We start from the raw sequence: 72089 nt of genomic DNA on the forward strand, positions 1-72089 counted from the left end.
AAAAGTGACCAACAAATCATCCACTGTGATGTATGTTTGACAAGTGGCTCAACCCACTTCAGCCAATAATGTCAGTATATAAGAAGGGGACACCCAGGTAAAGTTTACCGAGATTCTGATGTCAGCCGGCGGAATACTTTTTTACGACGAAAGGACTGGGCATATGATATAATAAACAAAATCAGTTTGCGGTAGGAACAAAGTTTGTTAAAATATTTTCGTTTTGTTGACTTTTGGCTACTTTCCACTTCGGTACCATTTCGTTTACAGTTTTGATTGGTGTCCAAAAGAACAAACTTTTTTTTCTAAATCATCTGCTTTTGGCTTTAAAAAATACGAAACTTTTTATTTCAAATATCATGTACAAAATCCCTCCCAAAAGAATGGGACACAATTTTGTGTACACTCGTTTATAGGCATCAGTATAAAAGTCAATGATGAGAATCGATCATTGCCTAACCTTTTGAAAAACTTCAGATATTTTCAGTTGTGTACGGCCTATTCAACTCACCCCCTGAACAATACGTGTCCTCTACACGACCTCGTATCGTACAGAGATCTCAACATGTGGCCTGTCGTGGCGTCGTCACTGGGTATAACCGCATAATTACCATGTCGAAATTTACGTGATGTCCGCTTGATTCATAATACGTGGTACATGATAACTTAGTATGAAATTGGGAACGGATCAACATGCTTGAAATTGTGTGGTTTTCCCCACAAAATTGTTTTTAATTTGCTGAAAATACTTCAGCATGAATCAGTGTTGTAGGTCTCGAGACAGGTCCCGAGACCAGCTTTTTGCGGGTTTCTCAAGGTCTCAATAATGAGCTGGTCCTGGGATCCGTCGCGGGGACCATAACCACCAGTATAATGCAGCCGATATAGAATCACTACCGGTAATGTACAGACAACAAGAACAATGCGCTCTAAAATGTGAAATCAATTTACAAAAATGTTCATGAACCTACAATGAACTTGACTCAGCAACAACATGTTGCTTTTTTTTTATTACTCACACAAAGTCATTTATTAACCGGAAGTTCAGCGGGCTCTTCAGTAGTGAAACATTGGATTGTAATAAGCCATATGAAATATGCACTTGTTAAGTTCGACTCGACTGCTATTGACATTTAAGTGGAAAATAAAATATAATTCGGGATAGAATTCAAACCTATCCACGCAATTACTATCCAAGGAAATATATGCGAATTGATAATGATATTACAGTGTTCAGAACTTTGTCATCATTATCAAAGAATTGTTAAATGTATCATTTTATTAAAGACTTCGGAACTACTTAAAATAAATCCGCTGTATCGGATAATTTATCAGTGCATGGAATACCATGTATGTGAGTACACTCTTCTTTACCTAAACGGTAATTCCCCACATGTAGATAAAATATTTAAAAAACTGATGAGTTTTCATCAGGTCTTTTTACTAGACTCGAAAGATATGTTACATTTTGTTTACAAATTAGGAAAAAAACAGGGGTGGGGCCAGGGGGATGTCATCTTGCAGTGATGTTTTGTATTATTTTGTAAATGTCTGTTTATCATCTGTGTAATTCCTATTTTATTTAAGTTTATTTAAATGATTTTTTTTTACATTCTTACATTTTACGCTTATATTTTTAATTGTACTTTAATAGTAGTTTTGTGTGAGCTGGGATACATGGGAGATCAGTGAGTTTTTCTCACTGAATGGATCACCCGGGACAAATAATAAATAAATAAATAAATAAATAAATAGTAGATGTTGTGGTCACTTACGTATGTGATACCAACAGCCAACTTTCAGCAAAACCATGGAGGTCATGAAGTGTTATTGGTGTCAAAGTGGTCACATAAAGCTTTAAATGTGGGGAAAATAACATGAATAAATTGGCTATCGGTTGCCCGTGAACGTCAGTTGATATACAGTAGCTTTCTTGCCGACATGTCGTGCATCGGCCATCGTACAATTATTTAAAGGTTTTTTTTAAAGATGGCGGCGCCCTGTGTCCTAGTCGCTAGCTGTTGCAGCTCGTTGACTACTTGTGATATCATAAAGCGTATGTTTTGCTAAACGTCTTTATTGATTTGCGTCATATTAATTCAGTTCAATACTGGGTCTATTATCTGAACAAAAGTCGCTTTGGAAACTTCATGGGAAAGTGTCATGACATTTTGGTCCATAGGCCTAGTCGGCAAGATCTGAAAATTGTGTCCGGAAATTGGGCACAAAATGGGCATGGTTTAGTTTGGGCGATCGTGTAGTGTAGGGCCCCTGTTTAATTTAGTATCGATCAAATTAGAGTCAAGAGTGTTTTTCATTTCTCAAAAATGACCTTTTCAACCAAAGGCAGACTTCCATGACTTCTCTCAATTCTAGTGATGCCTTGTTTGTAAGGAAACAGGTCAACTCGTACGCGAACCAACTCGTACGCGAGTCAACTCGTACGCGGATTGGTCAACTCGTACGCGAGCCAACTCGTACGCGTGCCAACTCGTACGCGAGCCAACTCGTACGCGAGCCAACTCGTACGCGAACCAACTCGTACGCGGGCCGCTTTAGGAGTGGTTTCGAGGATTGGGTTGGCATGGTTGATTGGGAGATTGGGAGTGAACCCGTGAATGATGATAATAAAGTAACTGATTTTTGTAGTTAGACGAGTGTTGTATCGTTTTGTGCATACCTGTAGCCTTGTCACGTCAAATTTAATTCCATATATTAATGCAACGATGTACCAGTTGCATTTTTCGTGTTTTTTTAATCAATGTACCTGTCAGTCAATTAATTGTCACCATTGTCAAACTGACCAGATCAAAAGAGATCGATCAGACTTGACAACTGCCTGTCACTCAACTTTCATTGTGGTTCACAACCAATGATCAATTAAAAAGCAGACACGCGGGGACATCCGTAGGCCTAGCAATTTCTATTTACAACTGAAATGCTTGGTATAACCATGGAGGTATAACACATAACACATCAGGGTTCGAAATTAGGGGCTAGACAAACTATTCCTTAATCAGGCCGGTGTGCGAGTGAAAAATTATTGGGATACGGCAAAGATCAACGAACAGAAAGAAAAAAAATCATAAAATTCAAAAAGGAAACCCCTTTAATTTGTGTCTAATTATCAACTGTTTTAAAGGATTAAATTATCTGATCTGTTAATCAAAAACACCAACAAAATTCCCTCGGAATTGCGCTTGAAAATACGCCATTTTGTATCTGAGATAAGAAAAAAATGCGGGCTAGTAGAAATGCCCGTGGGCCAGTAGCCCGGCTGGCTAGTGAACAAAAGAAGTTGAGGTCGAACCCTGCACATTCCGCCCCAATGTAATTGTTCTCTCCTTTTTTTATTATTGTTCTTCCCCAGCCTTCCTTGCCCTCTCCACTTTCATTTCCTCTCCTTTTTAATTCTATCCTTTGAGCCATTTTAAATCTGTTTGAAGCATAACAAAATATATGATGGCCAGTATTAATTTGGTGCAATGGTCCGGGATAAAATGAAAAAAATATTGTGTCTATCATTATTTTTCCCTTGATTTCAAAAATGTCAAACTGTTATCTAACTTCAGTGCTTTCCTCGAGTCCACTCCACCCTATGCCTAGTGCGCTTTCCCGCTGCCTCAGAAAGCCAACAGCTAGAATCACTGAAGTGTGATTGTGACGCCGCGTACGTGTTAAAATCAACTACATTTAATTTGAAAATCTCAACCTTTCAGAAAAGGTAAAATTATGCCGACCTTCCGTACCGAACCTAATTTCATCTGTCCAAGCTAAACCAATCGTCTAAACTCACGCGTACGAGTTGGTCCGCGTACGAGTTGGTCCGCGTACGAGTCGGTCCGCGTACGAGTTGGTCCGCGTACGAGTCGGTTCGCGTACGAATTGTCCCGCGTACGAGTTGGTCGCGTACGAGTTGGTTCGCGTACGAGTTGACCTGTATTCGTTTGTAACAACAGTTTTTGGGGGTCGAAATTACGATTTTCCCACGCGGTTTACAGTTAATGCCGTGCGATTCATCACCCCTTGACTTGAGTGTTTACGGTACATCGGGCAGTGATCGCCATCTTTATTTTCGTGTTGCGTTTTTTCGTTGTTATTGTCATTTACCCCCAAATTTCCCTCAAAAATTCAAAAACCCTGCCCTCTATCAATTACATACCTGCATGTTCTTAATTTCGCCAACTAGTTTGGTAGATCAAATAATTTAAAAGTGGATTTTGTTCCCTTATACTGGGAACTGGGCCCGTAGAAACACAATTGCCCTAGTTTGCAACAGTGAGATCTTTAGTCACTAGTACTTAATCAACCATTTTGTTGGAGACTTTTTATTAATCATGTTAAAATTATGGCAGTGGTGTATTTCTTTTAACATTTAGTAAACGATATTAAGCCAGCATGGCACTGAACATGCGCAGTGACTGTTTTTTGGGGACTTGGAAATATTTACGGTGACAAATCTTAGTCTGATTTAAACCATGCTGTGAGTGTCGGATTGATTGTTCCACAAATTTTAAAATGAATGTCTGTTCCTCCAAACCAACAGAAATTCTAGGAACGGAGGAACTGCCCGCTGCATTACCCATCACAGAAGGCATTGTGGGATACCCATGGTCTATAGCGAACAAATACTACACAGCGCAGGTTGAGATCTGCAGCACACCCGCAAAGACCATCGGCGACGCTGCATTTGCTGATAGACTTGAAGCTGTCATTCTCCTTTGCGATGACAAGGTAAAGCAAATGTCACTGTTTTGGGAGGGAAAGGTGATGGGAAGGGGAAGGGAAGGATTGGAGGAGGGGACACAGAATGAGTTGGGATCTGTAAGCCGTGTGTTCACAAAAAATCTAGTCCAAAAATTTAAGACTCTCAATACTGTGTACTGAGATTCCAAAAACTTAAGGTATTGAAAACATGCATTACAAGAAACTAGACTGGCACCAGTCCAACAACCCTTCAGTACTGCATCAATCAACTGTGCCAAAAGAACCATCTGGCATGTCTGTGGTACTTCTAGTCTCTATTTCTACACATTTCCCCATAGTCGGCCACCAGACTAATGTCACTGAATGAAGAGGTCAATCTTTTCAAACAGTTGGACCATGGGTGGACATGTATCAGTCTAGTCTTTAGCCTCATATTGAAATAACTTAACTATGTGCAAAATATTGACAAAAAGTCTCCTTTAACAATTGAATTGAGTCTTCAAACTTGGTTGGCGAAATACTGAGGACCTTTCCTTTGCCCAATGAAAAGTTTTGGAGAAATTAAAGTTGGCCTAATTGTGTTTTGCTTGTTTTTCAGAACTCAAGGTCCCAGTCTGAAGAAAACTTGTGTAGGCACCTTTGCCCTGAAAATGAATCTGGAATTAAAAACAGATGTGATACATTCATAAACTTATTATTTTTTTCATTTCCATTGCTACATGTAATGTCCCTATTATTGAACATTATCCCTGGCCACATGCCTTTTGTTATTTAGGCCATCAGCCTCGGTCCAAAATTTTTGCCACCGGTGTCAAATGAGGGGAATAATCGTCATAGTGATTTTTGGCAAGGTATACACCTCCAGAGTTGGAAAATATGTGATAGCATTGCAGCGGTGGCAGCTTTTTGGGTATTATCACCTTTTTATCAAAATGTCCATCAAAATGCTTGTTACCACTCTAGGGGCGGTATACCTTGCGCATGCGCACTATAATCATTTATGCCCTGATTTGATACTGACCAAACCCCCAGGCTGATGGCCTAATTTAACAAAAAAGTGAAATCATTCCATGTACTTTGTTTACTCTGAATTTCAGACAAGCAGTTTCGATTCAGTCAAGCAATGGATGCCGTTCATTGACCAACTGTCGCCAACCACTCAGATACTGGCTTGCCAACAATTCACTCTGACTGGAGGTAAGTAAAGTTAAAAAAAATATCTTTTTCTCAAATCTCATACAAATTTATATCAATCTATTACAGACTTGAAGTTTTGGATCATTTCTCTGAGTCATTAATTAGATATCATGATTAACCCTCAGACGCAGGAGACCAAAAAATTTACGTGGTGGAACCACATGGAGAATTTTATCACCACACGTGTTTCTAGATCAATAACCCCCTCATGCACAAGATATAGGGCAGTCACATGGCCTTTGTGTTGGCCAGGATTGTTTACGACCTGTCTGAGCTCTGGGCGGCACGAGGGGTTGACACAGAGAGATCGGTGGCACAAAGGGGTTGGCCACTAAGATATCCAATTACTGCACTAAGGCATTAGGCGCCTCTTGGGGCTGCTGTCTTTCAACACTCCTTACTCTGCAGTGGTTAGGGTCTGGCCAATGGGAGTCTACGGGCTTGTGGCGTATACCAGGGTCGAAGATTACATGGAGTCTTGGCCTTATCGGCCCATTGAAAAAAAAGTTATGACCATATTTGGTAAATGTGGAGAATTTTATCACCGCTTGGCTCTACCGAAGGTTAATTGGCTCTGTCACGGACATTACACTTCCTTTTATAATACTGGAATTGCCCCTATACAGGTATACAAACTGGCTTGTGAATAAAATGTCTTGCTGCATGATGGTACTGTACATACATGTATCCGGTTCGTTAGTGAAAATGGCATACACGCGCGTGCACCACTGATTACTAGCGCCCATTGGATAAACACTCAAGTTGCATTAGCTTCCTGTTCCATTTGTGCTATGCTACAATGTTTGAAGTAGGCATGGTTGAATTGAGATGACATCACACTAACGAACCGGATTGTAATCAATCTAGTAATAAAGCCACCGGGTTTTCTGTTTCAAAAATGTCTGTTTCCATTCGAGGAAATTATAAATTACATTTAAACTGTAACAGTTTGTAAGAAAACCTCATTCCTGATTGATTATGTGTGTTAGATATCAACTGAAAATGACTGGACAGTGTTTTCGGTCAAATAAACAAAACTGCCTAAAGCTGTATAATAATTCCCCTTGGAACTGAAAATGGTCACAGCTTAAGAAAGCCTCATATTGTGAATCTCTGCAGAGTGCTGATTCCAGTGTGTCCATGTATCTGTAATAATGTTACATAACCCAAGATTTGTGTGCCAGTTTTCTTGTGATTTAGTCTTCGGCGTTTGACACAAGGCTGTTGACTTTTGTTGCATTTTGTCGCAGAGATATCCAGACACACAGCCCAACTGTGGTGTTTAGATCATTCCTTTGAGCTAGTGGAGCTGGAACGAGCTGAAGATGAAGAGGAAGAAGACGAAGACGAGTGTAAGACTGGGACAAGTCTATTCTAGGAAGTCTCTCAACTGTTGGCTTATTCACATGAAACAAAAGAACAGTTAAAATTGAAACATGTCATGCATGTAGAGTATGTGAGCGAGACAAATTGTTCATAACAATGAATAAACGTTGTTCCTAAACCTACATTCTTCAAATTACACAAGTGTGTTTTGAAAGATTTTGCAAGATTGAGGAAGGTAGAGACCAGCCAATATGATAAAACCTTAGGTACAAATTATGTGCCATGTGGTTCTAATGCATTGAAGGATTTTGGAGGATTCAGAAAATGCCCAGGGAGTCAATAAAGTTCAAGGTGGAAAAGCACACTGCATCCAGATGCCACAGATATTATACTGAGTCACTAGATCCAGATGCCATAGATATCATATTGAAGTAAAAAATTAATACATGTATTGATAACCTGTTCATTGAACAGAACACTAACACTTGAACCATTTTGAGTCATGTGTATTATATTTTTTCTATTCTATTAATGCAGATGACATCACTGGGGTCAAGCGGATCATATCAGCCCTCCATGCCCACACATGGTCCAATCTGGAGTTGAAAGGTAATCCAATCACCACATTTCCAGCGGTTATTTTTCATGGCGTCAATAAGCAAGAAATGCTGTTAAGAAAAATGCATGTGTTTAAGCAAATTCAGCTGAGCAATATTTACTTACCAGTCAAACAGTGCTGAATTTAATGTCATTTAAGTTATTTTAAATTTACTTCTTCTATCACTGGGTTATTTTCAACTCCCTACTATTCCCCTGATGCTTTTTAACAATTATTTTAATCTCAGAAAGCAGAGGTATTTTTGGTCTTCTACAATCTGAAATGCTAAATGCAAGCAAACAGAATTCCAGTGAAGAGTCCACGCAGCACGGTGCAGTAAACTCAGTACCAGAGACAAATACCCATACACAACCCAGGACAGATGCTGAACCATCTGAAGTATTAGTATGTGACAAAGACAGTGTTGTGTCAAAGAAGAAATTAGATAGTGCAGCCTCAAATGATGTCGAAGAGAGTAGTACCGCTGGAGAGAAGACTACCCTTTCAGAGGATACCACAACTGGTGCAGAGTCTAATTCGTCAGCTGGAGACAGCAGGAGCGACAGTGGAACTGACAGTGCTTCCTCTGGAAAAGGAACAGCCTCAACGCAAGACAGGATAGGTGGGATCACAAATCTGTCTGATCTATCTTTGTTAGTAGTGACTGCTAAATTTTCAGAATTCAGACCGCTTGCAGTGTGGTGAGGGTCATAGGTCAAAGTGATGTGACCTTGCTTCTCGGCACAGGTTCCACCAGTCACCATGTTGAGCAACAGCATATTTAACATGGAAAGCAGTTCTTCAGCCCCTAATTACCTGCCCTGTTCACACCACATGGTTTTCAAATACACATTAAAAGAATTATAATGTCCTTTTCCTATTTGGCTCCATAACCCATTCACGTTTTGTTTTTTTGATGTATCGTATTAGACTTAATTTCAAGACCATTTGAATTTGTTGTTATTCGCATGGCAAACCATTCGCATCCTTTCAAACCGGCTGCACCAATGGTGGCTTCAAAGCCTCTGCATTTTGGAATACAGTATAGTGATATATTAACCAAGTCATTGATTTAGTATTACTTTCTAAAGTGCCATTTAGTCTTATTCAAGTCCATCTCAAGTCAAATCACAAGTAGGTTTACTGACCAGATAGATGAACGGCAACAAAATTGACTTGGGTCATTTAAAGAGTTTGTTACTTGACTAGTGGTGTGCATTTATGGGTAGTACAGGTACCGGGTACCCTATTGAAGTAAACACAGGAACACAGGTACCCAGGTACCCATAAAAGAAACCCAATCCCGAAATTCAAATCCCAGTAGTTGTCTAAATAGCTTTATAGCTTTACAGTGCAAACTGCAGCTTTCGCAAGCGTCATCTGTCATGTGTTAAAATGCACATAAATGTGAAATCTGTCTTGGTTTTCCATGTATCCCGGTTTCCACTTTGAAAGTTTCCCACAAATGGCATTCAAAACCTTTCTTTTTCATTGTCTGAAAAGTTACTAATTTATTTGTGAAGTTGGTTACGGGTACCCGATTCCATAATCTGGAACCAGTGTAGCATGAATTCAGGTTTTATAAAATATGGACTCATTGGTGTTGCGCATGCTCATGTATAGATAACTAGGAGAAGGACTGGTGAGAGGGTTTAACCAATAAAAGGGGAAAAGAGTCCAATTTTCATTTCATACAAGTCCGATTGTCATATGACACCAGATCCCGACATCAGTGGTCGGGTACCAGGGTACCAGCCTGGGTACCGGTTCCGATGCACACCCCTATACTTGACTTCAGACTGAATGACTTGTGATTGAATTGTGAGAACTTGAATAGATCGCTGATGAATTTCACCTATATTTGCATTTTTTACTTCATTGTTGTGTTTTGGTTTCACAGACAACCTGCTGAATGATGACATGCAGCTGTTCAGAGCCTTAGGGAGCGAGGACCCCGGGGAGGAATCCTTCGAAGGATTATTTGCAAGGATGGCGGCCATGAAAGGTGAGCAGGCAGTCGGATATAGCAATGAATTTGATGACATCCATGGCCACAGATCGTTGCCAATCTAGACGGTATTATGAACAATCAAATTAGGTTTTGCCCTTCACCGACGAAATATATTACACTGTATACTCAATGTGTTACTTCCCAAGTGAAAGTTGGAAAAAAATCACTCTGGTGGGACTCGAACACACGACCTCCTGCTTTCTAGTACAGACGTCTTAATACCACTCGACCACAGAGCTAACGGGATTGATTGGCTGGCTCGAATCTGATGTACATGTAGCAGCGGTTACCCTCTGCACTAGAAAGCAGGAGGTCGTGGGTTCGAGTCCTACCCGAGTGATTTTTTCCACCTTTCACTTGGGAGGTAACACACTGACTGAGTATACAGTGTTTATACGTCGGTGAAGGGCAAAACCTAATTTCATCACCCTGACGCAAAATTCCATCTTATGAATGGATTCTGTGAACAATCTTAGGAACTCTGTGCAGAAACAGAAGATATCTGCTGTGTAACTGCTCGTGAGGGCTCTAGTGTGTGGGGAACATGTGTACACAGTGGATTACACAGATCTGGTGCGGAACATGCAAAACTAATTATGATTTGAATGATCACAAGTTCTTTGTCTTGAACTTCTATTCATCTAGAGAGGGCAGCAGGTTTGTCTGGAGAGGAGCGCAAGAGGTACGCTGAGAAGGTTGCCGTGTCCTTCTGGAAAGCTCTAGGAGGGGATGATGATGAGGTAGAAGGACTGGATTCAGATTAACGCTTGGAGTATTTGAGATGCTACAATGTACACACTTCCAACAAAGAAAAATCACCTAAACACAATTTATTTATTATTTCTATCATTTTCCAATGATTCTTACAGAATTCATCAATGTCAGTACAAGAATGGTTAACATTACAAAATCATTGAAAAAACTGTATACATGTATAAAAAGTGAAATGGAATGTCATTATCAGCTGATGATTCACTTATGCTAAGTGAAAAAAGTTTGGTTATTTAGGGATGTACAAATACAATGAAATAAAAATGGACAGCATTTTGGGATAAAAATACATGTATGATGACGAAAGCACAATAACTGATATTTCAAGGAAACAACCGAAACAAATTGTAAGTAGTCACAAATTTGAATAATGCAACAAAATTGACTTCAAACTGTTGTACATATTTATTTTATAACCATAGTTCATTGTTTTACCACTTGTTTTCACAAAACTGTATTTGTATACATAAATCTTGACTAATCCTTTTGTTTTTAGATTATGTGATGGAGTGACCAATGCCATTGATAACTTTGCCTTTTTTTAGCCGTGGACTACGCTTTGTAACTTTTGGACTGCTCAGAATTATTCTACACTAAAGAAATTTGCTTGAAAAAAATGACACCAAATACACCCACCATTAAATTTTGTTGTGAATGGTCAGCCTTCTGCTATATGTCATATTTTGATGCTGTTAACATGAATTAATCACTAAAATACCTCAAAATCATAACCTAGTCATATCTGGAAACATGAAGTTCTAGCCACTCAGTAATTGCTAACATTGTTTTTACATATAATAATCCTATAATTAATTCCTCATGAGGTATCTTGCTCTAAAGCTAATACATTTCTTTTCCTTTTTTTAAGTTTAAATTAAACAGCCTGCTTCTTTTGACTTTCCGCTTAAAGATAATGTGTTGATGCAAAATCTGCTTGTTCAATTTTTAGTGTAATTTTCAAAGCTTTGAAATATTTGAAATAAATGTATGTAATTATAAAGAAAAAGAGGAGTACATTTGTACTTAAAAATATTACTCTCGAGTGTTGCACTTTATTTTCAGCACTGCAACTGATAGTTTTTTATTCTTCGTTAAGTTAACGTTAAGTTAACAATGTAGTACAGACACTAATAGAGAACTATGGATCGACTTAACTTTACCTATTTACTGTGGAAAATTTGTTCCGTGCTCTGTTGATTCTCTCCAATCATGTAATGCAAAATATTTGTTTTACTGTTTCGAGTTTCGATTTGCATACCAGTTCAAGAGAATTGCAGACATTTAAGGAAAGGAACGTCGTACATGCATCTCTCAGAGTGCATGCTTCTCATATGCTGGTGTATAAAATGAAATCATTGATTTAAGAGAAACATTGTAATTAGCTACGAGTACCGATATGGACATGCATGTACATGTATATTGCATTTATTTGCTGTATGGTAAGAGAAACATTGCATGTAAGGCAGCCACAAGTAGCGATATGGACACCATAGCGTCCATTTGCTGAATGGACAGCCAGATGCAGTAAGCTCAGGCAAAATGAAACTGTAGGAAGAATGATGTTCGTTAGCGCTTCACAACCATAGAGTACTTGGGCAGTTTTGGGCGGTATAAGGAATAACAGGCAGGGCGCTTTGGGGCAGTACTAGGACTACTGGGTTAAAATGCACCAACTACATGTATATGCTCCTGCATGGAAACACTAGACTAAATGTAGGAGAACTCATGAACTAAGCGGCCGGTTGACATCTTTCACTGGGCAGCAGAGGTCGCTGGTTGCCGGTCTTGTCGACCGACTACTTCATTTCAAGGATGATATTGTCATTCATCGGATGATTCAGATTGCTTATTTCCAAGATCTGTTGTGGGAAATAAACCAGAAAATGTTTACATGGTAAGTCAGTTGGGGATATTGCTCTGCAAACAATATTGAACTTTCGTCTTTCGTGCTGCAAAATATCACTACTTATGTTAATTTGATTTTGTTACTGCAAAGATTTTGAAGATCCGATAAACCGTTACGACAAAATTCCACAAAAGATGTGGGACATTCTGAATTTCAGGGTCCAAGTTTTTGACACTTCCCTGTCTCTGTTACCTCTTTAACTTTGTAACTTGCCATTTAAATATCATTGTAGGCCTATTTGACTTCACACTAGTTCATTTTATTTAATGGATAGTGCATGCAGTTTGTTTGAAATAATCAGTCTCGGAAGAAAAAAACATTAACCCTAACTCCCTAGCATAATTTATTATTATTATTATTTATTCGACCATCACAAAAACAAAACAAAATTGAGTAAAACGTGCATAAAACAACAACCAACAAGTACAGTATCAAAATGACAGCCAAAAAAAGAGCAATGGGTTGAGTTAAGTTACCGATAAGAATGCCTGCTTGAGGGCCGTAAGGAATCGAGGAAGGGAGTCGACAACAGCTGAGTCTTTGACATGAGGCGGTAACAACAAATGGTCCATACCTTCCAAAATTTACTAGGAACCATACCCATTCTGGCAAATTCCAACACCCACACAGGATATAGTTCACACACACTGTTGGACTTAGCTTCTGGAGGTATGCCAAACCCAATGTAAAAGACCATCAGTTTAGGGGTAGTACTGTACCTATCCAACAGATTCTGTTGGTGGACTTTGATTGGTTGAGTTCGGTTAGGGTTAAGGAGTGCACCCAGAATTTACAAAGTCATTATGTCAGATGTAACATATACCAGACAAATATGGACCAAACTTATAGAATGACCCATATGAGCATGTCCTATCTAGATTGGGGTGTGTCTTGGTAAATGGATACCTGTAAGGGCAGAGATGGTTTGTGTGTTTAAATTATCTGTTTGTGCAGAAATGGCGCTATTCACCTTTTTTATGGGCCCGCTCAAAAGAGCACCTCAGAAAAACTAGCAAAATATTGGGGATAAAACAAAAACAAAGACCCAGACCTATCATAAATAGAGAAGGAGTAACATTAGAAAAAAAAGGATGTAGGCCTAAGGCCAAACAGTATATTAATTCAACATGCATGTATATTAATTCAACATGCATCAATTCTTGCACATTGCACTTTGATCAAACTGTGATATTAATATTGTTTGATTCGACAACATATTTTCATCCTCACCATGTTGAACTGGTCAAAGTTCCATTTGCTGGAATCCAGCGCTGAGTTCTGATACATGATCTGGGTGACCTGGTCTTGCACTCCACTAATCCTGATGTCATCTAAGACGTGGGTGTTCATCAGTGATGGATTCGGATTAGTGATGGTGGACTGGATGACTCCCTGAAATTGGGATAAGATTTCAAGGTTTGCATCGTGAAGTAAGCAATAACAGTGAGGCCGTGTCTGAATCCTGTCTCTGAAGATATTGTCTATAGGTCTTTGCCCATTACAGCGTATGTGGGAATAAGCTTACATTAGATGTAGCCACAGCTCTGGTAGCCCGTTTCAGACCTGGCCTAGGTTTAAAACATGGAAACTGCTTTGAACATAGACAGTGACAAAATGGGGAACCGCCAACATTACGCAGAATAGCTCAGTTGGTAGAGCACCAGAACAGCAATCTGGATGTTGCAGGCTCAAACCCTGCTCCAGTCAATTTCTTTGTTCAACCTTAACATAATTATGATTCACCTAAAAGTAGTCAGTTTCCCTGTGTGGTTTCTTTGAAAAGTTATAATAAAAAGCCGTATTCTCTCTGAGTGATCCCCGTTTGCTCTATCCCGTGTAATTGCAACATAGCAAATGTTTCTAGCATCGTAACTTTGGGCGTGATCCCTGGCCTGGCCACATGACATATAAGGGTTTATGGCTTCTGACCAGCGCACCTTCAACAAAGACATTGACAGAGTGGGCAACCGCCAACATACTGCTATCAGTTGATAGAGCACCGGACGGTTACACGGAGGTCGCAGGTTCAAACCCTGCTCCAGCTTATTTGCTTATTCAACCTTAAAATAATGAAACCTCTGTTGCGAGTTTGTGTGGTTCTTAAAAGAACCAGTGGAAGCAAGACGGAATCTGCGTTGGGGAGATATAAATTCAATATCGGGTTTTGCCCTTCACCAACGTGTTTTTATAAGCCGATCTGTATATCATAAGATCTTCCATGTCGCATGATGCAACTAGAACTGCAAATTCACTTTTGTCCCAGATGTATGCACAAAGCGGTATAACATTGTCAGAGAAGACTGGCGCTGAAAGCAACATACAAGATTGCATACAAAATTGTCAACAACGCAGAGATAAGGTTACACATTAAGTGGATTGATGGGTTTGGTAGAAATTACGGGGGAAAATTAATACAATACAGATACAGAATCACTTACATTTCCTGCAATGTAGTCCACAAAGAAATAGTCGCCATTAGTAATTGTATCTGAATAGACAAAACACAATCATTGATATGTAAATATGCTGCACTTTTAATTATCCAAAGGAATAAACCGGCAAAGCTGTAGAACATAGGCTGGCTTCGTGACGTCTCATCTCGTCATTTTAATGTGATTTAAGTTTAAACGAAACTCTGCAACAATTTCAATCTCTGAGGAAGTGAATCACATAATTGTTGTTCCTACCTTTTGTTTCGCCATCATCCCAGAACAGATTTCCCTTGGCCTTCTGAGATGCATCAAGTGCTACAATCAATCCAAATGGGTTGGCACGACTACAAAGGGAGATCATAACAAGTACATCGAGTAGTTTGGATGATGAGCAAACTAATAATGATCTGAAAACAGTTGTCTGGTGTATTTTTTTTTGGGGGGGGGGATGTGGGAGGCGGTCGCCACCCGTCCCCCTCGATTCGCAGGCGAGTCACTGCTTCGTGGGCGATCAACCATAACAACCTAAAATGCATGAGCAACTGGTTAACACCAGTTATACATATGGGCGTCGCGAGGGGGGGGGGGGCGCAAGGGGGGCGCTTGCCCCCCCCCCCCCGGAAACCCCCCCCCCCCCCAAAAAAAAAAGGAAGGAAAAAAGAGGAAAAAAAGAAAAGAAAAAGAGGCGCGAAGTCATAGTGCAATAGTGGTGTAAATTTAATGAGTTGGGGGAGGGGCAAAATGTCCCTGCCCCCCTCTAAAACTGAGAAATCGAGAATATGTTGAGAAATACAGGAATTTTTTGGGGAAAAATATGTTTTGCCCCCCTCTAGAAAAAATCCTTGCGACGCCCATGGTTATACACCCTTTGCACTTTTATAGTGGTGATGCTATTTACATGGGGGTCCACCTGATGTCCCCCAATATTTATGTTCCCCAATACCTATGTTCCCCAATCCTTAGGGTTAGAGGGTTAGGGTTATGGGGAACATAGGTATTGGGGAACATAGGTATGCACCCAGTTACATGTACATGCAGTTGACATGCAAGGACCTACTTCAATAATAAACATGCATCTGATGGAAACGAGATTGTCCGAATCATCTCCCCCCCCCCCTCCCCAGTCCCCCTCCCCACCGGTCAATCCTGGCAAGCACCACACCCATACACACCTGAACACTGTTGATTTGGCTGGTTGCTGGGTAGGCAGAATATACCCGCCCCTCACATGTAAGTTGATCTCGTTCATCGGCGTGTACATGCTGACGTGCTGATTCTCCTGAGTCCGAAGGAGCTGGTGACCCTGAAGCCAATGAATGGTGGAGATACTGCACTTGTGAATGACGGGTCTTGGGTTAGATTCACACCAAACATCTGAAATTGGTGTTTATCGTCTTCCTTCTTTTGTTCTTTTGCATGAATGTACTGAGAATTTCCATTACCACAAGCTAAACCCGGTACCACTTATATATTTCTGTGTAGAGAGAGATGCAAGTGGTCGAGAAGTGGCCTGCGCAAAGACACAATTCTCATTTGGCAAGCAGCAGGTTTAGAACCACTAAACCTTCAGCTATGAGTCATGTCCGAAATAATGTTGTTGTCTTTTTGGCTGAGACCATTTGAACAAATGACCTGAGCAGGCGATTAAAACAATTTGGTGATTTACTCTAAGGCGGGAGGTTCTTTTCCAACTGAGACTTGTTGCCGCAGCTTACCGTTTTGTAGACATACCAAGGTCCCTCTGGTATATACACGTCCACTGTCTCCATATCCTACATACAAAACAGTGTTCATCAATTGTTTTATTTCCATTACACACTGTCCTATAGATATCTTAATCACGGACTCTTTTAGAAAACTTTCTGGTATATCTGAAATTCCAAAATGAAATAAAATGGAAGACGTGTCATGCCATGGAAGTTTGTTTTTTCTTCTAAAGTTTACACCTGCTACAAAGTTTGCAAACTTTGGAGACAAGTTTAACCAATTTGAAATGTGTGCACCTTACAACAATTATCCTCCTCATGTACCTCATGTATTTTGTTGTGGTCAAAAGAAAGAGGGGATGAGGCGAATGTGATTTAAATATAATTCTAAAATTAAGCCCCTTTCACTCAAATTACATCCGGAGCTTATCAGTATTCTTCACAAAGAATAACTATGTGACTCAGAAGTCAAGCAATTTGATTTTTGCAATTGTAATTCTGGGCTTTCGGCGTGGTTTTATCAGTCACAGATACAGTTGTTAAAGGGAAGATACAACATTTGCGAACATCAAAAAACAAAATGATCAAATTACCACGAATTTCTTTACTGGACTGTTAAGGAATGACAGTCTAAAGCATCCCGTACAATCATGCACTCGTTATGAATGTAGTCATCCTCTAAGAGTGATTATGAATGGCAAACTAACCACCAACAAATAATTGTGTAGGTTTGAATTCATTCTTAATAATACTTGAGCAGCATATCACAAACTGCCAAGGTAACAGGGACAGGAAAAATGGCACACGTTGGACCCTCAGTTATAGATTGACCCACATAGCGACAAAAAAGAGCCGTGGAAGTTGTTCTTGGTAAAAAGAATTCCTACCTTGTCGAGTACTGGACTGATGAGTAAGGCTGGGCCCCACAAGAACTGACGATCAATGTCCCACGTTGCACTGTCTGAAGTGAATCTGCAGTAATTCATCACCGAACGACTCATTGTCACTTAATACATTCCCATCAAAATTTATATCCAAGAGCAATATGACAAATGTCACATCGGCGACGCAGGGATTTTTTTAAGGGGCAAATGGATGAGGTGTTGCAACCTTCAAAGATTTCTTCAAGTGGGAGGGTGGTTGACCGATCTCAAAGGTCATTATGTAGCAACGAACTGATATTTGCAATAATTTCTTATCACCATAGTGACCATACTTCAGTGGAGGATATGCTCGATTTCTTCCAGTAATGTGTAGGTCTAAAATGAAGAATTACCGGTAGTATTGAAAGAGGAAGGGTTGGTTAGCGACCTATAAACAATCCCAAAATCAGCTCTTGAATGTTAACATCATTTGGATTATCCCAAAATAAGACTCATCTTAATAAGATCAGAGATCATAGGCCTTGTCAGTTCACGATCAGTTCAAATCAAACTGAGATATCAGATCATCAGATATATCAGATATCAGATCAAAGTAAAGATTAGTTATATCAATCGAGGATTAATAAGATAATCATATCAAGGCAAGATTTTGACATTCGATAGAACACTTTAGCTTCAAGAAAAAAAAAATCTAAAGTACATTTTCTAAAAAAACAGAGTAATACAGAACCGAAGATAGTTATTCAATGTTTAGAAGTGAAGTAGATAAATGCATTTTTATAAGACTGTGAAGTTTAATAATGATCAACATATCTTACTCATGCATGAGCGGCCTGACGACAGTGGAACCCATGGTGTGTGCCTCGTAGAATAATGTATACAGGTAGGGAAGCAATGTGTAGCGTATCAGGAGAACGTCTCTAGTATCATTAGCGAACTGTTCACCAAAGGCGGCTGGATCCTGAGGCTATAATGAACCAGAGAGTGTACACGTGTCAATGCAAAGAAGTGAATGAAAAGATAATATGATCTTGGCAAACAAGGGGTTTTGCTACATGCCCCCCACGAAACCCGGACAAGGTTGCAGCTGTTTTGGTACAAAGTGCATGTGAAGTCATTTATTTTGGGTGGAATTGACCATTTTGAAGTTTTGAGATTTTCTTAGACAGCATCTATATACAACCTCCGAAAATATGAATATTAGTCTAGGCAATATTTAAAAAAGGACTCATTTAGGACAAGAAGAGGCATTTTTGAGTAGAAGTTGGTAACCTATCTATTTTACCTAATTTGATGGTGCTGAATCCAAAAATGATGGCTACCAAGCTGGATTTTTAGTAGAAAATATGCCTAATTTGCATAAATCTTTAAAACCTGTCGTGTAATATATTTGTTCCCATATTTGGGAATATTTTGTATATATTTTTTGTTCAAGTTTATTTTGGTGATTCTCCTTACACCTCCTTTCTTCAATAACATTTTCTACTCAGATAAGTGACTGAATGATTATGAAGATATCATCAAGTAGTCCCGCCAAACGTCAGTACTGATGAGCTTCAAATTCACAAAGTTACTTAATCTAGCTTGTAATATGCGAGGGGTAATCCTCCCCCTACACTCTAGACTATTGTTACCCAACACTTCCTCTAGATATCCTAAGATTCCGGGGACGCAATGACAACACTAAAGAGGAGGGTTCCCAACCTCGTCCCCAGTGCTTACTTTATTTCCAACCTCGTTTCCAATAGAAAGCCCTGGATAGGAACTTTCTTCCCGTATTCTGATTCGATACCCGTAATGGATTTATATCGTGTACTTGGTGTTGTTATTTCCAACGTGCATTACGTGTTTTCACGATCACTGTAATCATAACGTCCGTACGTCTTCTCAAAAATACTCCTTTTCCATTCCAATTTGTTCATATTAATATGAAATGTGATACTGCATATTGGCAGGAAAAGATTGTAACATTTTAACTTCGAAAACAATCGTGTTTTCGTGACTCACGGCGTGGCGAATTGATGCTGTTTTTATTCCAGACACCGCATACAAAAACAAACGCTAATGTAACGCATAAGCAGGCACCAGACTTTTCCTCATTTGCATATGTGTTCAAAAATCTTGCACATGCAAATGATCCAACACCACGATGAGAGAGCAGGTAGTGGTGGGCGCGTACTGCTCGACACCCTGGGGACGAGGTTGAAGGGTTCCCTTCGTCGAATATCTTGCATCAAAATGGCTGTTATCGTCATAATCATTATTTCCGACGAATGGCATTTTTCACCTAACAGCCCCCTCTCCCCCCCCCCCCCCAAAAAAAAATCGGAAATACTCACGATGTTATTCAAGCCATTGTGGTTTCTGGAAAAGGGATAGAATGCGCCCAGCTGCATCCAGCGGCGGCACATACCGATGGTGGTGTTCTGGAAAAAGCCACAGATGTCTGCGCCGATCTAGACCCAGCAAAGGAGACACCAAAATGATTACATCTCACAGAAACAAGGAATATAATGATATTATATAGTTGTCATGTGAGTATTGAAAGCCACGTAGGATTATTTGCAATTACCCGGAAATGTATACCTTCCGATTTAAAGGGGATGTACAACATTTGGTATTGCTGTAATTTTCAGAAATGGATGGATTTGAGGGGTTAGTTTTTCATATAGCAAATATTGTTACACTGATTTGTTTGAAGTTTTGAAGGTATTTCACATTAATTTGGTAGTTTTGTTTTTTGATGTTTGCAAATGTTGTATATTTCCTTTAACGACAGAAACCTTGCTCAAAGTGAAGATGGGACAGGATATTTAAGGTGGTTTCGAAATATGAGGCCCAAAAAAACTGTGCATGTGTTTTCTCAAAATATATCGTGGCCAACAGATTAGTTTTTATGTACTTTTGTGGCTTCAAACGAAAAAAAATTATACAAAAGCAAATGATGTTATTATGAATACCCGTACCTTTATGGGCAGACCTACGAATAAATTAACTGATCATTTGATAATTGACGACGGTTACTTACGTATGGAATGCCAAACAGGTTGAATTCAAGCATCCCTGGATAGGAAAACCAAATAACATTTTAGAGGAAGGTTTATCCATGTTTTGGCAAACACCAAATTTCTACTTTTCTAGCATGACGTAATTACTTAACTTCCCGCTCCTATAATTAAACCTGTATAGGTCTATTTTAATTCTTGCCCGTTCATATTGAAAACGATGTTTTAGACAATGAAAAAAGTGGACCGTGAATGCCTTAGTTTTCATCATTAATTTGCGGACAGGAAAAACGAAATAATTAATTTTATGTAGATTAGGCCCATATATCTTTAACCAAATTATAGATTAAACATATTTTAAAATCCTTTTTCTTCATTTATCAAGAACATCTCGAATGATCACAATGAAGTTTACGTTATAATTGGTGGGAAAAACATGTACTGCGCTAAAAAAAAAAAAAAAAAGGTGTTGCACTTGCAATTTATTGGGTTTTGTTCCCTTCAATTTTATTTATTATTTTTTGAATCCTTGTATAGATGGATTTCTTAGATCTCACCGATGATAGACTTGTGCATATCGGGCCACTTGCTGGTATTATCCCCCAGCCAATGACCGATGTATTTGCCACTGCCTGGGTAAGTAGACCGAGATATAACAATGCCACGCTTGCCTGTCGCTGCCTCGTTAGCCCTGTGAATTTATATAACAGACAAGTCAATTAGGGCCCAATATCTCCAATTATGAGCACATCCTGTACCTATACAGCTCAAAACAAAGAAATTCTGCTAAAAAAATCCATGGGCGTGGCGATGTCCCCCACCCCGAAAAAGCCCACACCCACCCCCTGAAAAAAGCATGGCTACCTTTCAACCCCTGAGACTGTCAGCAAATTTTAGAGTATCCACGTATACGTTACTACGTAGTGTGGACATTCCTTTGTTTTTGCGTAGTTAAGAGCAACCTGTGAAAAAAATCATTTAACTCACACTGTGAAAACTCTTTCAACCCAAGTTGTTTTCTGTGATTCCCTTTAGTGTTTCTCTTCATTTTGCCACAGATAAACCTAACCCCAAAATGCTTCTTAACCTGTTTTCCAGAGAGGGGAAACACTGTGTGGACGTGGGCAAGTCCGCACAACGTCGCTGCTATACCTAGTTTATGTGGACCTCTTTTGTTCGGAAGCCCACACAGTGAATGTAACGCTTGTACACAAAACACAGCATTTCCGGACGAAAACTGCTCTTGTACTCGATTATCGGCTACAGTACATTTCAGATCTCTGACCCAGCGATACTTTGCTTTTAACCATTTGTCGACCATACCTAAGTGTGGGAGCAGATTGACTCCACCCAAACAGACTATGCATGTTATAATGCATGGTCGTATCTGATGAAGTACGGTGCTGCTTAGCATCCATACATATGGTCTTGTCCGTAATGGTTCCATAGATCCCTGGGAACAAAAACATATTTATGAAGCTATCAAATTACGTAAAATGTCATTTCTGGAACACATTTTTTTTAATGGTAATGTCGCGACGGTTTGGATTTTTACTTCCTCTGTACTAAACAGGGCCACATCCGATGTAATTGTTTTATCGAATACGATGTCTTTGGTGTTTCGGTTAATAAAAAAATACTTCATAAATAAAAAGGAGTCTTTCAATTGTTTTTGTCTTTTGTGATGAGGCTATCTTTATTCATCATGAGTCCTCATAAGTCCTCCTAAGAAAACAAATCTTCTAGTGTCCAATCAAAGAAATCACAAGCTATATATTCAAACGAACTGTGTCGAAAGCAGCCCTTTGTAATTATTATTGTTTAAGAACAATCATGAATCCCTGTTGCTTGATCATGTAAGCCTTACCGATATGTGAAAGGACTTAACTGGACATGCGATGGACTCGACTAGAGTACTGTATGCTGTCGATGCATCTCGAGGATCTAATTATGTTCTACCAACTTGGAGTGATGATGAATGAAGACAGACGTTTAGTAAAGCCGAAGGGGGGATGGATTGGTATGAACTTACTCGGTTGAAACGGTGGACGGTTGTATTCGTTTGGTTCGCATCCCTCCGTTGATCCTTCGACAAAATTTGCCGGCTCATTCATGTCCTAACGGGAGGCAATGGTTTTCATTACTATTTTTTTTTTTTACATATAATGCGCGATATTCATTCCAGTATTTATCATTCGACCAGCACTTTCAATTTAGGGTCTATTCTTATAGCAAAATCTGACAATATATTACATAACGACTAATTACAATTTTAATTTAATTTATATCCAATGGAATACATGTAATTATAACTTTGATTTTGTATGTGAGGAACAACGTTGAATAAAGTTTTTAGCAAATTGAAAACTTGAATTGTTTTTATTCCATACCTCATTAGAAAATTAATTATTACGCTACAAAAAAATGAGCAATTCTATTGCAAAAGTGGCCACGCCCGAAAAGCACAGTCATAACACCTTATGAACCGTCATTCTATGGAAACAATTGAAATTATTCGGAAATAAAACAAATATTAATAGTTGGATCATAGCAGCATCATACTTACGATCCAGATCCCATCAAACTTGATTCGGTTATAGAAATCGGTGATTTGATTGGTCCACCATTGTTCTGTACTTGGTTTGCTGAAGTCGGGGAAGGCGGCGTGGGCACGGTAATTCTTTCAAGGAAAAAACAAAAACAAAAACAGTGAAACTTAGGCCTATAGTCAATTGAAACTTTGACAAACTTTCCTAAAATACATGTATTCTAATTCTTCGATTTTAAATTCGTTACCATAACCCCATAAAATGACAATATCGACATCGTTGATTCAGCTAGTTATCACTAGCGCTCATAGAAAGTCAAGATTTTAAAACAAGGTGTTATTAACTTTCCCGCTACAGCACATAGTCGACTATGGTTGGACTAGTCGACTACAGTTGGACTAAAAGTTCTACTGGCCTGGTAATGTTGGTCTTACCGCGACTTGGTAGTCCCATTCTTGGCTGGTGTCCACAGTAATGTTAGGTAGATCTGGCCATACCTGTCACGAAAGAAATTGAAGAAAATATAAGCCTACTTTATGGGCTAAGTTTCACCTCTTCCTGTCGTCAATGTTCACACGCGTCATAAACGTTTACACTTCACGAGAAATCTGTTTCTGTCAATCTCACGAATGATCGGACTTTATCATTCGCTTATGATGTGTGGGCCTGTACTTTAAGCAAACTTTGTACGTCCGAAGATTAACTAAAGCAAAAAAAAAATTCGCCGATTGCCTACTTAACTTGTTCAAAGGGAGGGGGTTCGGATGAGGACTTCAACTTGTCGTATATATATATATATTTTTTTTTTTCAGTCCGGGCGGAAATATCGTTCCTCCGTCGTTTTCTACATGCGATGGCCAGCAGACAAATCAGTAAAGCAAAAAAAAACCACACAAATCTTTGCCGACAATTGAGATGTGGTCAATCGAACTAACGCAAAACATGCGAACAATTTGTTAAAAAAAAAACAATCTAATGAACGAACAAACTATCAAATTAGGAAACGAACAAATCACACAGAAAAACAAGCAAACTAACAAATAAACATACAAAACAAAACGAATAATCTGACACAGATTGTATTAGTACAAAGTTATGCTCCATTCAATGCGCACGTGCAATGCGCACAAGGAATTATTGACTCCGGGTCACCGGTAAAACAAAATATTATATCTATTAAAAGTTCATAGAAATGATAGGTTACGTCCAGGACCCTATAGGCTTGTGGACGAGCGAACACTGTGGACCTTTCTATTGTTGCCACAAAGGTATTTAAGCCTTGGTTGGCTACAGAGTTTACCAAAAGTGTCATCTTCACACCCTCATTATGTAAGAAGAGAGTATTTTTTATAAAAGTCTTTTGTAACATTTGTTGGGGGTTTTTTTTCAACAATCCGAGAATATGTTTTGAAACATTAATAACTATATACCTTATTTTTGCAATGTTGGACCTTCCATAGTTTGCCAGCCCGTGGTTAACAAAATGTGCTAAAGCGGGATGGCAATAGAAAGGTAGGTCGATACACCAGTGAATGTGAGACTGACCTTTCCGTAGAGTATTTCTCCGTTTGCTGCCTTGATGAAGACGTCTTCGGTCACACCGTCATCATAAGGGGCATAAGTACCACTGGTCTCGTTAGCAGGAATCGCTGGATCCTTGGAGGTAAGAACTATAGCTCACAATCTCTTTGATTGCGTGGATTTTGCGTTGGGGAGGTTTTTTTTATAATTTAACACTTGAATTTGCACTTGGGTCATTTTATAAATTTGGGATCTAACTTTTCCAGCCCCTGTCACATTTTTGATGTACTCCTTATCACAGTCGTCCTCCAAGAGTGATTATTTATAGCAAACTACCTATCCAACAAATACAAAATCGCGTGAAGTCATTCACACTTGAAAGGCAAACTATGATGGTAACACGGATAGGAAATGTCATACTTTAGACCCTAGAATGACCCACGTCTGAACTTAATATTTTAGGCCGATCTGAGCATTAAAGGAGTACATTCGGTCAGATGTTACAAATTAATATTCACGGTTTTTTTAATTAGGCTTTAAATTGGTGGGTGTATTTGTTTACATTTTTTTGTCTATACATATTTCAAGCATTGAGTTTTGAGGCAGACTGCCCATATCAATCTTCTTACCAAGATAATGATGTAGCGTGTGCCGTTGGCCTTCAGCTCATCAACAAAGTCCCCCAGCCCATCATAGCTGTCACCAATGGTGAAATCCATCTGCCTGTTCATGTAGTCGATGTCACCGTATTGTATGTCCTGTGTAACAAACCATACCGTTACATCATTCTTCGCACCAATGTTCTTCATATTTCATTGTTACCGTCACCACCACAGCAGACATTTATTTGCCATCATTTACAATTAATCATCCATTTCTGTGTTTTATCGTCACTAACCCATTTATTGACATTAACACAACCACTCCAGTCTGTACTGCATGGCAAGAACCCTGTATTTAACACTCTTTTGGTATGCCGAATGAATCTTCCAACGTCATTCTCAGGGTTCTTTTACCACAGGATGTGCTCTTGTGACATCACTCGTTCATCTTGACAAAACTTTCAAGCAGTCTAATCGCTTGACTGTCTGGTCACATAAAATTCCTAAGGATGTCACTGCGAGACATTGTGTCAAATCTTTTCCCCTCAGGAACTTCCTATCCAATTCTTTCCTCCCGTTTTCCCAATTCAAACGAAATGTGAACAGACATCTTCTTCAATCGTAACTTTTTGTTCTTTTCCTGATTATTCTATATTTTGTAGCTCTGGCCTCATTTTCCAACACAGGGTCAGGCTATTTTTTGCAAATAATGTTTACAAAAAAAATGTAGTTTTCACAGTAAAGCACATTCACCTACCAGAGGAATGTCGTACTTCTGCATGCCCGCGACGACCTGCTTGACTCTGTCTAACGAATTGTATCCATAGCGACAAAGCTGGAAGCCCAGCGACCAATATGGCGGCATGTAGGGGCGTCCAATAGCCTATGCAAAACACAGACCGTCAAAAAAAATTGGTCTAAAATTGCGGAGACTGACTGAGTTACTAATTGCTAAATTCATGACAAATTGGACATATTGCAATATCGTGTAACATTCTGAAAGCAATAGGTTGGCGCGGACATCATGATCAACGAACGTGTGAAATCTCCTTATCTCGTTCCCAGACCCATTTTTGATTTCATAAAACTGAATGGTTCTCGAGTCTTGAGTGCTGAATTGTTACACTAAGCAACCAATGAAAACACACCTGCTCATGAAAAGATGTTTTCATCGGCTGACGTAGTGCCACGCATCTCTATCCGGTTCGTTAGTGTGACGTCAGTTCAGGCTAAACCACGCCCACTGACCATTAAGTAGCATTGGAACCATTGGAAAAGGAAGCTAACGCAACTAAAGTGTTTATCCAATGGGCGCTGTAATCAGTGGTGCGTGCGTGTGTATGACGTTTTCACTAACGAACCGGATAGTAAGTCATTCCTTATGCTGAAACACAATATTGAAAATCCCACATCATGCCCTTTACCAATTACTTCTGAGGGAAAGTTTTACTGCGCCGTCCGCATGGAGTTTCTGTTTAGCACAGCGCGCGGCACACCACTCACCTCCGTGTACTGCTGGACTACATTCTCAGGGGTTGGTCCCAAGAACATGTAGAAGTCCAAGATGCCACCAATGGTGTGATACGTGAGAGCCGGGGCTGGCTGGAATGCAACATCTGACGCAAGGACAAAAAGGACTTCACGTTAAAACAAGTGCGAGTGCACAATAAGCTCAAAATGTGCCAGAGCTTAAAAATGCGACGCCGATGGCACATAATATTATGGAACACCATACTTAAGAAGTATACCTAGACTCATAGCGGTTTGTGATAAATACCACACATATGTGACATTACTGAACATATTTTGTTTCCATACCTACAAACTTTTCTTAAACATCTTTCCGAATTGTTACAAACAATTTTTAAGTTTAAGTTTTTTGTTTGTTGGTTTTTTTTTTATCAAAATTTGGTAGTTATATTTTGTGGAAAACTTATGGGACTTATTTTGGTCAATTTTCGGGGACTGACATATGCAAAATAAACGCGCATGCGCACGGTCGAAACAAAATCGCTGTTCCGAAAACCTTCAGCAAGAGTGCATTTTATGACCACGGCATGGCATTTGGTCAATTAGTCAATTATATTTGTGGTCAATTTTCGGGACAGACAGACCGACCGACCGACCACCAAGTGACATGTAGAAGCTCCTGCCAGATCTTAAAAATATGTCAATTGGTAAATAACCGGAAGCATCCCTTCTTTCACCGGTACCCCTTATACAGCGGCGCCTTTCACACTGTCGAAAATCTCCTTGTTGGACCCAGGTTGAACACTGAGATTTCGGAGACCCCTTCCACACGGCTTTTTCACCGGAAGACTCGGAACCCGGCTTCTTCACGGGTCCGGCGCTCTACACGGGTAAAACCCAACCCCGTTTGGAACCAGGCTAGACCCGAGTAGACCTGGTGTAAGTATGAATGGTATAACGCCTTGCCTTTTCGTGTTCGACCCGGTTCCGCTTTTACGGTAGACCCATGTTGATTTTCAGTATATAAGGCGTGGGTAAATTTGGTAAAATGACAAAAAAAGTAGTTTACCACTCCAGAAGGCGCCAAGCATAGCTCCCATTGTGTCCACCTGGGTCCACCCAATGTTCCCCAATACCTATGTTCCCCAATACCTATGTTCCCCAATACCTATGTTCCCCAAAATCCTTGGGGTTAGAGTTAGGGATAGGGTTAGAGTTAGTTAAGGTTGGGGAACATAATGTATTGGGGAACTTAGGTATGCACCCGTGTCCACCATTATCTCAAACTATAGAGTGCGCCCTTTCCAAGCCTGAACGGACGGCTTATGGGTGCATACCTGCAAATAAACTCCCATAGACACTAGTGCTAAATGCCCATACTTCAAAATTATTTTTAAAATACTCAAAACTCTCACAGGTATTCAAGCTGCACAGAAAAATGATGATCAATGTGTCATCTTTCATTTTCTTTTCGATATTTGGTGGGTTGACCATTGACTTTTCGAGATATTTTCACGCAAAGAAGACGACCCCTATTTCCCCCAAAGCGGAAAAGTAGCCATCTTGAAAAACGATCCCTCCACAACATGGCAAAATAGCGCCACTTTCGAGCCCAGTAGCATCCAAAAGGCTCAGAATTGGAAGCCCCAAGTCCGGGCCAGAGGTTCATTACCATATCTCTTCAATTCCCCAATTTTACGGCGCTCAGAACTCTCTAATATAGAATATTTTGAGGGTATAACTTTTATTCATGAGCGTGGCGGATCGATTTACCGGTGTGCACCCTTATGTATGTCTTACCCATTGCATTACTGTTGAGCAGCATAACCCCGTGTGCTTTGTAGTCTTCCTCAAGGCTCGTATAGAACGGATGTACACCATAAAGATTACCCTCGCCCTGCAGCACAAACAATTATATAGGAATGGTCACTGAAATAATGATGACTTGCGGAATCGGAACTTTGGATTTGAAATTATGAAATTGTGATTAGGGATTGGTTTTTGCAGTTGTATACTTTGTCACCTTACGCCTCTGCAACCGCGATTCGTACCTCACCAAGGCAGTAAGGCGGAATGTTTCCGTACCAAGTTGGGTAGTCATTTACTTTTCTCCTTAAGATTCAGAGTTACCCTATTCACTCTTATATTGACATTTTTAAAAATAATCTCTATAGCTTTCTTCGGGCTATACTCGTTGTGCACTTGAGGAGCCGTGGTTTTATTTTTACCAGAAGGGGGGGGGAGAAGAAATAGAAGCAATCTATAAGCTAAGACCTCAAGCTTAAAAAAAGCGTTTAAAAAAACACATCACACGCAACAACCCCACTCTCTCTCTCATCACACATGTTCCAATTTAAATGCTTGGTGTTAGTTCTTGGGAGAAAGTTTCCGGGCAGCAGCCAAAATGCAGGAATCCTAACCCAGGTTGAAAGCATGGTACCTTAGTGGGAAATTTCCATAGGTTTGTGCACAAAAAAATGTTCCAACTTTAATGATTCCAGTAACCCCAATTTCCCTTATCATACCCTCACGAATTCTGGTACATTTACGTTTTGGACTATAAGCAACTGATCTAGCCTATTTGTGACGCTAAATCTTTGCCTCTAAATATGTGTTGTGACATTAGGAAGTTGAAATGTCTCCTTAATGTCCGGTGTCTCCCTAGGGTATAACTTATGACGAAAAAAGTCTCCTATAAGGGTACATTAACCGGGAATTTAGTCACATGCATATAGTGTTCCTAACGGGACATCGCAGTCATCCGTAAAATTTATGTTAGCCTCCAGGGCCACCATACTTACACTTGGCGGCTGATCGCGGCTGAACATCCCCCACGACTTCCACTGAATGTCGTGGCGGAACGACGGATGCTCGTTCTCTCCGAAACCGTAGAGATTGGTAGACGGGAGCATGGTGGTGATCTGAAGGAACTGGTCAGAGAAGATGAATGGGCCAAGTGACGTGTCCCATCTGAAGAAGAAAAAAGATGACAACAGTCGAGAGAACATTACAAAAAACAGTCAGCCAACACCTTATTGTAATAACGAATGCCTATATCAGAAGCAACACTAATTGCAACAACTGGTAATGTGGATCCAGCGACATAAACAAGCAACAGTAACAACACTGACAACAAGACAACACCTTTTAAGCATTATTTTGATTGATAAGAGCCGATGACTAATCCCGGGAGATGAAGATACCCTTTTTTATAGTACATGTAATTGCCTTAAGGATCGTCCACACTTTGATTATACCAAAGCAGTAACATTTTGAAATAATTCCTTCAATCGTAAACTTCCAAAAGGCCTACACAAAATGTGTATTCATTCAAGACCAGTATTTTGATTATTCAACCCTCGAAGCTTTTGCTATTTACAATTTGGAAGCCTAATATTGAGGCACTGCTGTTGCAAACAGAGCTCAGTGCCGACTTATAAAAATATTTTCCCCTTGAAATTAGCCCCCCCCCCCCACACTTCCAACTGCTGTCTGCAAGCCTTAGCACTACTGACGCTACTTTTCAAAACAGATTTGCGCCACGTGCACGATCAAGGGTACACCCAGTAAATAGGCGAAAATCTGTCCGTCGAGCTCATGAATACAAGTTAGACACTCGTGTTATTCTATATTAGAGAGTTCTGAGAGCCATGGAATTGAGGAATTGAAGACATAGGGCGCTGCACCTCTGGCCCGGACTTGGGGCTTCCACTTCCACTTGGATGCAATTGGGTCCACAAGAGGAGCAATTTTGCCATGTTGTGGAGGGATCCTTTTTCAAAATGGCTCTTTTTTAATTTGGGAAAACATCATTCGTGGTACGGGTGGTCTTCTTTGAGTGAAGGTTTTCTCGAAAACTCAAAGGTCAACCCACCAAAAATCAAAAAGAAAATGAAAGATGACATGTTGATCATCAGTTTTCTGTGCAGCTTGAACACAAGTGAGAGTTCTTAGTATTTTTAAATGAATTTTATGAAAAGTATGGGGAGTTATAACAGGTGTCTATGGGGATTTTTACACTGGGGAGCACCCTCAACGTACAGAGCTAACTGGGTAGACGAGCACGCGCATGCGCATAAAAGTGTCACTCGACCAAAGTTGCAGAGTTCAGGAGGGCAAAAAGTTGCTCTTCGTGCGTACTTGGCCCCCCCCCCCCCCCTAAATGTTACAAAAACCCAGTTTTTCGACGGGTGTTTGAAGGGGGGAAATGAAGCCACGACAAATAGCACCTTTGGTTTTTGGTACATAATAATCCTGACCTTTTATTGTAAACCCATAGGCCAGTCGTGTCCCTTGCGAGACAACACAAAGTATAATCTATAAACCGTTATCTCGTGTCAACAATTTTACAAATGGTCTCTGCACCGCTCCCATGGTTACCGTTCCCTGCTTAAATACTGATTTAGGACCGTAACCGAACCCTACCCCACCCCCCGTGTTTTGTCTGGGGAAAAAAATCACCATTTTTGTCTCGAATAAGACCTACAAGCATGAATTCTGTGGCCGCATGTTCTGTTTACATTGGATTATAACATGTTCTTTCGATTACAATTTTTACCGGTATATTGGCTTCGTTCATTCTATGATATATATTTGAATATAAATGTACAATGAATATTTTATGTTCCTTTGATATTTTTTTCTTCTTCTTCTACTCTTTTGGGAAGTTTTTTTTCATGATGCATGCTTCTTCCATTATTTTTTAATTTTCACTTTTCGCTTGTATTAATTGTTGTTTTATAGTTATTGTTGTGGTCGATGTATGTATATTATTTATTCATTTAAGACTGCAGCCTTATACTTCTCGTTTACATCGTGGTAGAGCCGTTACTTACAAAACTGCACCGGAGTCCTTCCTCGTGATCTTCAAGGTGAATGGATTTGATGTGAAGGCCACGTCATACAGTGTCCTGAAGGGTTGGGTCTCGGGTGCCTGGGGCATATTCAGTGGAACCTCATAGCGTTGCTTGGCAGGATCGTAAAACTGTTGGTTGAATACAAACCATCTAATAAGATGTATACCAGCAAATATAAATTGAAATCGCAACTCGTGACAGCGAAACGTTTTCATCTATCATGATAAAATTCAAGTCTGTCTTGTCCATATTCTCCAGTTAAGTTGGTACCTAATTAGTCTGTACGTTCCTGCATTTGGATCACTGAAAACGTTGAACGAATACCCCAGGCTTAAAATATATGGTGTCTACAACAAAATCTGAACACTCAGAGCGTCCTCTTTTTCACAAAACAACACATCTTGATGTAGCTATCACAAGTTAGTTAGTTTGGGCCAATTCAAAAAAGTGCCGCTTTTTCATTTTGGGTGAGGGTACTTTCTTTAATTTTCTATAATCTTTCTTTATTCGGTTCTGTTATTTATTTATTTATTTTTGCAACAATGATGAGTTCTTATTTTGGAAGAAACGGTAGTCCTGAAAAGGACTGTTTTGTTTATCGTCTTAGATGTTTACTGTTCTGCTCTGCCCTCTACTCGGTTGCCTCTTTCACGCGCGGATGCAAGTTTCGGCCCTTGTTCTCATTGTGGCAGTCAAGCATCAGTCGCCGTGGACAAAATGGAAAGCGGCCTGTTTTTAATTGGTTTTAACTCAATAAACATTTTTCCGATTGAAAAGAATTTGTCGTTGTTGAAAAGCAAAAAAGTGTACTTGTCCAAATATGTATCACCATGATTTTTTTTTGTAAGCTGTGAAAAAGAGGGCGCTTTGAGGGTTTGGAGTTTTTTGTGTGGGAAACCCCGTACAACAGACTTTGTTTCTCTTTTGTGGGCATTATCAAAATAGATTGTGCAACCTTTGGTGTTTCCAGGGTGTACTTAACATTGTTTGTAAACCGAACAAGGTGTGTTCATTTCATAGAGCATAGAACATTAACTTCAGAAGCAAATGTCATTTAGGCGGCCCCCCGCAACCAACATATCTGGGTTTCAATCTTATTTAAACTCTCGAAACAGCAGACTCGTTACTGGGGCTGCATGTTTGTATAGGATAGTTTTTTTGTAAAGTCATGGAGAGATGGAAGTCCCCTCCAGTGTCCGCCGATGTTTACCACAACGTGGGACTGCTTTTGTGGCAAAGAAAACAAATTGAAATCCTTCGAGACGGAGGTGTTCGCGAGCATCATGATTCGCCGGCCGCCGGCCCCCCTTCCCCAAACGCATGTGTCTGATGGAGCTGCTTATGGCACACCTTCCATTAAGGCAAACACAAATGCTGTTGTATTTTTGATCATTCTTTACCGCCTGATGATTACAATGAAGTAGTTTCCCACCGTCACAAATAAAAACAAAGATTTACACTGTTATCGACAAAAAGAGATGAGACCGCATGATTTGTCAAAGATGAGCATTGGCCCATTAATAAACATAAACAAACAGGTTAATTGCTTTACTATCTTCCTTTTTCTTCTGCAGTTTTATACTCTACATGACTATCTACCAAATTGTGCAATCTTCGGTGTTTCCGTGTGAATGCACTTAACGATGTTTTGAAACTGGACTATAGTGCGTTCATCTCAAAGAGGATAGAACATTAACTTTAGAAGAAGGTTTCATAATAGGCGGCCCTTCGCAACCAAAATATCAGTGGGTTCAATCTAAAACTCTCGAAACAGTGGGCTCGTCACTAGGGCTAGTATGTTTGAGTAAGATAGTCATTGTATTTATATAGAGGGGTGGAAATACCCTCATGTTTCTACTGATGTTTACACAAACGTGGGTCGGATTTAAGCAAGGAAAATCTGAACTGTTTCGAGATCAGGTATACGAGCACCATCCTACCCCCCCTCCCCCCCCCCAACAAAGTCTCATGCGTATGATGAAGCTGTCATTGATGGCACACATTTCATCAAGGCAAAACTGTTATGCAGTGGCGTAGCCAGGAATTTTTCAGTGGGGGGGGGGGGGGCGCTGGGGGGGGGGCTGGAACATTTCATGGGGGGGGCGTCATGTAGGGGCGTCAATCGCTTCTCAAAAGTGGGGGGGGGGGGGACATACCTTGATCAGAACTGATGCGAGCGCGAAGCGCGAAGCCCTTACGGCGTGGGGGTTCGAGGCCCGCTTAAGGGCCCCGAAAAAAATTGGATCCTAGATGTTCTGTTGTGTGATCTGAAGCAATTTCTTACCACTTTCCTCCATGCTTTAACTAATATTTTCTTAGCAAAAGATAATTATTTGAACATCGTTTTCGAGGTTGGAGTCATTGAATCAGCTATCGGTATTCTGAGCTATAGGCGTGGGGTTCGGGGCCCGCTTAAGGGCCCCGAAAAAAATTGGATCGTCGATGCTCTGTGGTGTGATCTGAAGCAATTTCTTACCACTTTCCTCCATGCTTTAACTAATATTTTCTTAGCAAAAGATAATTATTTGAACATCGTTTTCGAGGTTGGAGTCATTGAATCAGCTATCGGTATTCTGAGCTATAGGCGTGGGGTTCGGGGCCCGCTTAAGGGCCCCGAAAAAAATTGGATCGTCGATGCTCTGTGGTGTGATCTGAGGCAATTTCTTACCACTTTAACCAATAATTATCTTAGCACAAAAGATAATAATTTAAACATAATTTTCGAGGTTTTCTCAGCTAAAGGCATAAGAAATGTTTTGAACATTGGTTTCGAGGTTGGAGTCATTGAATTAGCAACCAGAATTCTGAGCTATAGGCTTGGGTTTCGGGGGCCGCTTAAGGGCCCCGAAAAATGTTGGATTCTAAATGCTCTGTGGTGCTATCTGAGGCAATTTCTGACCACTTTAACCAATATTTTCTAAGCAAAAGATACATTGTAGTACATAATAGGGCCCTGTAAATGAGACACGAGTTCAAAAATCTGGGGGGGGGGGACATTTGATATTGTGTCCCCCACCCTTCAAAAAGTGGGGGGGGACGAGTCCCCCTGTCCCCCAGGATTGACGCCCATGGCGTCATGTAGATCAATGATAGATCCATTTAGAAAAAAAGAGGGGGGGAGAGGGGGGAGAGGGGGGACGACTGGGGGGGGGGCGACAAGGTTTCATGGGGTCGCTCCCCCCCCCCCCCCGTGGCTACGCCACTGGTTTCAAGGAATTTTAATTGGTCTAGTATTATTATTTAGCTTATATATGAATGAAGGAAAAAGTTTGTGCGTGGCCGATTCGCGTGATATCGCTGACTGAAACTGTGTGACCCACGGACCACCTGTCTATAATACGTGTTCCGTGGAGTGAGCGAGCAGTGCAGTGGGTGTTAATACGCATTTTAGATTATCATTATGCGCTATGTCACGCCGGTTGTCAGCTTACTGGTCCGCGGTCGCCGGTCGAAGGGTCGTTTCTCAGTGGTCATCATGTGGATCATTTTCGACTATTTAGATTTAGATCAATGATAATTTGTTTAGAAACTCAAAATCTCAGTGGGGGGGGGGGCGACTGGGGGGGGGGGGCGACAAGGTTTCATGGGGGGGGGCGGTCGCCCCCCACGCCCCCCCCCCGGTGGCTACGCCACTGCTGTTATGCATTTCTGATAATTCTACCGTAATCTCGAGCCTATCCCCCACTTCTACAAATGTAAACCAAAGATTTTCAGTTTCCTCGACAAGAAGAAACGGGATTAGTCAAAGATGAACATAATAGGCTCAAGGAGATACAGCTCATTGCTCAAAGACAGGATAAGTTGCCTAAAACTTGCCTCTATCCCAAAAGTAACCAACCGAATTGTTATTAAAAAACCCACAATTTTACTTGGGTTAAAGATCGCACTGGTACTAAACACCCCTTGAAAGTCAAGAAAATGTGGGTGATATCAATGATCAGTCAGTAATTTGAATGATTTTTGAAATAAAAGAGTGTATTTATGAAATTTGGTTTCGTGATCAAAAGGTTTGCATGTTTTTTCACTGTTTTCTCAAAATGTGTGACATCCACTGATCTGAAACTTTAACAGGTTGGATTTTGATCATTCTTCTCTCGATATTGAGCGGTGTTATTATTGAAAACGAACAACATGTGTGAAAAGCAAATATATATATATGGCCTTTAAATATCGTCCCTTTCCTGCAGTTTTTGTACTTGACCACCTCTAAATTCTCAACGAAAGCCTCATTTGCACGTTAAACAAGGTTTGTTTGCTTGTATTTATTCCCCTTACAAATATCATCGTCTTATCGACCGCTGATATGCCGAGTCAATATAACTACGAACAACGCGTTGTAAAACGTGACTGTATGCACAATTTTCTAGAAGTATATGATCGTCGTTTGAGTTGCCCGTGTAAAAATGTATAGTCCCATGCTCATAGATATTTGTGAATGCACTGGATTATCCCAGATTAAGTTTTATTCGGTTTATTGCTTTCACTATAGATGTACAAATAAATAGAGCACAGTGCGATAAAAGAGATAACTTGCGAACAGTTTAAAAGATTGAATAAATTATATCAACGTGAATAATTATACTTATCAATGCACGGCAAGTAATCTTTAGGCCACACCCAATCTTCATCTATAGTGATCAACAAACTAAAACAAAATGGAGCGCGTACCAAAGAAAAAAATAAGATTAAAATGATTAAAACAAAAAGGTTGGTCTCTCAGTTTATTTTTGTACCTTGAATCTCAGCCTGTACTCGGTTTGGTGCTCGATGTCCAGGATGAGTCTAGTGATGTCACCACCAAAGAGTGTGGGCGTGGAGGGAATCCGGTCCAGCGTGATTCGGTATCCGCTGGGCGTCTCGGCCTCCTTGCCAACCATGCGATACCCACCATAGTTCTTAGGGAAGAAGCACTTGGGCGCGGCTGTGTCGACCATAGGCATGGACCATATACACCCTCTCTGGAGGCAGATCTCTTCCGTGCCTTCCTCCCAGCCGGGGTGGCAGCTGACCCTCATGTGGTCTTCGATGTCGCCATAGGGTGTGGGAGGGGGTTCGGTAGTGGGTTTGGTAGTGGGTTTTGCAGGGGGTTCGGTAGGGGGTTTGGTAGGGGGTTCGGTAGGGCACTGTCCAGTTTGGGGAGACTTGGTAGCCGCGGTGTTTCCATAGTTCGGGTGAAGGAAGTACGTGAGCGGTACTGTTATTACTGTCACGACCATTGCTGTGATCACTACGGCTATTATAATAGCAACTCGGCTCATACCGCTCTTGGGGACGCGATCAACTTCCACCTCAAAAGTTCCCTTGCTCATCGTGAAGTTTTCTGATTGTTCTTTTCACGAAACCATTTACCAGTCACGGAGCGTCAAAACAGTTTTACCGACTAATTAAGTGTACCTGGGTAAATGCACTCGCCTACAGGGCGTATATGAAATCCTCCTATGTGCAAAGTCTAGATTGCAATCTAGGAACTTCCAAACATTGACATTACGCAAATCACACGTTCCACCAATGACACGGTTTGGTACGATACTGATAAGACCCTTCAGAAGTAGTGTCATGTTATTTTAACTTGTTTAAATACTCAATGTATGGTCCTGCAAGTGCAATAGTCTGCGTCTCAATCGTTAATTAGACTACTAGTATACATTCCCTGCACCTGATAGTGCATTACCGGATGCAAAATCTACTTGGAACGCGATTGAACCGTATACACAAAATCTTATGCGTTTTATTATTGACCCATGACCAGTACGATTATACATAACAAAACCAGATGCCGCTGGAATAGCGATACTATATATTAGGTCTAAGTTCTTTTTTTGGCGCTGGTGCAGCAGTTTTGTCTGCTCTGTGACTTGTGATGAACCCAAGTTCCAGGGTGACCGTATATGTAATGGCAAAATTAAAGGGAAGATACAACATTTGCAAACATAAAAACACGAAATGATCAAATTATCACGGAATACCTTACTGAATTGTTAGGGAATGACAGTCTAAAGCATCCTGTAAAATCGTGGCTCCTGGTGTGCTGACATTTGTAAGAAAAAGTGTATTTTTCCAAAGCTGGTCGGCCGACCTGAGCGTTGGAAAAAAAACTAGCTATTTTCAAAAACCGTACCTAATTTTTCATATCGCATTTTCTTTGCAATTGATTACACACCTGTGAAGGGGTACAAGCCTGCTATAGACTGATTCTTTGACCTTACAATTCCCCAAAGTCTATAAATTGATCCGTTCACCTTAAGTGGGGTCAGCGTTCCAGACTACAAGAACATGATTGGTTGTCTTGGTTTTTCCAGCATCTACAAACCCAAAACATGAAACAAGTCAGTTTAACAATATTTGCTATGTCAAGCTAATCCTCCAATCCATTGTTTTCTGAAAATTGCAGCAAAAGCAAATGTTGTACATTCCCTTTCAAAAAAATTGCTAGATTGAACAAAAATCTGCTAAATCCCTAATTACACAAACTACATTATAAACACTTTATATACTCCCATTCAGATATGATAACATTTCCTGAAACCCCAAAAATCATAACATTTCCTCAAATAGTACATTTTGTTTTAAATTACGCGTGTCTAGTCTGGCTTCAAATGTCTACAGTACTTTTACTGTGAACTCGTACACATCAGGGAACCTTGGTATTCCTAACAACTGAGGGCGCTGTACTGTGACGTTCGATATAAGCACATCCTATACAGTTTATGAAATTTATGTACAAATAATCAATATGTACATCTTTTGCTCGGGAACAAATGCATATACTTAAACCAAACAAACAAAAGATTATGAATTAAGCTCATTGTGCAATGGCAATCAGATTGAATATTAGCGGAGCGATACATAGTTGGATGGAAGGACGCAGCTTGTTCCGAGTCCTCGAAATTCTCTTCAAAAGTGAACTCGAATCAAGTTAAAGACAACTTACTGATTTGGTTCCAGGCTTCCGGCTTGTTGAAGTGTGTGACCACAGGCAAGGAAACAGACCTCAGACGTTTCACAGTCGTCAGATGCCGTCCATTTAGGGAGTAGTCAGTGTCCGACTTCGAACTGTTCTTCAGATGTAATTTCTGTATTATGTAATACAAACAGTCACGTTTTAAAACAAAGCAGTTCAGTGAAACAGTATAGGCATACAATGTGGCACTTCTGATGGCTTCCCATGGACTTCAATAATGCAACGTAAGGCGTGCACTCTGCATATCGGCAATTTTGTCAACCCCCCTGGACTGGAGTGTCATGGCCTAGCGGTTAAGAGCATCGGACTCATCGGACTCATGCTCTGGCGTTTCAGAGGCAACAGTGGCGTGGGTTCGAGCCTGGGTCTGGACACTTGTTGTGCCCTTAAGCAAGGCACTTACCCATTATTGCTTCGTCCTTCGGATGGGACGTAAAGCCGGAGGTCCCGTGTGTTGTGTAATGCAATGCACGTAACTGAAGAGCCCAGCAACACTTTTCGCTAAGAGAAGGAGTTTTTGCCTCGGTGTTTCTGGCCTCCTGGTACACTCCCTTACCGAGTCCTTAGGAGAAGAACCAACCAACCAAGTACGGTGCCAAGTACCCTTCAAATTGGTATGGCGACGCCAGTGGCTTGATAACACTGAAGCTTTTGCCTTAGGCCAAAAAAAAAAGTCTCCGGTTTCTGGTATGCGCGCGCGTCGCCGTAGCCATGCGCGTCGGCAAAATGAAAAAGGTTTTTTTTCAATGAAAGATGATGTCCCAGAACCGCCAAACTCACTGGTTTGACTGGAATTCTGCTGCCGCACAATTTTAACGTGTTTTTAGGTAGGTAAAGGTCGAGAATAAGCTTTATGTGGCCTCTCTGGACTCCCAATCCCATATAGGCCTATTTGTACTAAGTTTAGTCGGGCACCATTTGCAGTCATCAGCCGACATTTGAAGCAAAAAAAATCAGGTAAAAAAAAAAAAAAGCCGCGTCGCCGCACCACTTTTGGGGCAAGCTCCATACCAGAAACCGGAGACTTTTTTTTTTTGGCCTTATTTCCCCGTGACTATATTTGTATCGCCATTAATAACCACGAAGTCCATAAAGGGTTCATGCATTGAATTTTTCTTAGGAACATACATGTATTCTGTGCAACTTTCTCCTCTTAGTAACATCCCTTTTTGGTTAATTTTACTGAAAAGTGCCTTTTTTAAATATTCAAAATTTTCCATGCTCTTCCAGGCAACTGAGGGCGCTGGTGCTGTGATGGGGTCCGCTCATAAGTCCGACGCCTCATAAGTCCGACGCCTCATAAAATGAGGCGTCGAGGCGTCGGACTTGTGAGGCATAAATCCGCCTCATAGATCCGACGCCTCATAGCTCCGACGCCTCATAAGTCCGAAGCAGCGTTCGTCCATTGTCGGACTTATGAGGCGTCGGACTTATGAGGCGTCGGACTTATGATATGAGGCATACAATTAATTTATTCCGCCTCATAGGTCCGACGCTGCGGAAGTCCGACGCCTCATGGCTCCGACTCCTCATAAATACGAAACAGCGTTTGTCCATTGTCGGACTTATGAGGCGTCGGACTTATGAGACGTCGGACCTATAAGGCGGATGTATGACTCATAAGTCCGACGCCTCGTAAGTCCGAAATTTCGGACTTATGAGGCGTCGGATCTATGAGGCGCACGTCGGACTTATGATACGGCCCCGCTGTGATGTCATTTCAGGAAAACACTGTTGAGGGGTTTGTGTTGAAATTGAGAACCCCAAAATGTGCTCTTTGAAAACGCTTGTGAGAAAACAACCAATCACCAAAGAACTTTTACAGCGTATAACGGCAAAATATCAAACATTCTGTCAACTTATGGTGCTGAAATAACTGTAACATTGAGGTTGTTGCCTGAAATGACATCACACTTTTGTTCATGGAAGTTCGCATTAGCATGGAAGTTCGCATTAGCATAGTCCGAGTAACTAGGACTCTACGAATCGCCGTTTTTAACTTTTGGACATGGTCGGGCGATAGTAGAGTCCTAGGTACATAGCCTTATTGCGTTACTACATGTAATAACTTTTTTTGACCATTTTCACTCGTATACCTCCAATCAAAATCTTCAGATTTCACCCCCCAAACAGTTTTCAAACTGCCATATGCGACCCTGCAGGCTTCAGTGGGAATTGGAAATACAAATGGTGGTGGTTAGGTTTACATACCTTTTGGAAGAAAAGAGAAATTTCACCTTCAATTCGGGAAACATCCTTGTCACATATGCCTTGTTTGGGGCTGCCATTTTGAATTCAGGAAAAGTAGACTGGTGCATAGCTGGCTAAACTGTTTCCTGGCAAGCATCAGACAGACCAATCACAGGGCACTTTGATTTGTCACCTGACCAATCACAGGGCACTTTGATTAGTCACCAATCCAGGTGACCAATCAATGTGCCCTGTGATTGGTCTGTCTGATGCGTTTCCTGAATTCAAAATGGCAGCCTCAAACAAGGCGTTTGTGAAGAGGATGTTTCCCGAATTAAAGGTGAAATTTCTCTTTTCTTCCAAAAGGTATGTAAACCTAACCACCACCATTTGTATTTCCAATTCCCACTGAAGCCTACAGGGTCGCATAAGGCAGTTTGAAGATTGTTTTGGGGGTGAAATTTGAAGGGGTACGAGTGATAATGGTAAAAAAAAAGTTATTAGTAACGCAATAAGGCTATGTACCTAGGACTCTACTATCCGACTATCGCCCCACCATGTCCAAATGTTAAAAAAGGTTTTTCGTAGAGTCCTAGTTACTCGGACTATAGCATTAGCATAAAAAACCAACAAGGCACCAATATATCCTTGAAAATATCAAAAATTGAAAATCAGGTTCAATGGGACACAAAGGGGATTGCATTAAAATATTACATTGCATAGGCCCTTCAAACATTCTTTAGAAATGGCAAGACAAAGAATAAAACTGAAGTAAGGAGCAAGTATGACAACTATTCTGCATGGACAACAAAGCGTTCATTTATTGGTTTCAATTACCACAGTCCCCACAGAGAGTTATAGAATAATATATTATATACTTTTTTTATATTTACAAAGTACTTTAAACAATCGAATGCACTGCATGTCCTTGCTAAATGATTTTGTTTCTTCATAAAAACAATATAAACCAGTTGCATATCTTTAAACTGAACATTGTTTCTTAAAAAGATTATTACGTGACAGAGAACGTGCACTTTTTTTCCAAAAAAGAAATATGTCCAAATTTAGCAAAACCATATTACAAAATGTCAAACAAAAATGCACATGTTTACAAGTTTCCAAATAATCACCCTTAATTTTTATATTTTAATCCAAACGGTTAATTTAAAATTTAAGCCTCAACATCGAGAGGGATTTATAAGCAGGATCGAGTGGATGGTGAGCGGTTATCCATACAAGTAACCATATCATTCACGCTTTCTTTAACAAACAATAACTTCCATCCTTTTATCAACAGGCCCTGAACGTAAACAATGTTCTGAACATGTTTCATTGCCTCCGACGATTTCATGAAATTAAGTTTCTTTCAATAATTTTCCCCAAAAGGTAAGATTCTAGCGCAGAGCGACACGTTGTCGATATTTACAACCCGTTATAGGTTGGGATTATGACATTTATACAAGACGGCAGTTCCCTATTTGTATTTTTAATTACTGCAGCTGATGATTTTTTTTCTCACTTGACCTTTGACCTTGAAGCTATAACAGCAACACGGGGACTAAAATGAGGCGATACAACATTGTACTGATAGAAACTGGGCAAAGCTCTAACTTTACGATCACAAGGCCAGCTGGACTTCAAACAAATTTCACAAATGCCCATAAAATTCCTACTTAAAAATTTTAACTCCCTCCGTGGGTCAATAGCTTTTTCAATTTGCTACTAATTCATGACGGCCTGGAACATGCAGCATGGCGGATGACTTGTAATTAACTTCCACTTGTGTTTTGTACAAGTGCAATACCACAGGAATCCATGTATATATTCTAGGTCCAGCCTTCCATTGTCTGTTAGTTAATACCTTGCTAAAGATTGGGCTGGCAACGGAAAAGTACATATTAATACTATCAGAAATAGTTACCTCAAGTATGCCATTACGTATAATTACTACTTTGGGAACATTATGTACTATTTCTCCACACAACAGGTTAAACTGGATTTGATTTAGAACAGAGGTACATTTATGAATGGCTTTAGGAAAGCTGCAGTGTTGACAATGACTGCAGCATCAACTTTTGTTTCAACGTCTTATTAACAGTATTATACACAGAGCACATTATTAGTCAATGCCATACACATGTACATTTATATACACTATCGGTGCTAAAACACATCTATATATAATAAACCTTTGTTTTGTTTTCAATGTATATTTGTCTTTTTTTTCTTTTACTTGATACGTATTTGCACATTTTTTTTTTGATGGCATACCAGACAGAACAGCTCAAATGTGTGCCAACAAAATCGAGACATCTAGATGTTGGGTTGTCAAAGGTAATTTTTCTGTATTTTGTGGTATTCATGGTTTGAAACCAGTATTGTGGTCCTACAAGTATTCCAAATTATGAGTAGGTACAGCAGGAATCAAGCCTTCAACTAGATTGTTAGGGATGAATGGCCAGGAATTTGTGAAAGTTTTGGAATATGAGTACTTGAACTGGCACTTACAGTGCCAGGCCACGTCCCAACAATTAAAATTTCTACTCGCCCGAAGTACTTAGTCAACTTAATATTCCTGATATAGTAAGGCTTGATTCCTTGTGCATCACTTTACATTTCATTTTACATGTTAGAATGAGCCTCTGTACTGATGACCTCACACTTTGTTTAGTAAGATTTGAGGCTTTGCATGGTGGAGATACTAAGTAATGAAAGGTTTGCGGAAACACCATGTGCGAATAATTTCTCAACTAAGAGAATTGTTCTGAAAAGAACCAGAGGTATAAACTCTTGAGTTTATACCTCTTGTTCTTTTCAGAACCATTCTCTTAGTTGAGAAATTATTCGCACATGGTGTTTCCGCAAACACTTTGTTTACATGTGCATTTTCCTATAGAGCCAGTGGGGTCCACGGTCCACTGAGCACCATAGGAAAGCACACATGTAAACAAAGTGTTATGTCATCAGTACAGAGGCTTATTAGAAAAAGGCTCAACCAAAAATACTGTTTGAAATCGATGATGAACCCTGTTGGAATCTATTACACACTTGCCTACATGTACATGTACTATACGGAAGCATCGTAATTGTATGCAGTATTTTTAATCTAATTAGCCACTATTAAGTATGGTTTGCAAGTTTAACATTTAATCCTGACATAGACATATCTCTATTTTAATACAGATATCTCTATTTCCAGACGTGCCATATTACCAATCAATCCTGCAGTAGAGTACCTCAATTAGAAATTGAGGTACATGTATTTCTATTCAACATGGAGATATCTCGATAACATATAGAACTATCTCTATTTCGGGATAAAATGTAAACTGGACACAACTGGAAATAGGGATATCTCTATTCAAATAGAGATATCTCTATTTCAGGATTTATGTTAAATTTGCATGCCATATATTAGATTGGGACATTTATATCACACTCACAGATTGTTTAGTGAACAGACAACCTGTGTTTTTCAGAACACAACTTGAGAAAGGGTCCTACGTGAAAAGAAAAATGAACTCTTCACATTCTGACCAAACAATTCTGAAATGCTTGTGTGACAAAAAAAATCAAAGAAATCCTGCAACTGATAAATATTTGTTTATTTTATACACTGTGTATTACTTGCAATTACTATTTCTCCCCACATAATCTATAACACCCAATATTGATGTACCTTGCTCAGCCAATGTACATACTCTGGACTCTGTGCATACAAACCCCTTAATTTAGAGAGAGAGGCCACAGACACTTGAGAGAACTCCCCATGGACCTTATTCACGAGAAAGCCATCTTGGTCAGGTTCCCTGAATGTATCCTATTAATTGTGAACTGTTGAACGTGATGGTGCCAGACTATGTACACCTTCTAGCCTCACTTTCATTTTTTTGTGGCTTAAAACATTAGGCTATGTTTAATCACAAATTCAAAATTATTCATTAGAGCAGACTGGTATAATGTGTAATTAACTTTATATTATTGTTTTCATTTCTCTTCCCAAGTTCCAAAAATGAAGAGTTTACCTCACTTTAAATTCAATATGGCTGACTCGTGAATAAAACCCATGTGCACCGAGCTCATGCTCAAACCAGAGCCCACAGTCCATGCACCTTGTCCCACACAATGCAACTGTAGGGGTGCATTCCACTCATACGAACATGTTTGCATTTGTTAGCTAGGCCCCTGCGAACATAACAACCCCAGGTGGACTGATAATGCCATCAAGAAGCTGTTGTCAAAATGGCAGTGCCCGGTGCTAATAGTGTCACTGTGTTGATAGCAGCTTTTCAAATCTTCAAGAATTAATTGTGACTAAACATGAAATTTCGCCAGTGATTATTATGAGGTTCCTGGAGATTTTTGACGTAGAAAACGGCAAATTTCAGCTCCAAAAGCTCACCGTGTGTGAGTCGGCCATCTTGGAAAACATAGTGATCGACTCGGGAAGACTGCTAGCCTTTAATCTGTTGCTAACTGAGCTACAAACAGTCAGTCCTACATACGCCAATATTGCCAACTTGGGCAAACGTTAGCATTCTTCACGTAAGTGGAACTCACCCCTGATTAGGCCACACAGTGCAACTCATGTTCCTGCTCAGGGTCTGCAGCTAACTGTCATGGTAACAACAATTAGGCTTCAATTTTTCCCAAATGACTAGCAACAAAAATCGAAGGAATAACAGTTAATACTATGAGGAAAAAAGGTCACACTCGGGGATTATCAACAAATACATGTATAACCCCAACAATTAACACATAATAATAAGGGATGGATTGATAATTGTACAAATGATCTGTATACATAAAACACAAATGTACAGGTATGTTACGGATGTTTTCAGCAACATACAATATTATTCAACATTTTACTTTTGCTATTGATACTTGGATCGATAAACAGCAACATAAAATTTTCTTGTGGGATCACAGGGGACACCAATGTAGAAGATTATATTCTTGGCATACTGCCATTTTTGAAATTTTTTTCACATGTATTTTAAATAAATTACAATGAACGCAGGTCTACTCGTGCATTCCTGCGGAACAGAAGCACACCCCTGAAAGATGATAGCCATGCAAACATGTCACACACGCATGTTTGTTCAATCAGTCTACAAGGTGAGTAAAAAAAAAAACTAAACCCAAATGGCAGAACCAATTTTTGAATGAAGTTTTGCCTGTAAGCACTTTCAAAATCTAGGATACGAAAGCCTAATCAATGAGCTTTCTTTTAGTCAAATTCACATGCATCCCTATGAGAATTGTTTTCGTTTTGCTGAAAGAACACCGACTGTTTTTGTGATCCGTGTACAGAACTTTAAATCAAAAAGTTAGAGAGGCCTGATATATTTCGTCGTTATTTAGCAAAGACTTCTTCAGAGGCAAAACAGAACTTTAAAATGGTGTTTGTGTTCAAAATTCCGTAACTTGGAAAGTTCATGAGTGATTTGAATGATCCTTGTACTAAAAGAAAGCTTAATGACTGGGCTTTTATATCCTAGATTTTGAAAGTGCTACAGGCAAAACTTCATTCAAAAATTGGTCCTGCCATTTGGGTTTTGGTTTTTTGTTTACTCACTCTGTACTGTAAAATACTCTGTAAATTTTGCTTTCTTTCTCTCATTTGGAGTGGAGTTGAAGTGGTCTGAAACACCGCCCAACTTCTGACAATGATGTAAGAATCACATAGCTTGATTGAAACGAGCCACAGCAAGCATGGATTGATTGTACTCAGCAGCTAATCTTTGAGGAGTGTTTTATGTTAATTCATGAACCCTAACTCCCTAGGCATTTTTGCTAGGATGCAACCTCAATTTTGCAAAAACCTCCAACTGCCTCAATGTAAAAATTGCAGACTGCCTCAATCCTGCAAAATCCTCCGTTATTTCTTGAATGGGGTCCTTGGGGAGGTGACCAATGCCTCAATCCTGCAAACTCCTCCAGCAATCACTGTCAATATGTTGAGGCAGAGCCAGTGACATCCTGGAACAGTGCGGAGGATTTCAAGAATAATCTAGGCCTATTTATGGACGACTGAGCATAAAACAACACAAGGTCCGGCCCAAGACCTTGACACATACAGTGCATCCGCCATAATCAGCCACACCTTTTTGCCATTTAGCCTCAATCCTGCAAAACCCTCGATTTTGCAAAGAGGATTTTGGAGGATTTTGGAAGGTTAGGGGTTAACAATGAAAGCACAAGAGGTCTACTGATGTATCCCCGTTGAACAAAAGCACAAACCTCAAACATGGCTGCAGTGCAAACAATCTATACTCGGTCCCAATGACAATGGTGCTCTGATGTCATGGAGGTGTCTGGAAGAAGATACTGCTTACGACATTTCACCGCTAAGCAAAAGTTAGCAATGGATCCAGTTTCAAACTACATAGGTCACACAAGAATTTGCTGCTGCTCGGGAAGTTTCAACAAAAATTTATGAAGTTGGCAGCTCTGTTAAATTGGCCCCAATAAGATTAACAATAATGTTGCAGACGAAAATCCAACATAAACATCGGCAAGGTGACACTGTCCATTGGTGAGTATCAGTCACACACACCAAAATTCCAAATGCTGCAGCTCATGTGTGCCACAAATTAAACAAAACAAAAACACATCCTGTTAGTCTTGGGTGATTGCACATTGGGTCCAGCTTGTCAATATCACAGTGATACCAAGTTACAGAGCGTGCAAGTCTCGCAAGTTCCACGTTCACTTTTCACGTGAAATGTCTGACTACTTTAGTCACAGACTCTCCATGTTAGAAATTACCCAATTGTTTTTATTATGGACATTACTTCGCAATATTTTCAATGTGTTGCCTTGACTGGATAAACACTATAAGGAAATAAAATAAATGAAAAACAAATAGGATGTTCTACACATTGTTGATTTTATACATGGTGCCCAGATTTACTGTATTCCTGTTAAAGCTATAGTCCATCATTTGCAGCCATCCGAAAAAGTAACTGGCGTATTATTGTTGAAAAACATACTTGGTTGAAAGATAGTAAGTGGACTAAACTTTCTGACAAGCTATCATTTTTTGAAGTAATCAACGAAAGAAGGCCTTTCCAACGGTGCGTCTTAAGACACACTGTAGGAAAATTTAAATTAGTAGTTCGTTTTGTTATTCCGCGCAGCGCGCGCAAGCATTGGCACGACGCACAGGCGCGCGCGGTTGCTATAATTTGTCGGATCAGTGCACGACATCGCGTATAGCTGCAATTCAAACATGATTCAGCAACTTTTGATTTGAAATTGAGATCCTAGAATGCTATTTTTCTCGGAATATACAGCTGAAGCTGAGCTGAAACTTCATCAGGTTAGTTGTTCAGTATCCTTCATTAGATTTTGAACACTTTTGTTGCTTCAAACGAACAAAATGCACAAATTACAAATGATGGACTATATCTTTAAATCTCGCAGGTGTTTTTTTTTATGTCAACTTGCATGCCCTATCCAAGTATGCAACATGCACAGTACCGGCTACATCCACAGTTAAAAGCTGTTCACGTCGGGCCGACCTGAAAATTACAACATCAAGTTAAGCCCAGCCCATTTTCTGGAAACGTTCTCCTGACGACTCATTTCTCGTGCAGAACTCTAAGAAATGGATGTCTCCCAAAAAACACTCTTCACTTGAAGCAACAACAGACAAAAATTCACACTGTCTTATGTTTGCTGAGGACCATACAAGCGTGGAAATGTGGATTCAATTTATCCTAACACCGTCAAGTGTACGCCAAGATTTCTCAATGCTTCTAAAAGCACTCTACTAACAGTTGACTTGAATGTCTAAATTTTCTCTGCTTTTGTGGCATTAACACGAAGCATGAACCATTCGTTGCTTCCATTTAATGAGCTGACTGGAGGGGTTGGTGTAGCAATTGCGCCGATCATAGCATCTGGTTCTCCACTGGGTGTAGCAGGGCCATGTGCTCCGCGCCTTTGATGTTGAGCTTGTGTGTGGTGTAGTAGTGGATCATGTGTGGGATTCCTGCAAACGGTTTACTGAACTCCCCCAGGACGTAGCCCTGGGAATAGCAGACGATCTTCATGTGCATGAAACCTTTAGCACTCCTGTAAGCAAAAACAGTCAAGAACAATCACTAGTTATAGAATGTTAATAACATCGGAGTCTTATATAGCGCACATATCTACCAACAATTAGGTACTCAAGGCGCTGGAAATTATGTCTATTATTAAAGAAAGGTAAATAAAGTTTATGAGAAATATGAGACCCATTATGTAGAACCTTATAATGGTTTACAAGGTACTGCGGTGCATATTGCAGCCACTGCCAGAAACACCGGGGCAAACCCCTTCTCTTAGTGATAAGTGTTACTGGGTTCTTTAACGTGCATTACACAACACACGGGACCTACGGCTTTACGTCCCATCCGAAGGACGAAGCAATAATGGTAAAGTGCCTTGCTCAAGAGCACAAGCATCATGTTCCCACGGTCAGGATTCGAACCCATGTACCACGGCACACGAGTCGAACACCGTAACCATTGGACCACAGCACCCCATGTTGACAGTACTGAGGCCAACAGGGGCATTACTTGTGAGAAGTATTATCCCCGGTTCAGACAGGCGTTCCAGAGTCACGCCGAATCAAATTAAAGTCAAGATTTGAATTAAATACACGAAAACTCCGACGTCTGAAACAATTAGGAGTGACTAGACGAGCTAGATGGCAAAGATCGATGGTAGGAGTCGTTCAGAATGACTCAAGAGCGACTTGGTTTCAGACGTCGCTTTAGTCATGAGCCAAACTCATTGTGAATGTTGCAAATGTATGTAAATATATGTAAATAAGTAGTGACTATACACCATATCCAACAATCCACCAATAGAAACTAACATTTGTGAATTTTTAGAGCGCACCATTTGTAACGGTGTGATAGCAGCATGAGGGCGGCCAAGAAGCAGAGGTTGAGTTTTCTTTTCCTCCTTTCGGCCATAATTCGGAATAGGATATGTCTGTTGACCTTTATAGGTCAGAAATTGCTCAGGAAATACAGTGTCAGATACAATGCCGGCCTGTTGCAAAGATCGTGTGCTCTTTGGTTGCACACAATCCCCAGTGTTTTAAGTTCGACTATCTGAAACCAGAAATCTATTTGGGCTTGACTCAGTTCACTCCTTATCTATTTGGTTCCGCGCCACTATGGAACACCAGTCTGAACCAGGGGTCACATATGTGACATATTTCATAAGATCATTGTACAACCACTGAAAAGACTCTGCAGAGTACATGTATATCACACATTTACATGTACCCTCTTTTATTATTCTCATAGACTTTCAAATATAAGAGTGCCGTGGCCTCATGGTCTGGAGCATTGAATTCATGGTCTGCAGGTAATTCTGCAGGTTGTGGGTTGGAGTCCAGCCTGCGGCTATGGTGCGTGTGCCCTTGGGCAAGGCACTTTGTCACTCATTGCTTCTCCCCACCCAGGAGTAAATGGGTACCTGTGAGGGCAGAGGTGGTTATTATGGTTTATTTTGCTTCGCGCCGAAAGGCAGCATCGAGCTGTATACTCCGACGGAGCGGAGATGGTATTTGGAATGTTTCATTGGCCCAATTAGCAGGGTAATAATGATGAAGCGCGTTGAAACCTTGTAGGTATAAAGCGCTATATAAGCACCACATCTTATTAATATTATTATAATTCCATGGTAACTTGTGTTACATTTAACAGGTTCATTTTGTCAACTCTGTGCTGTTATTCTCTGAATTCAAAGCATTTAGGGTGGATTTGTCTCACAGAAGTTATGCACTAAGGTTTTTATGGGTAACTCGCGTTACAAAAAAAAGGACATTATTACATTGTAATAATTGTTTTGAAAATTTCCTCCAACTGTGCACTGTTGGAAAAATCTTTTCAGTGTCCTTACACCATTAGGATGTAAGTCACTTGCAACCATAACAAGTAAGTTTTCAACTAATTTTGTGTTGAAACAGAAGTACATTTTCATTAAACTAAAAGATTAAACTAATCAGTTTATCTCTTAAAATCATACATAATCTGTGGGGGAGGTGTTATAATACAAATATTGACTGTTCTATCTCAGGGTGTAGTAAAACTATCCTCCCTCGGTGATCCATAGACATGTTCCATTTCCCTCGGAAATCAATATTTGTATAATATTTGTTTCCAATAATGACTTATTCTAAAATTATCTTTATTACTTTCTCTGATAGAATCAACATTGTTCTTAAAACAATACCATTGTACAACAAAACAATTTTGAGTTGTGATATGGTCCATGGTGTTTTTTTAACATCCTCTGGGGTACAATGGCAGCCCCAGGTGTGCAAAACACCATGAACCACATCATAACAAATCCTAAAATGGCCTAAATGTACTTAACGCAGAATTGTGTACTCACTTGAGTGATAGGGAATAATCTTTCTGTGCACTTTCACTCTGCCTGACCAGATAGCTGCATTCCTTGCACGGCTTCAAGAGCTTCTCTGCTTCTATTCTGGACAACTTGCCATGGTAGAAACTGTTGGGATTCAAACAAAGGAGAACATTATAACAGGGATGCCCGTGGCTTTTTGCACCAGGGCCGGAATACACCATACATAATCACAACACAATACTATTGATACTTTTTTGATTGACAACTAAGCTTGAAATACCAGCTTGCAAAAATCAAAAATAAAGCCCAGTGTACCCCTTTCCGATTTTACCGTTTCACCGGACCAGACACCAGACGGTCAGATTGGTCCAAAATTTCAGCGCACACCTCGGAACGAAGGCCCGATGATTCGGTGAACCGGTAAAATCAGAAAGGTGTGCACCGGGCTTAAGTAGTGTTGAGTGCACTGTCTGAGACTCTAGCTTTTCACTAAATCCCTAGCAAAATTTTACTGAGCTGCAAAACAGGAGATACTGCTAGGCAAACTTCTATGCTAAGCATGAATCAGCTGGGTACCAGTCTCAAACATAACACACTGCATGGGATGTTGGCCGGTGACCTGTTTTGCTGAGCAACTAACTTCTCTACTTAGCAGCTCCATGGAACTGGCCCCTGGTATTCAAGGCATATAGGATCATTTGCATTTTATGCATTTTGTTCGTTTCCAAGAACAACACCACTCAAAATCTACAGAAAAATGTTCAAAACCTTAAGTTTCAGCTTGGTGGATATTTATAAGATGGAATTTGCGTCGGGGTGATGTAAATCATTCTCAGGTTTTGCTCTTCATTGACGTATAGACACTGTATACTCCGTGTGTTACCACCCGAGTGAAAGTTGGAAAAAAATCACTTGGGTGGGACTCGAACCCATGACTGCCTGCTTTCTAGTGCAGACGTTTTACCACACAACCACCGAGCTTGCGGGATCGGTTGGCTGGTTCGAACGGTGAATATTACACTCTTTGAGAAAACAGTAAAAACCATGCATCTTTTGATCACGAAACACGATTTGGTCCGTACCACTTCTTTTTTTCATTCCTATGATCAGTCAATTGACTGATTGTTGGAAATTGCCAACATTTCTTGATTTCTTCTTTAATGACAGCAAGACAGATGGAATAATTTCACGGGGTGTTTAGTGCCAGTACCATCTTTAATCCAAGTAAGCCTTTTGATAATAATTGAGTAGGCTACTTTTGGGATCAAAGTAAATGATCCTATATGCCTTTAACCCACTCCACTCAGGAATAACCTTTGCTGATCTAGGCTCATGTTGGGATCGATCTTCTCTCCCTGCACTTCGTGCTTGCGTCTCAGCTCCAGCTTCAGGTCCTTGGCCATGTTGGAGGGTTTCTTTGGGGAGTTCCTTCTGGAGTTATCGGGCGTGGATGCTCCTGACCTAGACACAGCGTTCTTCTTCTCTTTCTCTGAGAGAGTTACCAAAATAAACTACAATGTAAGCTTTACCCTTCATTCTACTTTTTGTAGTTAATCTTCATGCACTTTGAAAAAAAAAATTGGCTAGCATGTTATGGAGATCAGGATAACACACTGAGGCCACGTCCAAACTACTAGACTACTGCTAGCAATTATACAAGCAGCCTATGGAAGCACGGATCCTCTACACCAGGATAAATGACTTACCCCAAATTTCTGGTAAGAGGCGTAGTATGGCATTTGCACGTGGTAAGTGCGTGTGCGCGAGACTTGGCATGCGACTGCAGTCTTTCAGTGGTCAAATTTCTGTCAGGACGGCATCTGTGGGCTATCATGGCGCGCGCACATTGTTCTACATGTTCTATGCATTGTTCTATGCGCAGACGCGGCATATCACGCATAAACCGGTAGACAAACCGTTCCATACATTTTGTACACAAGCTCAGGTGAGTCGTTTATCCTTGCGTAGAGGATCCGTGATGGAAGCAACTGAGACAACATCCCATAGACATGTGCGTTACTACTGCCAGCAACAGCCAATGGTGCATTCCAAACCCCGGACTTGTGATGAATGAACACGAAAACAGGGTTTCGAACGATGAAAACCAACACGCGAATGGTGTTTGCGAACAGGATTTTCACTCCCCAGTAATTGGGGAGAAGATGAAGAGCACCAAGAACAAAGATGGCAGACTTAAGCCCTACCAATAAATTTTGAAAAAATACCTGATCATAGAGTTGAGTGGTGTGGGTTTGTCTTTGCCAGTTGTTATAGCTGTTCTGGGATTTAAATTATTTTTGCAAGATCATTAGTTTCCCTTCTTTTCATTCGGCATTTTAATAATTATGGTGGCTGCCATCTTCAATTTTCGCCCAGCTCCACTCCACACGCACTTGGGCATTCGTAATCGGCAACCCGAAAACTCTGTTCGCAGGTCACTTGAGAACAGGGATGTGAATACACCCCAAGGTATAAGACTGTCACTGGCTTTCACCGACATAAATGGCGACCAGTATTCTACAATCTAGGCCTTATTTCATGACGCTAGAATCTTAGCTTTAAAACATATGTAAAAAAACTAGGTACCTACATTTAGAGCAGAAAATTCGGTAAGCATAGCGCATGGGTGAGGAACAACTTTGGGTTGGTGCACATTCTAGCAGCTAAGTATTCTGTGATTTACAGGGTTAGGGCAAAATTTCGCTGTTAGTGCTGTAAGCACAGAATGGTGATAACGGGTAAGGGCAGGATTCCACTGTTAGCAAAGCTGTGAAGTTTTCACCCTAATGCACAATATGGATTGTGATGTGAGTGTCTGACTCAGTATTTAGGGGTTTTTCTCCTCAGCAATAAAATAGGGTCTTCTGCCCAGCTTTGAGTGACATTTTCCTTCACTAGGTATCTTCTGTTCTTGGTTACATAGTAGTTGTAATGAAATCATCCGCAGAAATAAATGAACAGTACCTTTTTTTTTAATCAAAATGTAAGGAAATTAAAGCCTACCAGTATTTTTAAACTGACTTGTTTTAACGTAATCAAGTTACCTGTATCTCAATACAGATGGTTTGAGAAAGTACATTAATAACTGATTGTTACTGTATTGCAATAATTATGATTATAACACCTCACCCACAGATTCTTTGTCTTGATTGGCCGAGAGCGAGTGACATGATACTTTCTATTTTTGCTATCTTTCTGTGCACCGCCAAAAGTACTATACCCGTAGCAACCAAAGTACTATACCATTAGCAACCAAAGTACTTTTTTCACATTGCGGTATTTGTGTGCAAATGCATGCTGGTGTGCGCGTTGCGCGTTGCACGCAGCGCGTTTTGTTCCAGAGCGTGCCGCAGAGTTGGATTCAAACAATTTGCGAAGGGGTAGTTTGGAAGAGAGAAATACATTCTCCTCCAGTTTTGCATTGAAATTGAAGCAGAATCTGTGGGTGAAGTGTTATAAAACAAATATTGAATGCTTTATCTCGTGGTGAAGTAAAACTAGCCTCCCTCGGTGATCCATGGAGCATTCTATTTTCCCTCGGCGAATAGAATGTCCATGGATCACCTTGGGAGGCTAGTTTTACTACACCACTCGAAGCATTCAATATTTGTATATCAGTACATTTATAGCACAGGCATTGTCACAAACAAACTAGGAAAACTACAGACAAAGTTACACAATGTATGACAGTAGTTTACATTTTGATGAACCAGCTGTTGATGTCATGCAGCATGCATCCCTTTCTGGTTGTGAACATGCATCTACATGTACCTGTACTTTCCAGACAATTTGTCCAGAGTATAAGTATTAAACTTTCTCCATGCAATTCAAAAAACTTCCGAAACTTTTGCCCAAGCATCAACATCAATGAGCATTTCCATGGACAGTGGGTAGTACAAAGCAAACTTTTCCAAATGTCCAGCACCCGCCATACAAACGCCACGCTATGAGATATCATACGTGCTGCACTAAAACTCAATGACTTTCTGTGATTTTTTGCATGCTGCTCGCTGCACGTTATCAACAGAGGGCGCCCCGAATGCAAACCATGGTCACTACGTCTCTCTACCCCCACCTGTCAAGACCTGCGACATTTGCCTATTCTTCTGTATCCATTCCCAGGGCTGGTCATAATCGTCCTGTGGCCGGGTATCGCTCTCGGGACTACTCCGGCCAATCCCGCCCAGGTGGGCGACATCCGACTTACTCCGCGACCGGTTAAACTCACCGCCTGGAGACTCTGGCGGTAGCCGGGGCAGAGGGTGGGACCGCCACTCCCAGGGGTTGTCATACTCGCCCTGCGGCCTCATGTCGTTCTGCGGCGTCTGGTCTGGGGCTGGGGACAGCATGGGACCATCCGTGCCGTTCTCCTCAGGATCTCTAGCGGCGGCTTTCTCCTGCCCCGTATTGATGGTCATCTCCTCCCAGTGTTGGGATTCCTCAGGAGTCTCACCTGCCGACGTCCTCCGCGTGATCTCACTGACGTCTGGCGGCTCCTCGTACTGGTGCTGGAGCTGTTTCTTGGAGTTGGTAGGAGGTTGCTTTTTAATATCTGGAAAAAAAACAGGGCAGAAGCTGCTTATTAAACATACGATACCTAGCCTCATTGGCATGATGGAAAACTGAAGTTGATATGGAGTGACACCTGCGGTAAGAACTGGTTGTCTAAAAATGACCACTGTACATGTAAATGTACATGTACAAGGCGCGAGGAACATTAATTTGCCATGCACACTTGTAGTACTACCAAATGGGTCATTCTATCAAGGGTCCCTTTTCCCCGTGTCCCTGTTACATGATCTATATGATTTCATAATTCTGCATGCACTCCTCAATGTATTTTCCATCCAAAAGCTATTATGACGCAAATGACCTACACAACAATTCAAAATTAGTTCAAAGTCTTTTTTAATGACACTTGAAAGGCAAATTACATATTTCAGAGGTAACGAGGACAGGGAAAAGGTCACAATTCTGACCCTAAATTCATTGAACGACGAAAATACAATGTAGGCTCACCTTTATGCACATGACTGTTATACTACATGTTTCTAGAACTAAGTAAACTTTTCTGTGTAACCTTATCTTGCTACTTCCTTTTTTCTAAATAATTTCTACCTTCACTTCTTTGTCTTTTTGTTTGTACAAAGAGTACGTTATTTTTTTTAATCTTGGAATGAAAACAAGTATGGAGATTAAACCCCGCTTGAACAATAGGATGTGGAGAATATAAAGGACAAGTGAAAGAAACAGACAGACTCAAGCTGAAACTGAAAGAAACTGAAATCATGTGGTCACAAAAAAATGAGAAATAACAAATTTGCCATTGTGAATAGGAATTCCCCATATGTACTGTACAGTAGTGTACCGATATGTACATGAGAAACTGATACATCCTGTTACAGCTAAGGCAAGAACTTTTAACAATCACTCACCGGCAACAATAGGGTGTCAAGACCCCAGATATATGGAAGTCTTTTTAATGCCAACAGGAAGTGATGAATTCACACCCCAATAAACTAGAGGATCAACAAGTGAGCCTTTTCATGTACATGTGCACACGAACCCTACTAACTGGTATACTTTCAAGTCTGTAATAAACCTTATTATTAAACGGTACATACATGTGCATAAGATCATTTGCTTTTTGCGCATTTAATTTTTATTTAAAACAACAGTTGCATAAGTTAGCAAAGATCCAAAAGCAACAAGATGTTATTAAGTGTTATTGATTTACCCAGATGTATTTTTTTCCCCATTATTATCACTGAGAGTGGCAAATACATGTGGGCTAAAAACAATGATGAAAGATTTCATAATCTTTTTTAATTTCTCCAGTTGTTCAATTATATTTGGGGAATCTCTTTTACAAACTGTTTACACTGTGAACACTTCACCAGGGAGAACAACACATTTCATGTTATATCCAATGAAAAGGTGGGGAAAAAACACTGAAGTAGTGAATAAAACAGACATTTTTTGGGATGTTAGATGTGCCGGTGTGACCCCCATTGGCCACTGATTAAACAGACACATATGCATGCATGCAGCTCATTAACTACACGATTCTTAACATGCATGTATACAAGTATATAAATTGGAATAAAACATCTGCAAAGCCAATGAAAATTTGATCGCAGGTCAAACATACATTTTCCACATACACGTATGTTAGGTGCACAACTGAACTCACAATTATGTACTGATTTTACATTGGGTCATTCTACAAATTTTGGGTCCGCTAATCCACTTTATCCAGGGTCTGCTAATCCACTTTATCAAGGGTCCGCTAATCCACCTTCTGTGTTATATCTGAAATACATGTGCATGTATGACTTTTGTAAATTCTGAATTTTACAAATTCTTAATTCCTATCCAACAAATAACAAATTAGTTTGAAGTCATATTTGATGAAACTTAAACAGCAACTTGAAAAGTACAGAAGTAACTGTTCTCAAAGTTTGTACAGACCACTTGCATATTGAGCCACATTCAGTTGCTGCACACACTGCTAAGGTTCTTTGTTTTCATGCAGGAGGATGCAATATGCACACAATGCTTCAGAAACTCTTTTATATCTTCATCAACATGTTGGAATTTTGAATTCGAGAAATATCTTGCTTGGCAATGCACTCGGTTGTGTAACAGCATGCAAATATGCACACATATACAGTACGTGTACATGACAAGGATCTACATATACATGTACATGGGTCTTTCTATAAATTTTGAGGGTTCAGCAATATGCAACATTTTTCCAGTCTAATGTTACATTGGTACTTTGTACTTTTCAATTCAAGTGCCATCAAGAATGACTGTAAACATGTTTTATCTGTTGGGCAGGTAATTTGCTATTAATAAATCACTCCTGGATCAGACTTATATACAAATTAAAAGAAGTCAGATGTAACAAGCAAAGGACAAAGTCAGACCCCAAATTTATAGAATGATCCAAATATGGGTACATGTACACACCACGTGACAATATTTCTAATATGGCAGATAGGTGATGGGATTGTGCCTTTGATGATACAAGCATGGCATTTGACACACAGTCAGAGCATGCATGGAGCTAAAAGTATGTCATGAGACAGATATTTGGTGACAAGGCCTTTGCAGATTTGTCCTTCGAAAAATTAAAGGTAGAATAATAAGCAATGGCAGCCATTTTGAAAACTTTGAAAATTGCTTGTTATTCTACCTATATTTTTTCAAAGGACAAATCTACAATTGCCCTATAACCAAATATCTCTCTCATGACATACCCTGACCATGTGCCAAATGCCATGCTTGTATCATCAAAGGCACAATTCCCCCAAATATTTCCCCTATCTGCAGTGCCCCACTATAAGTTACAGTACATGCAGCATCATGTTAAAAAAAAGGACTTGAAAAGTCAATTCTCCTGAACAGCAGACTGGAGCCAAACAGACACAAAAGCTCCTAAATGAAATGGGAAGCGGATGCCTGTGTGGTTTCCTGTTGACTTGCATGATGGTTGTATAGTCAACTAAACTACAACCACAATCCTACACATCAAGGACACAACGCAAAACATGCAGCAACAACTGACCATTACACTGTGTGATTGGCCAATGCATTATGCTTGGGCAATTCTTAACAATTTTTTTTTTTAAATCTATTTGGATTAATCATGAAGTCATGATCCTGTTTGGAGTTGATTGCAAAATCCCTTCCCCCCCCTCCCAAAAAAAAGCATTAATGAAGATAAACGTCCAATATATCTTTGTAAGAAGTGAATCATTAATGATGCATACATGCTTGTGGTCTGCATGAAAATGACAAGGTTTCAGTTAGCGGGACATATGTAGCACTTGCTGTTACAACCTGTACAGGTGTCATGAAATGTTATCCTAATGAGCAATAGCGGTTGGTTTCGACATGACTGTGGAATGCCGACACAGGTCATGAATACATGTGAGACTCAGGTTGGGATCTGCAAACCATATTTTCAGTCGTTACTTGGTTTCGTGAGGGCAAAAATGGATTTAAGGCAATCTGCGATTGAAATTTGCAAACATGAAAATAGTGAGAGACTCCTTTGGGCACTTGTAATTTTGTATGTTTCATGTCAAGATCATTGAATAGTGTGAAGTATGATAACTGCAAGCAGTTTGCTGCCACTTGATGACAATGTTGATTGCAAATGTGCTAGGTGCCCCATGTAAATAGCAGAATGAAATATGCATATATGCAATTAAAGTATTACATGTCATTTGGTTACAAAGGCATCTGCCATGTGCAAAATACAAATGCATGCATAAATTATGCGACCATCTTGATATGGAATACGCATGATGCAGACTGCTTGGTACATGTACAAACATGTACAAGAAATAAGGATCATGCATCATATCTAAGCAATTACCATCCAAACCATTCAGGTGTAAACTGCACGGCATGCAATATTTCACCTCCACGCTCATTAATATATGCATATCACATGCAAATTTTGAAAGTACATGATATATGCCAACCAGAGGCCAATCTTAAGAAGCTGCAGTTGGCAGAAAAGCTGTGCTACATTTACAGTGTAACTACGGCAAAAAGTTCAACCTTCATTTTGATTTCAAGGCCCCACCTTGCAAAAACTACACAGTGCTTCTTTCAGAGGACAATATTTGTTCATTATTCATCATGAGATTCTGCTTCAAGACTTGTATGCTCTTTGTTGTGCCTACTGCTTAACCTTCACTCCCTACTGTCTTTTACTAAGTAATGGACCAAGTCCACCAAAATCCATTAATCACACTGCTTCCCATGCATGCTTAGCTTTTGGCCTCCAGGCCCAAGTCCATCATATTCCATCAATATTTAGTCAAACCAGGCCTGCAGGACCAAGTCCCCCAAAATCCACCAAAATGATGGGGTGGATTTTGATGGAGTTGGGGAGGTTAGGGTTAATTTCTCCACAAAGTTAGCCACAGTGCTACTTCAGCAGAATATCCTGCGCTCCGTAGCGGGCATGAAATTGTCTTTTCTTGCTTTATTCACAATTTGAGACACCTAGCAGCTGTCTATCAAGAGCTTCCGATCATTGAAGTTAAGCTGTTCCTTTCAGCACTGCAGATTACCCATGACCACTTTCATGTTGCACGCTAACCAATTTCATGGTGCCACTAAACACAAGATGTTTTTGCAAATTGAAGCAAACTTTGTCTGTTTTTCGCTGGGACTGTAAGCAGTCAGTTCAGCAAAGAGAACTTTCTTACAACATGAAATTTTACTTTTAAGAGAGCAACAGCGATGGCTTTGTCTATGGCTTTGGCTATGGTTTTGGCTTCACCTCTGGCTCCAGAATCCTTAGCCAACTTGAATCTTTATAACAAGTGGCATTACTCTGAGCTTTGACATCATATGTGGTGCTTATATAGCACTTTCATACCAAAAGTCTCAAAGCGCTTCACAATTATTATCCCATGTTCATCAGGCAATGAGACCAGTTTTTGCAGCAGCTCGAGATCAGCGCATTCTGGTCTCTACCCTTCACAATCACAGGTACCCATTTATACCTCTGGGTGGAGAGAGGCAATTGCAGTCAAGTGTCTTGCCCAAGAAAACAAGCCCCATGTTCCCCATCAGGATTCGAACCCACGTACCATATGGCACATGAGTCGAACACAAGAACCATTCAAGTACAGCACTTAATCAGAAAACTGGAATGACATTTGAGAAAGAGCCCCCCCCAAAAAAAAAAAAAAGTGAGGAGCAAAAGACCAGAGGCTGGGAGTCTGAAACCAAAGCTGGAGCCAAATCTGAAGAATGATTGCTATGGGATGTATAAATGGGATGCATTTTGGGTCATTCTATAAATCTAGTGTCAGAAGTGTGACATTTTCCCTGTTCCTGTTACCTTGGTACTTTGTAATTTGCTATTCATTAAGAATTACTTTTTTTTTATATGTTGGGTAGGGAGTTTGCCATTCACAATCACTCTTGGGGGAAGACTGCATTAAGGAGTGCATGGGACTTATATATGTCAGATGTGCATGTAACAGGGACAGGAAAAAGTGGACCCCAAATTTATAAAATGACCCATGTAGCTATAGGGTGAATGCTAATTTACATCCTCAACATGTTGGCATGCACCTAATATTTTCCAAGAGACATGACATGCAATCCCAGAGCCCGATACTTACGTTTGATCACATCATACGGTAAAGAATAGTCATCCTCCGGGATGGCCATTCGATTAGGGTCCCATCCTTCCTCCGTGATATGATGCTTCGTTTCTACGGCAACGCATTAGTGTGCAAGCAAGGAAGATGAACAACGCAAGAAGTGAGAAGTTAGATGTCAGTACAGTCAGTTGGGCCACTTAATAAGAAACTGAGTGAATGGGTTAATGATTGGCAGGGCCTCTTCAATCCCGATCTAAATACTTCAATCCCGAAGACACATTTGACTGCCGCATCTGAGACCTTTCAAATGGCAGTCAAATTTAAAACCGGTTCAACATGAGGAGGACAAGGGTTGTTCGCCATCCAAATCCCTTCATCCCTTTTAGGAATCGCATTGGCGTACTGTACTTTCCTCGTCTTCCACCAATGTGACCCGGGTTCGAATCCCGCCTGGGCCAATACGTGGATTTGGTTTTCAGTCCATACCTGATTTTGTGGGTTTTCCCTAAAATATAATTCTGGGGTTTTCCTCCCACCACTAAAACTGTAAATGTGTAATTTCCGTCCACATCTTCTACCGAGGGACCCCACTGGAAATAAGTCAATATTATTTTTCAGAGAAGTCATTTCATTTTCTTTTATTAACATAGTCATTTGTTCCATCTTACAAAGAAAACATCTGCTTTAGTTTTGATCAATCATGTGAGGGAACATTCCAGTTTTTTTTTAAATTCCAGCAGAATCAGGCAACAAGATTGGAAATCATAACAGAGCAATATTTGATATAACATGCAGAAAAGAGACACAATTTCAATTCAGAACTTGAGTCTAAAAACTAGACAGTTTCTGTGTCAGAGTGTCAAACAAGAATTAAGCCTGCTCTTATATTGTTGAGACTAATCTCAGATCAAATACAACAAAGTCCCAAGTTGATTGAATCCGTTTTTTCTAAACCGTCTGGGAATTATTCATCGAACATTCCCAACTTGACTTTATTTTGAGAGTGTGTCTCACGCAACTTACTTTTGACTAGATCATAGGGCAAGCTATAATCATCGTCTGCGTAGGGCTGGTTTGGGATTGGGCCATCGTCTGGCAAGAAGCCAGATCGCATCTCTTGAGAAGGCAAGGCAATATCCATGAGGCAAGGCAAGGTCCATGAGGAAATGGGGAGCAGAGATTAGTTGATGAACAGGTCAGTGATGGTTAACAGCAAACAGCATTGATATTAATGGCAAACAAATTAATCTGGTGTTACATGTACAAAATACGTAGCGGGGTGCTTTCTAAGCAGAGACAGTTTAAAGACCATCTTGCTTACATGTAGCACTTTTTTTTAACAATCCTACTTGTAGAAGAATAAGGAGGAATTTCAGTGGAAAAATTGCACTGCAGACATTGATAAGTAGCTACTGAAATGTTGCATACATAAACAAATGTGTGAAAGGTGGAGATGCAGAAGCAGAGCTGTAACTATGGCAAAGATTCTAAGAAAGATTAGTTGCTAAGGACAAGTTGTAATGAAAATGACAAGGAGGATTTCAGCAAGGCAATAAGGTGTTTTAAATTGCTTCAATGTTATAACATGTTAAATGCAAAAGGACAAGAATAGTCGAAGACGTGTGTTTTGAAGTCTTTTATTGTTAAGCAAAGAAAATTCCCCAAAATAAAAATGAAGACAATCATCTCCACGTGTGCCTTGTACTTTTTTGCATGTGCACCCTTCACGTGCCAAAAATACGCCACTGGTGCTCAAAAATAGCAATGGAAACTAAGTAATTGGTTAATCACCAAGAGGGAATCCTTGACACACATGTAGAGCTATATTAACGCACCGGTGGTAAGGGCCCCAATAATCAATTTCCTGATCTGGTTGTCGAAACTAAACCGACAAATTGACGGTAAGGTGACAGCGCGCCTGATGGAGAACTGTCAACTTACGTTTGACAATTTCGTAGGGGACCGAGTAGTCGTCCTCAGCGAAGGGTCTGTTGGGGTTGGGCCCCTCGGTTCGGGGCGGGAGAATGCCGCTCTCGAGGGCCGCTTTCAGGACATCTTTGGGATCACAGTAGTCATCCAAAACAATGGGCTGCAGAAAGGATAGAACACAAACAAATGGATATAAATGTAATTTAATTTAATCTTGCTGAGAATTTTAAAGTGACATCTGACAGTGGAATTGTCTAAGTGTTAACTCAGTAACACTCACTACTAAAATAAAATTCAGTGTTGATGGACTTTAAAATGTATTTTGAAATGAAGGGAGGAGCTTCAACAAATACATTGTATTTGAGTGGCCTGAAATTTCAAATTTGCAATGGACATTTTTACTATGAAATTCGTAATCTTTCTAGGCTACAAACATTCGGGTCATTTTTCTCTCAATATCTCCAGGATTTGCCACTTTTTTCTTTTAAAAGCCCCTCTTAATCACCATTATAGGCATTAGTTTCCGACCTAAGTGGGTTTTTTGGGGCACAAAACTCAAAACTGCCACAGCCTGTGATTCAGCCCACGGTTCAGCCCGGTGCAATTCAACAGCACAATTCAACCTTAAACATTGTGGATGGTACCCCAAAGCTCACAGTTAATATTTGTTCATGCGTGTGGAAAGGAGCCCAGCTGATTTCCTTTGACTCATGCGCACAGGACGAAAGCAAATTTTTCAGTATTTAGTCCAAGCCCAAAAAAAACCACTTAGGCAAGAAAGTAATGCATGTAAAGTACCGTATAATGCCGATTTTAAGATTTATGGGGCTTTTCTACTGAAAAAGTGACAAATCTTGGAGAAATTAAGATAAAATGACCTGAATGTTTGTACCCTGTACCTTTTCAATGGCCCGCTATCACTTTTTGCAGCCAGGCCCATTTATGTGTATGCATGCATAATTTTGAAAAAGGCCCATATGTTTAACTTCACTTACAATAAAAAGTTGTCAATAAAACTCAATATCACATTGTATATTTTCAATGAGCTTATTTCTATGCATTGTTGTACATGTCCTTTGTGTACAAGTCAAAGGGTTTGTGGCAGTCACATGTAATACATAGGAAGTAATTACTGACACCGTCAATACTAGAAATAACAGGCCGAGCATTTCCTTGTACAGCTAGCCATAGCCCCAAGCATTTGAGTCCATGTAACATCCTGTGCCTGTCTCTTCTCACTACTGTCTCATAATGATGCCAGTGCAATGATAGAAACCTCCTGAAAATCATGCCTGCATTACGTACATGTACATCAACCTTCCATTATCCTTCAACTGGTACAGGACTTTGCCCATCACTACTGGGCCCAATTTCACGGCGCTGCTAAGCACAAAAATTTGCTTAGCACAAAAATAGTCAGGCTTATAAAGCAGGTTACCAGTCAAAACTCCACGTGATGTATATTGCTCGTGATTAGTATTCAGCTGTTGTTTGCTTAGCATGAAAATCACATGGAGTTTTGGCTAGTAACCTGCTTTTATAAGCCAGACTTTTTTTGAGCTAAGCAAGTTTTTGTGCTTAGCAGCGGGGTGAAATTGGGCCCAGGTCTCAAAATCAGACATCAGGACCAAGAATGATGATTTGTCTCCATAAGTGCTACATAAATGTACAGTACTTTGAAAGGCAAAAGTGCACACAGCACATATTATGAAAAAATGTACATAAAGTATACAGTTTAATACTCTTTCTATCGATGCTCCTGTCTCAAGGTTTGTGTGAATGCAGATATTGTAAGGGAAGGCTTTCCAGTCATGAAATTTCCCTGGACAACAAAACATGATTAATTCTTGATGTTCATTAAAGGGAATGTACATCATTGGCTTTTGCTGTTATTTTTCAAAAATGAACTATTTGAGGGGTTAGTATAATAGATCAAATATTTTTACACTGACATGTTTGAAGTTTTGTGTTAGAAGATGCTGGAAAAGCCAAGAAAAACAAAAACGTTCAAGTAGTCTGGTTCCCTGACTCCACTAAGGATGAAATGGATCAATTTATAGATGCCGGAAAATTGTTAGGTCAGGGAACAAGTCTAGCTGGCCTGCACCCGTTCATGAACATGTAACCAATAGCAAACAAAATGTTGACTGAACAAAATGGTAAATTTGGAGCAGTAGTTGAAAAATAGTTAGGTTTTTCCAATGGTGGTCGGCCGACCACCGTTGGAAATTGATACAAAAATACCATTTTCTTGAAAATGACTTCACACCAAGTGCCATAATTTTACAGGATGCTTTAGACTGTCATTAACCAACATCCTAGTGAGGTATTTCGTAAAAACTTGGTAGTTTTATTTGTCGATGTTTGCAAATGTTGTATATATATATTCCCTTTAAAGCAACTGGGGATGGGGAGATGTCTCAACATGTATATTGTGCCCACCCCCTTTTATTAGCAATCGTGTACCGGTTGTTACAGCCTCTCTTTAGTTGATCAAATTAGAGTCAGGGGTGTTTTTTCATCATTCACAACTGACCTTTTTAACCTAAAGAAGAACTCTCTCAATTCTAACAAACCCCTTTTATTTTTTTTGTAATTTGAACATTTTTGGGGGTAGAAATTGCAATTTTCGTCAGTGGTTTACGGTTGGTGCCATGCAATTCAGCGTGGTATTGCGCATGAACTCACAGTACATCGCGGTTATCGCCATCTTTAATTTCTTGTTGCGTTTTGTCGTTAAAAAACAAGGCGCGCATGCATCCTATTGGTCAAAGGAGCCCAGAGTCAGTGCGTACTCCCCGAGCGCGCCTCACGCGAGCCTTGTGCCACTCAGAAAATGGCTGCCACCGGATCTGTAGATACACCGTTGGAACAAAAGCACACACCTCAAAGATGGCTCCAGTGCAAAGGGTCTATTATGTGAACATGAATGTGTACACAACTACACGGATGTTTATTTAAAAACTGTTGTGCAAATGGATAGATCTCTTTATTTTTATGTACGTGAGAACCTCTTTCATACTGAGTCCAACAGGGCAATATTGCTCTAGAATTCTGCAGATCCGAACCGTGAACAAAGCTAAGGACACATTTTAATTATCTCAAGTGCACAACTAATCAATTTTGATGGATTCAGACTGCCAAGACTAACACGTGGATGCTGTGTGTGTTAAAACAATTCCATGCACACGTACATTTTAAGAACATTTAAATCCAAAGGTATAATGTACGTGTTGGAACAAAATGCATACATTGTACGTGTTTCATGTACGTCTCACCATGGAGGTAATTCTACCTCCATGGTCCCACATATGAACATGTACATGTACGTGGTACAGGTACCCCTACATCTTCTTTGTTTTCAATTCAGTAAAATGAACGCACTTGAGGTTTAATCATGTTTATCCCAGCTCTACAAAACCCTTTGCAGGGAAACTCCACCTTCATGCATAAGGTCTATCCTGTACCAGTGCATTTTATGAAATCTATTGCAGTGCACTTTCCATAACAAAGCCTGCACATACGCAGGCAGCCCTGTTATATGATCAGCCTGTGTGATGTGTTCCTAATCAACCCACTGGTACAATATGTCCGGGTACATGTACATGTATGCCCACAAGGAAGGATGAGATCATTCAATGCTCCCAAAATAGAACACTAGAACACCGCACACACAGGGTTTTTGTCCAGAATATATGCAGCACATCACGTCGCACTCGCTTTGATTCTGCATGTAAAAATGAGACAAATTGATTTTTTTTTTCTGGGGGCTAATTAAAAGCTAAGATGTCAGTGATTAATCCCATGTGTTGACTGACAAGACCATGAAAATTTGTTCTTGCGTTGATTGGCACTAAAAATTCATTTAATTAAGAAATATGTTAATCAAAAAAATCTATGTAATGTTTTCTTTTTAATGTATTGTATTTCACAAAGATGTATAATGAAAGCAACTCATTTCTTTTTTCTTAAAACCTATTGGTCGAGAATGCTGTAAGCATATAACACGGAATTAAAAAGCAAGTACTTAGTTAGAACTGTCAGGCAAAATTTTACGCGGTCTCAGCTGGCCTAGTTTTTAAGCAAGACCCCATTTCCTTGTTCTAATTCATTCCACTTGCAGTTGCACTGGGAATTTACTCCGCAAGTGATGTGTGTCTGGCTTCGTCGCCCCCACAACAAACCGTCGGGGAGAACACTGAAACTGATGGATGGACAGATGGAAATAGATGGAACATACATGTACATTTTTGTACAATCTACAAACTGTAGAGTGCAGGCTCATTCTCTGCACCACAGCTTGTAAAAATCCAAACAAGCAAATAAGAAAACAACAGGAACAAACAAAACCCAAACAAGTTGTAAACACGGAAATAGGCCACCTTACATGTACAAAAATCGTATTAAATTGTACACGGTATATGTGTGCCCACAAAGAAACAAAATGTAAATTGTATGGTAAAGTCATTCTAATTAACCCTAACCACCCCATTCGTCCTTCAAAATCCAATGTTCTTGTTGAAATCTGTTGGAATGAGGACTGCACTAGTAAACTGCTTTACATGGGTTTAGGCATACCACCATAATCAGAGTCCAACAGTGAGGAAGGATCCTAGTATAAAATCAAGCTCAATAGTGGTTAGGAATATAGGGAAGAAATGGATAATTTTAAATAAATTCTTTCAAATTTCCAAATTCATCATCAGAGGATAGTCATCTCTAGCCTACGGTACACATACATGGATACGTGTACATTTGTATGTGTTACAGCGTTAACTTTTATTTTGACAGGAAATCTGCATATCTGAAGCAGACAAGAGTATCACCATGAAGAATCTCTCACCCAGAGCTTTAAAAACAATCTGAGGAATTTAGTAAACAAACTCAGCACTGGATAGGAGTGTCCCTCCTGATAGTACAGATACATGCTTTATGTACAGGAAATTCTCATATCATTCAGGATCCATCCCCTCATTCACAGTGTATACATTTCTTGTTGGGCTAGGGCTCTCATTTTTACAGTCAATTTACGACTGCTGCATTTCAATGAACCACTTAAAGAAACTACAGTGCGTGCATACATGTACACGCAGTAGAAGAACCGTACAGTACATTTACACAGCAACAACAGGAAGCAGAATGTTTATGAGCGAGTCCCATGTGCCTTATGGGCACATAAAACTGTGGCTTTCTCAAGCTCATTTGAATTTGCCAAACACAGACAAATTATTAAGATGTACAACCTGTGTACATGCACATAAATTTGTTTGATATTGGCATTATAATTGAGGAAAAAGTTTAATCAATTAACGTGCAGCAACATTTTATTTACAATGTGGAGGGATTTTACAAAATTGAAGTCCACTGGCAAATGTTGTACAAAATGTTTGAATTTTGATATTTTAATATCCCCCCTCCCGCCTCCCGAAAAAAAATTGTTGTTTGTTTTAATGAAATATTTTACTCAAGCCCTTATGGCCTTATAAAAGTGCTTGTATGAGATTGCTTGACTGTACTGCTGTTTATGAGCCTTACCCGGCAAAAAAATTAACTCTGATGACACCGGTACTTCCTTAAAAAGATACTCCTTACATGCAATTATTCACCATTTTATTTGTTTTTACTGACTCTAGTCCATGTGCATGTAACTAAACAAATTAAACTCTTTGCAGGGAACAGGGTAATTATTCTTTATTTTTTCAATTCTGTTTTAATATAAACAATGTCACACCCTACCAGGATCTTGGCAAGTACATGTACGATACTTCAAGTACATACATGTAGTTCTTTATGCAAAGACACAGCTAGTTTGTTGACCCATGGTTGACCAACTGATTAAACAAAAAACATGATTATCTTGCCAGCCACACATCCTCTACAGTTCCTTGTATTCTCAGAAAATCCACAATAATTACATCTCAAACAATTTTGCACATTACAAACGTGCTCGGTCTTTTAATCGTTACATTTTTGAAGAGGAAAACCTTTTAGCACTCCTGTTAAATTGTTTCACATTGCATTATACATGTATTTACTCCATACATCAATAAAACCATAGAGTGCTGAGGCGGTCCAGCCAGTGGGGGGTGCGCGGTCTGGGGCTGTTCAAGAGTAAATGGCAGGGCAGTTGTTGTCGCTTTGAGGGCTAAGGGGGAGGGGGTTTGAGGTCTTTGAGGGCTATTAAAAATCCTTGTACATGTATTAAGAGCCTTGTTTACCTACAAGAACTTGCACACTTTGACTTGGGTTAAATGTTTTATGGACTGTGTAATTTATGTGCCCAGCACACTTTTTCCCTTTTTCAAGTCAAACTGTAGAGGTGCAATTTTAAAGCAAAATGGAAGTATGCAATTGAGCCTTCTACCACTTCAGATATGAATGAATACTGTATGCACTTGCGGTCACCAGATTAGTGCACTATATTCCTATCATAGAGTCAAATTTGTGGACATGTAAATTAACGTGTAATGAGTTCTAATTATAATGCCATAAAACCACTGACCCCAATTGTACACAGCTGAGTCCCAAGAGCATGTACATAACGGTATGTATACAGTGTACATACATACATGTACCGGTAGACGTAAAAAGTGCACCACAATATACTTGGCAGTTACCCTCCCACTGTTTGAACATGTCACAGACAGTCAAAAAATCCATCCACTTCCCCTGCCATGTCTTGTATACAGGCTAATCACCAACAGTCAGATCATGTATTTTAAGCAATCACTCTGATGACTAGTCAAATTCAGTCAACTGACAAAGCAGGAAACTAGTGCGCACAGCTGTCGTATCAATCACCTACAGACAAAGCCTTTCTGTAACAAGTTACACAAACAGTCACAGCCAGTCAATCCTGCTTTATGTAGACTGGGAGCTCTTAACTGTTTAAAACAGTCACTGATTATTAACAACTTGGGAAAATTTAAAAAGGAATTCTAGCTAGTGAAGGAAATTTGCAGCAATAATGACCATTCAAACCATGGGACAAAGGGACAAAGGGACAAAAAACATAGTACTGATGAAAGTGATGATAAAGATGTCACATTTCGTCCTTTCAAGAGAACAAGCCCTAGACACCAGAAGTGACACCCATCACGTATCTGGGGTTTTGGGGGCTTGGCTTTATCTAGTGCGGTGACAATTCCTTGGTCGTCAGTGCATCTTGCCAAAAATTGTGCAATGATTTCAATGTCTTCTCTGAATGCCTCAAAATTAAATCACACCATCTATTGTCTCACTCCCTGCTGTACTTTTAAACAATTAGTTAGGTTAATCTGATTAGTACCTGGCCCATGGGCAGTTAAGTGGATGGAGATTTGTAATGTTTATCCTTGTTTTGTCACAAGCAAAACCACAGGTCGATGCTGTGATAAACAAATAGTGTACAGCAATCATGTATCTGGTTGACGTCAGTTTCTTATGACACACTGATATTTTACACAATGAGACACAAAAACTGCTTCAACGACAAAACGAAGGTACCGTAAATATAAACTTGTTTAATCTTTGGCCTGTCATGTGCACTAGTCAATTTTTTCAAGAAGTTAAGGTAATAGGCCCATACAACATTTTTTTTTTCTCAGAAATGGGTGGATTTGTGGATTGTTGCACTGACCTGTTTAAAGTTTTGTGTTCATAGATGCTGGAAAAACCAAGAAAAATAATATTCTTCTTGTAGTCTGGTTCCATGACCCTACTTCAGACGACGGGAAATTGTCAGGTCAGGGAACCAGACTACATGTAGCTGGCTTGCATCTGTTCATGGATGTGTAACCAATTGCAAACAAAATGTGGACTAAATTTGGGGGCAGTATTTAAAAAAAGTTTTTTAAATGTCCCAACGATGGTCAGCCAACAATTCCATTTTTGTTGAAAATGACTGCACACCAGGTCAGGTGCCAAGATTTCATAGTACGCTTGACACTATTATTCCAGTACAGTTAATTCCATTACATGTATGTATTTCATAATAATTTTGTAGTTTCGTTTTTAAATGTTTGCAAATGTTGTATATACCTTGAAATGTATACACACTGAGAACATTCAGTTTTGTTTTTGCATTTAAGGTGAACAGCCAGAAAATGTTGCACATGTAATGTCTGACATTATAACACCTCACCCAAAGATTCTGTGTCTTGATTGGCCGAGAGCGAGTCACATGTTACTTTCTAATTTTGCTATCTTTCTGTGCACGGTCAAAAGTACTATACCCGTAGCAACCAAAGTACTATACCATTAGCAACCAAAGTACTATTTCCACGGTGCGGTATTTGTGTGCAAATGGATGCTGGTGTGCGCGTTGCGCGTAGCGCATGTTGTTCCAAATAGAGCGCGCCGCAGACTTGGGTTCATACATTTCGTGAAGGGGTAGTTTGGAAGAGAGAAATACATTTTCCACCAATTTTGTATTGAAATTAAAGTTTATTTCAACTGTGTTCAGATTTAAATAATTTAAAATATTAAAATCAAGCAGAATCTGTGGGTGAAGTGTTATAAAACAAATATTGAATGCTTTATCTTCGCCTCGGGAAAATAGAATGTCCATGGATCACCTGGGGAGGCTAGTTTTACTACACCACTCGAAGCAGTCAATATTTGTATACTATTACATAAATTTTGCCCTCTTTACATACTTACATTGTACATGTCTACTGTACATTTGAAAAATCAAACTTTCCTCCATGCTTACAGAAAAAAATTTTGTCCATCCTAGAGGGGATTGTTACTCGTACTGATGATAGTATACTCCTCACCATGGGGTCTTACGGGTTGAGGCAATACGGGGGATGCAGCAGTGTTTCCCCTGCCCATTCAAACGTGAGGCGGCCCACCTCGCTACTTTCAGTGACCACCTCGTTAAATTTCAGCCAATATCACCACCTCGCTGTGAAGATTTGCAACAAAGTAAATACTAATCGAAAGATTTTCATTTTGCGTAATTTA

General features: G+C 40.0%; 3 protein-coding genes across 5 annotated transcripts in view; 1 reads left to right on the forward strand and 2 right to left on the reverse strand.

The window, feature by feature from the left end:
• Positions 1-1886: 1886 nt before the first annotated feature.
• LOC119745546 (alpha- and gamma-adaptin-binding protein p34-like) lies at positions 1887-11642 on the forward strand. The gene is made up of 8 exons (XM_038221939.1): positions 1887-2056; positions 4547-4734; positions 5805-5904; positions 7155-7256; positions 7768-7839; positions 8076-8450; positions 9729-9833; positions 10485-11642. The coding sequence occupies exons 1-8, from the start codon at positions 1990-1992 to the stop codon at positions 10601-10603; spliced, it is 1128 nt and encodes a 375-aa protein (XP_038077867.1). The 5' UTR covers positions 1887-1989; the 3' UTR covers positions 10604-11642.
• On the reverse strand, positions 10655-36970 carry LOC119745545 (sucrase-isomaltase, intestinal-like). Its single transcript, XM_038221938.1, has 23 exons — positions 36275-36970; positions 31521-31669; positions 29487-29655; positions 28486-28582; positions 26719-26831; positions 25973-26098; positions 25243-25371; positions 24638-24748; positions 23527-23589; positions 23110-23223; positions 22576-22660; positions 21867-21996; positions 21101-21234; positions 20567-20601; positions 19878-19994; positions 18357-18505; positions 17542-17626; positions 16664-16720; positions 16121-16251; positions 15204-15292; positions 14955-15004; positions 13747-13908; positions 10655-12469 (listed from the first exon to the last, which is right to left on the reverse strand). The coding sequence occupies exons 1-23, from the start codon at positions 36848-36850 to the stop codon at positions 12407-12409; spliced, it is 2934 nt and encodes a 977-aa protein (XP_038077866.1). The 5' UTR covers positions 36851-36970; the 3' UTR covers positions 10655-12406.
• Positions 36971-48067: 11097 nt separating this feature from the next.
• Positions 48068-72089, reverse strand: part of LOC119745378 (SH2 domain-containing adapter protein B-like) — a 34439-nt gene continuing 10417 nt past the window's right edge. The window contains exons 2-8 of one of the 3 annotated variants that reach the window (XM_038221692.1): positions 63156-63303; positions 62238-62330; positions 61233-61325; positions 55301-55624; positions 52387-52561; positions 51097-51216; positions 48068-48777 (exon numbers count right to left, since the gene is read on the reverse strand). In XM_038221692.1, the coding sequence (XP_038077620.1) occupies positions 48594-48777; positions 51097-51216; positions 52387-52561; positions 55301-55624; positions 61233-61325; positions 62238-62330; positions 63156-63303 (1137 nt within the window). In that variant the 3' untranslated portion in view covers positions 48068-48593. Of the gene's footprint in view, positions 48778-51096; positions 51217-52386; positions 52562-55147; positions 55625-61232; positions 61326-62237; positions 62331-63155; positions 63304-72089 lie in introns of all 3 variants that reach the window. The other 2 variants (XM_038221691.1, XM_038221693.1) reach the window with 2 other exon arrangements.

Source organism: Patiria miniata, unplaced genomic scaffold, assembly GCF_015706575.1.
Source record: "Patiria miniata isolate m_02_andy unplaced genomic scaffold, ASM1570657v1 HiC_scaffold_7, whole genome shotgun sequence".
NCBI lineage: Eukaryota > Metazoa > Echinodermata > Asteroidea > Valvatida > Asterinidae > Patiria > Patiria miniata.

Bases quoted from the DNA above. Each gene is read 5' to 3' on its own strand.
- LOC119745546 (XM_038221939.1), top strand. From the start codon at position 1,990: ATGGCGGCGCCCTGTGTCCTAGTCGCTAGCTGTTGCAGCTCGTTGACT. The intron at 2,057-4,546 runs GTATGTTTTGCT...CCAAACCAACAG, and splicing joins TACTTGTGATATCATAAAGC to AAATTCTAGGAACGGAGGAA. The intron at 9,834-10,484 runs GTGAGCAGGCAG...CTATTCATCTAG, and splicing joins AAGGATGGCGGCCATGAAAG to AGAGGGCAGCAGGTTTGTCT.
- LOC119745545 (XM_038221938.1), bottom strand. From the start codon at position 36,850: ATGAGCAAGGGAACTTTTGAGGTGGAAGTTGATCGCGTCCCCAAGAGC. The intron at 20,602-21,100 runs GTGAGATCTAAG...TTTCCTATCCAG, and splicing joins TATGCACAAGTCTATCATCG to GGATGCTTGAATTCAACCTG. The intron at 15,293-16,120 runs GTGTGTATGGGT...CTCCCTTTGTAG, and splicing joins GCCAAATCAACAGTGTTCAG to TCGTGCCAACCCATTTGGAT.